This window comes from Lycium barbarum, chromosome 3 (genome assembly GCF_019175385.1).
Source record: "Lycium barbarum isolate Lr01 chromosome 3, ASM1917538v2, whole genome shotgun sequence".
Classification (NCBI taxonomy): Eukaryota; Viridiplantae; Streptophyta; class Magnoliopsida; order Solanales; family Solanaceae; genus Lycium; species Lycium barbarum.
The window spans coordinates 68,402,617-68,474,705 of NC_083339.1; positions in this window are offsets into that span (position 1 = coordinate 68,402,617).

Consider the following 72,089-nt stretch of genomic DNA (forward strand, 5'->3'; position numbering starts at 1 on the left):
TTTACATACTCGGTACATTTTTCGTACTGACCCCCGTTCTTCGGGGGCTGCGCTACATGCCCGCAGGTACATAAGCGCCAGGTGATACGTCGCCAGCGTAGGTTTCTGATTCAGCTGTTTTGAAGAGCTCCTTTGATCCGGAGCGTATATTTTTGGTATATATCTCCTGTCTTCTGTATACTCTGTATGTATGGATATTCTGGGTACGGCGGGGTCCTGTCCCGTCATATGACTCTGTATGTCTGTAGAGGCCTGTAGATAGATGTGTGGGTTACGGGTTTCGTCTGTATGTTAGCCTTATTGGCTTATCTGTAAGTTTCTGTATGTTCAGATATATATATGTTTGCGCGCGTGCCGTAGTTGTATCGTCCTACTTTTGTAATTTCTGTTTCAAAAAAAAAAAACGTATGATTCGGAATTCGGTCGGGTAGGTACGTATGGGTACCCAGTTAGGGTACCAGTCGTGGCCCACGGGGTTGGGTCGTGACAAAAGTGGTATCAGAGCGATTAGTCCTCGGTATGTCTACAGGCCGTGTCTAGTAGAGTCTTGTTTATCGATGTGTTGTGCACCACATCTATAAACAGGAAGCTGCAGGGCATTTAGGATGTTACCCTTCTTTGGATTCTTAGATCGTGCGATAGAACTGTATTAGTAGGATGATCCTCTCCTAACGATCTGCTATGTTTCAGTGATGCCTCCGAAGAAGGCAACGGCTGCCCAGAAGGGCAAAGCGAGGATTGAGGCTGGAGAAACCAGCCGGGCCCCGAGGGTTACCAGGGCAAGTGTGCAGCCTGCACTTGAGGATGTGCCCCCGTCGTCTGGATCTGTTACACCCCCCTTGCCGGAGGATGTCAGAGCAGCAGGAGCTGCTAATCGGGAGACGGCTCCACCGCGAGCTCCTGAGGATCCAGTGCCCGAGCCTCCAGCTCCACAGGCAGGGGCGGAGGGTAGGGCCATGCGGGATGCGGTTCAGTTATTGACCACATTGATGACGGAGCAGGTTCGCAGGCATGGATTTGGGGGTGGTCGTGCGGACAGGTATGAGAGCTCCAGGGCTCGTGAGTTTTTGACATGTAATCCTACAGAATTCTCCGGGACAAAACCTGAGGAGGACCCACAAGAGTTCATTAGAAAGATAGAGAGCACACTACGATTGATTAAGGCTTCGCCGACTGAGTCTGTGGAGTTGGCTTCGTATCGATTATATGAGGTGGCGGAAAATTGGTATGAGTCTTGGCAGCTCTCCAGGGGTGATGATGCTCCCCCAGCGGTATGGGCCGAGTTTACTAAGGCCTTTCTTGACCATTTTCTACCACCAGAGCTACGGAGAGCTAGGGTTGATCGGTTCTTCAACCTGAGACAGAATGGTAGGAGTGTTCGCGAGTACAGCCTAGAGTTTGACTCACTGGCTAGGTATGCGCCCGCCATAGTAGCCGAGATGGCCGACAGGGTGCACAGGTATGTGATGGGACTAGACTCGTATCTGATTGACGGTTGCTTGGCCATGGCTTCTCAGCCAGGGATGCATGTAGCCCGGGTACAGGCATATGCCCAGGGCATGGAGGACCGACGTAGGGAGCGTCGGCCTGATAAGGGTTACGACAGGGGCCGACCTAAGAGAGCCAGATCGGCTGGATATTCAGAGGGATTTCAGAGCGAGCCTTCCCAGCGGCAGGGTAACAGGTATTCATCCCAGCCAGCCTATAGTGCACCCCCACAGTTCTCGGGACAGAGCTCCAGAGTCCCAGGCCCACAGGTGAGCAGAGGTCCCGGTCAGTCGAGGCCACCCATACCCCCATGTTCTTACTGTGGGAGACCCCACCCGGGGGAATGTTATCGCCCTACGGGCGCTTGTTATTTTTGTGGGAGCCCAGACCATCGAGTCAGAGAGTGCCCACTTAAGGGCAGTTCAGGTTCAGGTTTAGTTCAGCCTGCTGGGTCCGTTGCAGGCTCATCTTCTCCTTCGACAGCTATACGCCCCACAGGGCGAGGAGCACCAGCACCAGCGCCAGCAGGTCGTGGCAGAGGTCGTGGCGCAGCTTCTGGTTACAGCGGTCCTTCGAACCGCGTGTTTGCTTTGACCGGCCGGCAGGACCCAGGAGCGTCTTCGAGCGCACACCCAGGTATGCCAGCGATTCTTTTTGAGAGATATATGTATGGATAAGTCTGTATTTTGCTGCATTACGTGATCTTATACGTCTGGGTATTAGAAATAGTAAGGTAAATGTTAACTTGGTAGATACCGAGATTCAAAAGGCGTCATGGTAATTGTACGATTTAGCCGGGGGTGGGACCCGCTACAAAAATTTTCTGAAAAATTGCTAAGATCCCGATTTGCCCTAAATTGCGTGACAAAGGTCGTGCGGGGCAATCGACGGAATTATATTAGCCCTAACGTGTCAAAATGCATGAAAATTTCGGGGTTAAGCGTGCTCAAGCCAGAGCAATTCTGGGATGGGTGACCCCCTAGGAAGTAATGCCAAGTTTTGCACAAGTGTAAGTATGATAGATATAAATGAAAATTTGGGGTAATCTAAAGGAAAAGAGGATGTGTGTGTATGATTTTTCGTTTGCTGCCCATATGGGTTAAGAACCGAGTCCCGACAACTAACGTTGTGATAGACGAAAGGTTTTACTAAACCAAGTACCTGAAACGAAGCAGGGGCGGGGACACAAATGCCGTCAAGGACAAAAAAAAAACCCTATTCCATTATAACTCAGTCTGGTATGACGATGTTTGAAAAGGAAGATGAGTATGGATGGTAGGAAAGATAAGAAGTGCGAATAAGCGGAATCTTTGAAAGAGTCGATAAGCGACGCGAGACGATTCGTATGATAACTTGGCTAACCAGGTTACCAATAAGGGAATTTTCCATAAATCACTGGAGCCTTACTAAGAGTGATCTGATTCGGCTTCAGATTCTATCTGTTATATTTCTGGACTTCCGATGTTGATAAGGTTCTGTTTATTACGCCTCCATGCTTCTGAACTCGATTATGTCCCCACCTGATAAATCTTTGTACATCCGATTCTGAATATGTTTCTGGTTGACCTACCCCTGTATGATTGATTCTGAATACGTTTCTGTCTAACACACCTCTGTATGTCTGACTCCGGATATGAATCCGTCTGATATGCTTCTGTACGTCTGATTTCGATCGTACGCCTGTCTGATACATCTCCGTATGTCTGATCTTGATTACGACTCTATCTGATACATTTCTGTCCGCCTGACTTTGACTACGAATCCGTCCGATATGCTTCTACGCGTCCGGCTCTAGTTCTGAATCTGCTGGTATGAAGCGTCTGGTATGAAGTGGGATTATGATGATGTGGTAGGGAACTCAACAGTGTAACGAGTAATGATATTGACTATGATGTCTGAAGAGCATCCGTTTGTTACGATAATTTTGTGAGGTATGAGAAAATATAGATTATGAAGTTATTTGAATCAGTGACGAGAAGAATTACCCCTTCATGTAGGTGAAGAAGCCATGTCGGGAAGTCCACGAAGGACAATTATAAAGAGGGCCCTCCCGAAGTAGTACGACGCCCCATAAGGTCAATTTAACATTCGAGGACGAATGTTTCTAAAGGGGGGGAGGATGTTACATCCGACATTTTCGCTTATTCGAAAAATTCAAGATAAATGGACTTGTGATGAATAAGGCCACAATTGGACATTTCTTGGTATGAATGTGTAGGTTATGAATACAATGGTGTGGAATTACGAAAGGAGGCCAAGGGAAAAATTGGAATTTTCGAAATTTGTCCCATGAATTTCAATAATTAGCCAACAATTTTGGGCTAAAAAATTAAGTGAAGTGAGGCCCAACTTTAAGGGGCCCAACCGGCCACAACTCACCCAAGCCCATGGATTAATTAAATTCCATGGGAAATTATTTTATATATGGATAAGTATAAAGAAGGTTCAAGATAAGTCAAGAAGACAAAACAAAAAGAAATCAAGAACAAAGAGAGAGACAGAATTCGGGTGAAAGAAAGAAAAAGAAAGAAAAGAAGGAAAAACTTATTGGAGCCAAATCTTGGTTCAAAAAATTCTTTTGTTGTGAGATTAGTACTAAGCTCAAAGCCCTCTACAAGTTGATATAAGTATTGTGGCAAGAAAGCAATTTTATCCTCCAAGTGAAGAACTTGAAGAAAGGTAAGGATTTCATGCTTTTGTTATGTTATAAAAGGTATATGTATGTTGTAGTATGTGTGAATGAATGAAAAATATGGAAATTTTGTGTGTTGGAACTAAGTAGGTGTTGGCCGTGGGTATGCATGTATATTGCATGGTTTGGTGACTTGAATTCATGTTAGAATCTAGTATGTTATGGTAAAAATTGTATTAGAAATGAAAGTGGGATGAATTAATGGAAGTTGGAGGATATTGCATGTTGGCCGTGTGGTGCTTATGTGAAAGTGGATGGGTTGAATTGATTTAATGCAATACTTGTGTTGTTATGACTTTGTGGAGTTGATGGAAGGATAATGGTTAAGCTAAAACGAAGAATTTGTTGGTTAAGTTGTTATCGGAAAGTATGTCGCTTTAGCGTGATTTCTTGAAATTATGATTTACGATAATGAACTTGGAATATGAAAATGTGTTTATGAACTTGTATGTTGAAAGTTAGGAAAAGATTGGAAAAGTAGTGACTTAATGGAAAGTTTGAATGTTTGTGTATCTTATGAATATTATGTGAAAATGGTATGGATGCCTCCGGTGTATGTCGTAATGATTTTGATGGATAATGGATATGAAAATAATAAGTTTGGTTTGGAAATGCAAGTTTGAAACGAAAAATGTTTCGTTATGTCGAAAGATGGATAATGATGCCTTAGTGTATGTTTAATGTCCATTGATGTTTTGATGTCATTCCTGGGTTGTTGTGTTGATGAATTGAGCCGAGCTAAGTCTCGGGGATGTCGTATATACAGAGGAAATGTTGCCGAAATTTCGGTAGGCAAGTATGTGTTAAGTTGAATTATTGAAAAGTTTGAAACTAACAAATGGTAAACTTGACCATTTCTAGATTTTGGACGAAATTGAAGTTGACGCCAAGCGAGCGTAAGGCGCTATCGAGGTATGTGAAGCATTCCCCTATGTTCCTAGGCTTGTTCTGGATGTGGTAGGCTCGGCCGCGAGCCTTAAGTACGACTGCGTTCCCCAGAATTCGAGACGGAAAACCGCTCCACTTCCTTCAATTCAATTGAAGCTATTTTCTTACAAATTGCCTTTAAAGTGAATTTTTGTACAAAACTTCCCCAAACGGAGTCGGAACACTTCCAAACGACTATGGATGACCTCATAAGGTCTATTAGCAATAATTTACCTATGTAGCCTCGAGTTGGTCCGAGGCGGGCCCACAAGGCCCGATATCTTCTGTAAAATTTTAAATATTTCCGTTTTGCCCGATTTTCTGTAAAAATCTTTGGACTACTATTTTGTGTATGATATAACCATTTTTGTGCGATTAATACGAAATGATTTTTGAACATCTGAGATTCTGATTTTGATAATAATCTGCCGTGCCTTCCCGACTAGGATGTAGGCTCGTACTATGCATACTATCTGGATACTATGATTTGACTCGCCATTTGGCACCCTTCAGGTTGATCGAGTCTGTATGTTGAGTCTGTATGTAAGTAGTTTCTCATTTATCGGTTCGTGTCTGTCTCAATGCATTCTTTCACTACGACCCGGGCCAGGTTCTGTTATCGTGCATATTTCTCTGCATTGTTCACCGCGTCCCTCGGCGTACGGGCCGGGATATGTATGTCTGTATGATATTATGATTTGTGTATGGGGATGGAGGCCAGGATGGCATATGATCTGATCTGATTCTGTCTGTCCACCGCGTCCCGTACTAAGAGGGCCGGGTTCTGTTACCGCGCCCCCAGACAGGGCCGGGATCTGTATGAATGTATGCGTGTGCTATCTATATTTATATAAGCACATGCCTCTGTATGATTCTATATGACTCTGTACTACTCTGCATGCATAATTCTGTCCGACATACTTCTGTCTGTCCGTCTGAATTACGACTATGTCTGTATGTCCGTATGGAATCTGATTCTGCTCGTCTGTCCGTATTGTGATTCCGTCTGTCTGTCCGAACCATAATTCGATTTATTTGTATGGAACACGATTCTGTATGTCTGTCTGGATCATGACTCTGTCCGTCAGTCTGATTTATGGTTATGTCCGTTATATTTCTGTGACTTCGGTTCGGACTATGCTTATATCTGTTATGTTTCTGCTTTACATACTCGGTACATTTTTCGTACTGACCCCCGTTTTTCGGGGGATGCGCTACATGCCCGCAGGTACAGAAGCGCCAGGTGATACGCCGCCAGCGTAGGTTTCTGATTCAGCTGTTTTGAAGAGCTCCTTTGATCCGGAGCGTATATTTTTGGTATATATCTCCTGTCTTCTGTATACTCTGTATGTATGGATATTCTGGGTACGGCGGGGCCCTGTCCCGTCATATGACTTTGTATGTCTGTAGAGGCCTGTAGATAGATGTGTGGGTTACGGGTTTCGTCTGTATGTTAGCCTTATCGGCTTATCTGGATGTTTCTGTATGTTCAGATATATATATGTTTGCGCGCGTGCCGTAGTTGTATCGGCCTACTTTTGTAATTTCTGTTTAAAAAAAAAACGTATGATTCGGAATTCGGTCGGGTAGGTACGTATGGGTACCCAGTTAGGGTACCAGTCGCGGCCCACGGGGTTGGGTCGTGACACAATCACATCGAAATCTAACATTTCCGGCTCAACTAAATCAACTTTAGTCTAACGATCACATACCAAAATTAAACAGTTCTTGTACATTTGTCTAACTATCACGGGATCACCAACCGGAGTGGATACCTCAAAAGGTTTAATTGGCTCGGGTTTCACCCCAATACGGCCAGCAATATAGGGAGTAATATAAGACAACGCAGGACACGGATCTATCGATGCATAAACGTTATGAAAGAATATGGATAGTATACCTGTAACCATATCTGGGGAGGACTCAAGCTCCTGTCATCCGGCTAAAGCATAAATACGGGGTTGGGCGCTACCTGAACTAGATGCTCCTCCTCTGCCCCTACCGGAGTCTGGGGAGTCTGCCCTATCGAGCACAGACGAGAAAGAACCAACCGCTAATCCTGTGGGCTGAACCCCAACTTTACCACCCATCGACGGATAGTATTGCATCATATGCCCAATATGACCATAGGCATAGCAAGCGTTTGAACCTCGGCGACACTGACCAGAATGTAATCTACTGCACTGGCTACATCGCGGCACCGGTGGTCTCCGCTGGCTAGGATCACCTCCAAACTGGGGACCGGAGACTCTCGAACTCTGACCCGGACCCGAACAAATAGGGCGATCAAATCTCCTGCCCTCAAATCGAGGAGGTGCACTCATCGCGGACTGGCCCGAATATCTGGAATACTGTTGCCGCTGACCCCCTCTATACTCGCTACTAACACCGCCAGATCTGGCCCTCTTGCTCGTCCTCTATCAATATCACGCTCACCCCTCTGTGGCTGTTACTACTCCTCTAAATTCAGGGCGTTGGCCTGAATAAGGGTAATGTCCATCCTCTCTTGCAATGAAATTGTCAAGCAATCATTGAACACATGTGGCCCTAAGCCACTCACAAATCTATGTACCCTATCTCCCATCTCAGCCACCGCAGTCAGAGCATACCTAGTCAATGAATTAAAGTGAAGGCTATACTCTCGGGCACTCATACTCCCTTGCTTAAGATTCAAAAATTTATCCGCTTTGTCCGACGGACCTCGGGTGGCAAATAAAAGCTTTCACGAACTCTTGCCAAACCGGGTGGGGGGGGGGGGGGTTGAATTTTCCTTTCTTGAAGATATTCAGTTATTATACGAAAGAACTGCCATATCCAGGAGTCTATAAGATGTAAATTCCACGGATTCAGTATCAGAGGAGAGGATAATTCAATAAAACCTTGCGAGTCTACATCCGGCTTTGACCCGAAAAATTCTGGAGGATTTAAACTCATGACATCACGGGCTTTAGCACTAGTCGCCCTGTTAGCTGGACCCGTACCTTGCTGCTATGCCTGAGCGGCAACTAACTGTGTCAATAATTGAATAGCTTCAGTCATTTGTTGACCCGAAGCACCCGGTGGAGGAACTAGAGGCGTAGGAGCTGGAGCTAAAGCCCCCTCTTGCTCATCTAAAATAGGCGGAGTATGAGAGGTATTGGATGGAGCCTCATTATATGATTCACTTGTTTCTATATTTGTCGGTGGCTCCCTTTCCATTCACCTTTCTGTTGTAGCCCTGCCCTCCTGGGCGGCTGTAGCTTTACTCTTTACCGGCATCGCTGAAATCACAATGCACAATTAGGGAGGAGAAAATCTTATAACATGGCTCTATGGTATGATCTAGTAAGAAGAAGAATGTTCATTTTTCCTAAATGCCCCGCAGCCTCTTGTTTATAAGTGTGGCGCGCTTCACACCTATAAACGAGACTCTACTGGACACGGCTCGTAGACACACCCTAGGACGGAACTGCTTTGATCCCACTTTTCTCACGACCCGACTAGGGGGCCATGACGGGTACCCGGAACGGACTACCGAGCACCGCTCATTATGCCAATCATCATACTGACTCTAAATACATATAATCTCGAGGCAACACATACATATATACATAAGCCCTCACGGCTACAAAAAAGATATTCAAATGTACAATGTACTCATTACAGAGCATCTACTACCCACCTATATGCATCTACGAGCCTCTACTAGAATACTGTGGCATAAGGATGGGACAGGACCCCATCGTGCCCGAATATATACACAAAATAATGTATCAAAGATGGCACCTCCGGAATGATGGAGTGCTCCTGTAGATTTGTTGAGTAGCTCCTAGACATCTGGGAACAACCTGTAGCTGAATGTCACTTAGATAGAATTATGCATGCTAACTTAAATCATAAACATCATCATATCGTGTATGCATATATAATCTGCCCGACCATATAGGTACGGTGTGATCATAATTAGTCCGCATCTGGGGTAAACATCTCATGCCACCCACTAGTGGTCTCTGCCCATGCCCTCTAGACATGGTGTATATGCCGCCGCCTTAGCGGTGTCTGCTCGGCCATCTAGGCACGGTGTAATCTCATCATAATGCATGCATAAGAACTCAAGGATAAGCTAGAACTCTATCGGGGTGACGTAAGGTCGAGAACCCCAATTCCATTATGGAGTAGTCATAATCATCCTACCTCACCTTGAAGGAACTAACATCATAAGGTGAGTGTAACAACAATGAATATCATCAAAGAATCATTGACTTCATAAGAATATCATATCATAGGCTTTGGAATCTTTAGACATAGACTCATCATCATCATTATCGTATTCATAACATGTCTCTTATCTTTATCTCATGAGAAACTATTTATAAACATAGACTCGTAGTTTCCAGAATATAAGAAAGTCATGGAAAGATAAAGGGAATCATGTCATAGGAATCATGCCTTAGAAAATAATGGACTAGCCTCACATAAATTTTCGCCTCTCTAACTTACCGACTATACGCTTCTTTCCAAGTTCGTGATTCTCTACATTCAAAGGAATTCATGCTAAGATTAGATAATCGGAAACATACTTAGGCTTAGGCTAAAGCTAACAAAAATTGGGCAGCATTTTATCTGTTTCTACAACTTTCTCCATATGATATAACAACCTCCAAACATCAATAACAATATTCATAATATCATAATCAATAACTCTGACAAGTTCGACATCATCCAATTCTCGAAATTCTCTCTCAAGGTCTTTCGTAACCATAGCTATAATATAACACCACATTCATCCTCATACAATGTTTCTCCCATGTTATTAATATCATTTATAACATAATTATACTCGTAACATGTCAAGAATCAAGATTCATGTGAAGCTACTACTCATGAACACTACTATTCTCACATTTGTAACCCATCTTCTACTTTCTTCCATAATCTAAGTCTTTCAACCTCTCCATATTCTAAATAACATGAAATGATCATAAGAATCACCTTTGATCGTGTAGGAATGGCTTTTGGATGGAGTTACCTCGCTTGGAGAAAACCCTAACTTCCACTCAGAGAGATTTCTTGACTCCAAGCAACCCTAGAGAGCTTCCTTACACTTGATTTCCTTGAATTGATGATATTGATATTTGATTCCCCTCGAATTCTTGTATATGAAATGTGTGGAATGTTTTAGAGACTTGGAGAGAAGTGGAGAAGTGGAAAGAATGAGAAAATAAAAGTGGGAACACATTTATATACTTGAAAATGCTCAGCCCGTCGGGACTTATGCGGACCCTTATACGGTCCGTATAACATTGTACGGCCCATATAAGTGTCCGTACATCACCATCAGGGAAAACATGATTTCTGTTGGGTTATACGAACTCTTATACAGACCGTATAAAGTTATACAGACTGTATAAATGGTCATATAACTCCACTTTCTAGAAATTGTTTCCGTCGTTTCGTTTGATCTCCAATCCTTATGGAACCTTCTCAACACTTGTTTAGCACTTTATTAACAACTTAAGGAGCGTCATAATTTTTCCTCAAGACATCATTAGATCAACATTAGCTCAGTACATGCAACCCCTTTCAAAAAATGACTTATACTTAACATTCTTCAACGAACTTTCTTTTCTTGCCTCAAACGTCTTTGGAATCTTAATGAGCATCGTTAAGTAACCTTTCTTACTCATAGGGACATCACATACATCTCACCCGGCGTTAGTATATCCCTCACACGACGACATGAAATTTTTCGAGGTGTAACAAGGGCCCTACCATACCCATACATATGTATACATATAATCATACTGACTCACAAGGCAACTCCGAAACAAGTGAAGTGCAACAATACTGTCTGCTGAGCTGGTATCTTACTGAGTGAGCCGTCAACCTATATCTCACGACCTGTGGGCATGAACGCAACGTCCCCCAGGCAAAAAGAGGCGTCGGTACGAATAATGTACCTAGTATGTTCGGCATAAGGAACAACATAATAAAGACATGAAGGTAACATGAGAAAAAAAGAGTCAACCTGTACATCTGCATGCCTCTGAGGGCGTATGACATGCATGCTTTCTTTGAAAAACATATACGTATATATAAGCCACACTATGGGGCTACATCATCATTAGATCATCATCATACCGTACCCAACTACAGTGGTGTACACAATAGGTGCCATTCCCAGCCGGCTATAGCGCGGCTATATATATATATATATATATATATATATAATGCATGAATGATAAGAAGCCAATTTGAATCCATCGGAGTGACGCAAGGTCATTGCACCTCTGATTAATATTATGGAACTAACATCGTCAACATAACTTACTTTCAAGGGTCAGTGAATCTAAGATAACATAAGAGCCATTATATGGGAACAAGAACATAGTTTTCTAACACTTTCTAAGAATAGAGGCAGTATGGATATCATTTGCTATGTTTGTTTGATTCTGATCATGCCAAGAGAAGAAAGAGAACAACATTAACATACCTCAAGCCGTCAATGTAAGCCAACCACAGACTTCCCACAACTAGCGCACCAATCCTATAACAAAGGAAGGTACATACGAACTTAGATGGCGCTAGTATATCACTTATACAAATGATAATTCGATTCTGAAATGAAACAAACATCATTTCCCCTTATTCCTTAATATCTACAATATAGATAGTAGCCAACAACAACAACAACAACAAGTACTATCATTCCATCAAGTATTCCAAGTTATACAACAAATAGCCCAATATACGCTTCGTGTTAAACATTTATGCGCTCTACCTTTACGTAATTCCTCAACCAACCCATAACAATATGAGCACAACAAAAAATACTATCCAGTTACAAGGAAATCATTCCAATAATACAACAATAACATGATCCATAAATTCCATAGACTAAACTAGTCTCAATGAACAGTTTAGTGTTCTAGTTCATACTTTACCCATCCTTATCACTTAACCAACATGGAATTAACCTCTAGCACAACCAAAAGGATGATATGCATACCTTGTACAACAACTACAACTCCAAAATCAATCTTCCCAAAGCTTACAATAACCCTTAATGACAATGCAACACCATACAAGGGCTATCCTTCACTTAAGCTAATCTCCAAGGCTAATCTTGCACCAAATCATCAAGTCTTGACCTTGAACACTTAGAAACTATTATAGAGGGTTTTGGAGAGTATTTGAACTAAGTTTAACGTGGTAATAGTGAAAAATGAACCATGGAACGAATTTAAAACATCAAAAGGTTGGTCACCGCCTTAATTCTGTGGCTACTTTGACGGACTGCAGAATATTTGTAGCTCCATAAAATAGACCACCAAAAATGACCTCACTGTAACCATTCTGCGGTGGAGGGGTTGATAGCAGCCATAGAAGCTCAACTCCATTGAAGGAAAATTGTAGTATTTATACTACTAGGCTAAAGAACTAAGTAAATGAAATGACTAAGTGTAGTATTTATACTGTTACACTCCATAATAATCCGTGCTACTTGTACTAAAACAAGAAAGAATGAGTTAAGAAGGTTCAAGGAAAGTTAGTCGAGTTAGTAAGAATATCGTTATATATATGGTTTCCTTAAGTATCCCAAGGTGACATGGTTACTAAAAGGATTTGAAATGGCGCTATGAGTATGTATATGAGGTAATGCGAGTGACCTTTTAAAGTATTTGAGATTATTAGTGATGATATAGAGGATGGACAAAAGATATGAATATACTTTTGCGATTGGAGTTTCGTCAAAGCTTTGTGAGTTCTCTAGTTATGTTTAAGGTTATTGTGATTCTCCGGACCCTTCGACACGTGTATATGGATTTTTATTGATGTATATAAGTGTGTATATGTATGTATAAGAGGTTACATGAGGTTGGAAGAGGATAAGAAGTTAAACGAAATGAATCGGAACAATTTCAGTAAAATCTCAGACCCGATTTTAGCCTATATTATAGGAGGCATATCTCCTAGTATATGAGGAGTTTTAAGATGTTCAAAAATCCTAAAATGAATTTCATCGAGTCTAGTTTTCAATGCAACAAGCCGCTCGTCAAAATGATATCGGGGTAAGGAGATTTGGACGATGCAAGTTGGGCTGAGTATTAAGACTTAAATGTTCACAAATTTTTCACTAGTGGCCGTGTGGGCCCCACAAACACATGACAAAATCATATTTTTGCCCATTCTTAGTTGAGGGAACGTGTAAGACCTTCTTGGGCAGCAAAAAGGTCTCCTTGTTGACCAAAGTAGCATGCACAACTCATTTCCCAATCCCACCAAGTGAACTTAGAGAGAGAAAGGCTCTCATCTTCACCAAGTGAAGAGGAAAGAGAGCCACGGCGTTCCATGGCTGTTCCACCACCAAAAATATGGCCAGCTCTTCCATTTCATTCTCACCATTAAACCCCTAAAGTGTTCTACACATTCACCATTATGTTTCAAGGGAAGAAGAAACCAGAAACATGCCATGCATGCTCTTGAAGCTCACAGCCAGAACTTGGCTCTCCAAGTTGATCAAGAATTCACTTTTTCCTAAGCAAGCCAACTCCATTGAAGGTATATTAACGTATAGCATCCATTGATATAGCAAGAACAAGTGTTAAAATTCAAGAAGTGAAAGTGAAGGCTAGCCGATTGAAGTGTAGTTACAAGGTACGAATGATCATTGTTCTTGTGTTGCATGATGATTTGAATGTATAATTCATGCATGTTGTTGTGGTTGAAGTAAGGGGTGAGCCGTGAGCTTGGTGAAGCCATGGTTGGTTTCATTTTGCATGTATTGTTGATGAATTGAATGTGTGTCAACATATGTAAATGAACAAAGATTGTAGAAGTTGGTTTATGATGTTGCATGTTGGTATTGGACTGTTTTCTTAAAATTTAAATGAGCCGTGTGTTGTAGGCTTTAATGGAATCATGTTTAATCTTCTTGTACATGTATTGGAAGTGGATTGAATGTGTTGTAGTATGGATAAATGGATGAAAATCATGAAGTTGTTGGAATGGTGCTGAAGCCGTGTAAGGGGACTGTTTTAGGGGGATTGTGGACTGTTTTGTGCCAAGTTTTGATTGTTGTTGTTATGGAAATTGTGGTGTATTGTATGCATATTGAATATGTGAATTGAGGTGTTAAAGAAACGAATCATGTTGAAGTATACGAGCAGTCCAAAACCGTGGACTGTTTTAAAGTTAGAAGTGAATTAGTGTATGTTGAATGTTGAATGTTGTTATGAACATATAGTGAAAGTGAAGTGCAATGATTCAAGTTGAAATTGAAATGATTTGTGGGCTATTGTAAGAATAAAAATGATGGTAAAACAGTTCCAAGAATCGTGAAAGTAATGTTATTAAACGTGTTGTTGTCGTTGTAAGTTAAAACTGGAAAATTGCTAAGTGAAAATGGTATTGTGGTATGTGCTGTTTGGCCGTGAGTTTGGGACTGATTTGAATGATGTGCAAGCTGTCCAAAGTCCCCTAAGTCATGTTAAACAAGTTTGGATTGATATATGAAAGAATGATTAGCAATGTTAGCTTGTAGCACTAGTTGGTTTGAATGCGAACGAAACGTCGTTTAAATGTTAGAAAGGGATTGTGAGCGTCAAAATACGTATTAAATTCCTTTGTAGACTAATTGTAGCTCTTGATATCTTGATATAGGATAAGTGTTTTTGGGCAACAAGTACAAGTTATAATACGATTAAACGCTAAAGGTATGTAAAGCCTATTCTTTCTTTATTTTGGCAAGTCCTAGACGTAAGTATGAAATGATATGAACCTTGGGTTAAATTCTATTCTCTAGCTCCATGCATGACTTATGATTCTATATTTCCTTAATGCTATTGTCACGAGCCTACTACATGATTGACTAATGAATGATGTATAGAAGTTCGTACTCTTAAAAGAATGGCATGAACAGAAGCATACTTGAAGAGGGCCGGGACACGTTATATATATATATATATATATGATATGATGATGTGATGATATGATGACATGATGATATGGAGATGGTGGCCAGGAGGGCATATTCCCTTTTACCGAGTCCCTTATTAAAGGGTCGGGACACGTCTATGTTTATGTTTATGATGCTATGATTTTAATTACCGAGTCCCTCATTAAAGGGCCGGGACACGTTATACATATGTTATATACAGAATGATTATGCAGCTTTGATTACAAAACTCTATAACGATATTGATATGAGAATGATACAGATGAAATATGTCCAAAGGCAAGTTTTATGAATTTCTGATTGTTGCATTGGGTCCTACATACTTTGTCTCCTTATGAGTCTATTACTACATTTCATGCTTTACATGCTCAGTACATATTCCGTACTGACCCGCTTTCTTCGGGGGGCTGCGTTCATGCCCGCAGGTATAGACGCTCATTTTGGAGATCCGTCAGCTTAGGGTACCTATTCAGCTATTTTGGACTGCTCCTTTGTTCCGGATCCTATCCTGTGGTATAACTCCCTTTTATGGTATATATAAGTGTTTATTCGGGGTACAGCGGGGCCCTGCCCCATCACATGATACTGTCATTACTCTTAGAGGTCTGTGGACATCTGTATGGGTCTGTGTATAGTTGTTGTTGTGTTGTATGAACATGACTTATGTTTGGGGCGTACCCATTCGTGATGGCAGCCTTGTCGGCTTGCATATGTATGTATGTTTGGAATTTTTCGTGTAGTGGCAGCCTTGTCGGCTTGCGTATATATAAATATATGTTGTTGTTGAAAATGGTAACTCCTCAGGAGACAGGTGCTTATGACATACAAAATCGTGACAGCTTTAAATAACATCCTTCCGTTTCCATACAAATAAGTTCATGATATGCTGAATACAAATGATTATAGTTAACAGATAATATGAGTGTCCAACTCGGGCACTAGTCACGGCCTACGGGGTTGGGTCGTGACAGAAGTGGTATCAGAGCGGTCCTTCCTCGGAGTGTCTACAGACCGTGTCTAGTAGAGTCTTGTTTATCGATGTATTGTGCACCACGTCTATAAACAAGAGGCTACAGGACATTTAGGGTGTTACCTTTCTTTGAATCTTAGATCGTGCGATAGAGCCCAATGCATAGGAAGTGAAATTCTTTATGCTAACCCTTGATTTCAGCTGAAGAACAGCATCGACGGAAGAAAGTGATTGATGATATTGGAAGTTCCAAAGTACGCAGGTAAGAAAAGGTACGAAAGGTATATGTCGAGTAAGGTATGGAAGTACGATTGAAATGTAAAGTTGAAAATTGAAAGAGAAACTAACAAGTGCAGTTTGAGTTAGGCATACGAGGTATGTTCATCATTTTCATATTGTTGTTGATATTGGGAGCCCTGTGTGGCTATGATACGATATGATATATGTACGTATAAATGTTGGCCCTGTGAGGCATTGTTGGTATTTTTTACGTACAGGTTTTGGGATAGTAAGAAGTACAAAGAAAACTCTGCCCAAAGTTTCCTAGAAATTGAAAAAGAGAATTAGACATAGGTTTGTAATATGTTTTGAAAGGTTGTGTCAATAGTAAGAATAGGATTTGACTAAGTTGCCAATACGGCTGACCTCGAGAAATAAGCCGACTGCCGAATCGATGGAAATAGTAATTAGGAAGTCGATTTCTGTCACACCCCGACCTTACTAGGGTGTGATGGGCACCCGACCCCATATCTGGAGCCGAGCGAAACCGCTGACTCTTGTTACATACTTAACTTCCCTAGACTTTTATATCAATAAAAATGGAAAACGTAGTAAAACTTTCAAGAGATTTTTTTCCCACCGTACCCAATCAAACAGAATCTGCAATTACATGGACTATATGATACATCATATTATCGACACTCTATACCCACGACTCTATCTGCAAAGTCTCTAACATAGAACAAAACATCATAGTATAGCATGTTGACCCGGCTACACTCCAGGGCCAAGTGGAGCTCGCCAACTTCGCTGGAACATCTTCTATAGTAGCTTTTGCTCATCTGGGTGTACCTGCGCGGCATGAAACGCAGCCCCCGAAGAAAAGGGGTCAGTACTAGCAATGTACTGAGTATGTAAGGCATGAACGACAATACAAGGAGAGGTACCAGTGGAGATAATCACAAGGGAATCATATGGCCTCTCGTAGGGAACATATCATGTCATATCATGTCATACCGTGTCATATCATATCATATCATAGCATATCATGTCGTATCATATCATATCACCTCATGTCATATCATGTCATACCGTATCATATCATATCATATCATAGCATATCATGTCGTATCATATCATATCATAGGGAGTCATATAGTGTATCATAGGCTGATTGAAATACATGTACATATGAATGCCACTTAGGGCGGAAACCATGCATGCTTATCGGGTCATATCATATCATAGCACCGAACAAGTGGGCTCGCCCACATTGCGCCGCAATATGTCGGCTCGCCCATATATCCCGCGTCCGGGCTGATAATGCCAGCTGACCAGGTGGCGATGAAACATGTTTCCCTTTCCCCTATCCCCATATACATGTATCCCTTCCCCCCTCCCATGTACATATATAGCATGCATGAGAGCCCAAGGAAAGTCATGTGTCTATCGGAGTGACGTAAGGTCGGTAACCTCCGATTGTATTATGGAATCATCATGGTCGTCAGGTCACGCCTTGAAGGAACAATTATAAGGCGAGACTATCAATGAAGAACATTATCTTGGGAAAACATAAAACAGGATCATAACATATTACCTCGTGTACTTTAAAGCCTTTAAAATAGTCATTATCCAAAAGTAGCTTAGCATTTCATACCGTCGTATTCATGGTAAGAACATATCCTTGGCATATTCGTCATAGACACTTTCTCATGTCTGGCTTCATTATTATCATCATAACTTCGTAGTCGTTGTTTTAGTTGTAAAAACTTTCAAAATTTGTAAAACTTGGATTTTGGAGAAAGATGTATATTTTGGAAAACATTTATAACTTTTGGAAAGAAAATCATGTTTTGAATTCATAACTTCTAGCTTTTGAAAATAAGGACGTTATGGGGAACATATGAAGACTCAGAAACATATTTCGGGTCAATCGGAATTAGTATACGAAAGTTATAAGCGTTTGAAATTCAGAACCTTTTATGAACATTCCAGAAGTCATTTTTTGAAAATCATTCTTATCATAATCATCATAGGACATTCTCAATCTTGACATCATCATTGTCATCGTGAAACATATCCATCGTCATTGCCATAAGAGCTTACGACACCATAACCTTTATTTTGGAGAAATACGAACATTTTGGAAAACATTGACGGGTTATCGGGGAAGTAAGCATACCTTAGAATCATAGACATCTAACTTTCAAAATAAGGACGATATGGGAACAATTACAAAATTATAACATCGGGATCATGCCATAGAAAGAAAGGGACGAGCCTTAACATACCTGCGTCGCGCCTTACTAGCTATGCTTATTCGTCCAACTTGTTAATCTACATTCAAAGGAGTTCACACATTCATTAGATCTTTTGTCATATACTTGCCTTAACCTTTCAAGGACATTCATTTATATTCTGCCGGAATTTCGGCAGCATCTCCCCTGTAAATACACCGCCCCCGAGATTCTAACTCGGCCAAATTTAGCAACAACAATCCGAGAATGGAACTCGGCCAAACCAACAACAATATTAGCAATTCATTCTAGCAACATTCCAACATTTAATTCAATTCAATTCAGTTCAGTTCAATTCAATTCACATAATCTTTCAACGACTCAATCCACATTTTACTTTGCCCGAAACACTCCAATTCGACAACAACCGTGTATGTCATCATCATTCATGCATGCTAACTTCAACAACAACCTTCATTCTTCATCACATAACCCATAACGACGACTACTAGAATGTCAAATAACATCGATTTACCCTAACTTACCAAAACGCCTCTTATTTGACCATAACCTCTTCTTACATATTTTCATGCATTTTCATCCATCTTTTCTATATATTACAATAACAAGCCACATACTACATATAATTAATTCAATCCTCTCACACAACACAACACATTTCTTTCTTTGAGATTCACAAACTACACCAACAAACCACACTTTAACAACATTATTATCATAATTTCAAGAAACTACATTTGATTCAAATTGGCATCCACAAAAACCGCCCGCAACAATTACGAGACCAACTTGGACCATTAAACTCTCATTTACATCACATAATCCACAACACAACAACCCAAACATACTAAATAAAATTAGTTCATTCTTGGACATGCAAAACAGTCCATTTTCGGCCAGCCCTTCAACACACACGTTCCATGATAACTTTCATCCATTTCCACATATCACAATATGCATAAATCATTCGTAATACACGAGAAGAGGATTGAACCTTACCTTCTTTTTTTTTTCCATTTGGCTCTCCAAAACCTCGGCTAGGAGTATGAATCATGCAAACGAACACCTTACTTGCTTCAACAACTAGCTCATGTCGATAAGGACCCTTCAATTAGTAGAGAAGCTAGGAAAAATAATTTTTCCATGATCATTCTCCATGGACCAAGTTCAGCCATGCCTTGGCCGAACCCCCTTCTTTTTTTTTTTTTCTTTCTTTTTCTCTTCTTTCTCTTGATTTCTCTAGAACTTAAAATGATGACTTGTGCCTCTTATTATTCATCACACACACACATATATATATATATATAGGCACATTCACATGGCTGGTCATGTGCAATTTTTGTCCTTTCCTTTTTTTTTTCTTTTTCCAATTTTCTCAAATTTTCTAGAAATTTCCATGGTCATAAAAGATGACTTTATAATCTTCTCTTGCAAGCTTTGTCCATACTTATTTATAATTAGTCCATAAAAATGTGGGGACATGCCACACACATGCCACACACCACACGGCCAAGGGCCTCTTTTGAACCTCCTAGACTTTTTGTGAAATTCCCATTTTGCCCTTAGTCCTCCGCAATATTTTCCATGAACCCCTTCGCGGATTTTTCCTTCCTACCTTTGGCCTTTCTCAACATTTCCATTATAGTAATGTCCAAAATTGATATTTATAACCAACTTATACATAATAATTTTTGAACGTAGACTTTCCCTTAACTTGCCACGACCACCTTGGAATGCCCGAACGTACGAAATACAGGCTATAACATCCTCCCCCCCTTTAGAACATTCGTCCTCGAATGTTCAACTGACCTTGTGGGGTCTTGTAGCACTTCGGGAGGGGGTTCCTTTATAGCTGACCTTTTCTCCATGCCCATTCCATATCTTTTATCCTACTTTCCTCATCATCAACCCCTGAGTCCTTGCACGAGTCCTCATTCCAGGTCATGGGTTTCTTTTTCTAGTACTTGAAAATATTTCGACCCCTTGTTTTCCTAAGATGATATGGTCTGCCCCCCTTTTAAGGGGTTCCTCATACGCTGACAGTCCTCTTATGAAATCTTCATTTATACATTATCCCTTACCTTCCCTTTAACTTTATCCCTACATATCGAGAACTTCTTATTCCCCATTCTTCCTTTGCTTTCTGTCTATGTCGCCATTTTGTCCACATTTTCCATACTCTTCCATCCACCACTTGTCCTTTTACTTGCTTAGCCCACCTACCCGTGATTCTTCCTTGATTACGCGGTTGTGCTGTAACTGTACATCCATGTTTCTTCAGCGTTCCGCCATTCTCGTCCTTAGCACAGAATCTGTACTCTCCTTATCCTTGCTCAAACATCATCGTAACTACATACTTATTCTTTTATGAATCTCTCCTCGTATCGTTATTACAGACCTAAGCATTCCTTTTTCTTACTTCGTATCCCCTTATTCTAGCCACTATTCCTTTAGCCTCACTTATCAACATCGGTTCTCGAACCTCCTTCCGATATTCCGATCTCTCAGCTTCCTATCTGCTCACTCTCTTCCTTCATCAACATTATTACTAGGACTCCCAATCCCAACCTATGGTAAGATAATAACATCTTACTTTGCCACACTTGTACTATTTACTCTTGCCGTCCCTCGAACTTCAGTACCCTTACGCGATCAATGCCTTTTTTTACCATAGCTCCGGTTGCTAGGGCACACACGCCATCGATGTCATCATACGTGGAATATCCCACACTTTCACATATACCTATATACATTTTTACTATCAACTATCCCACAAAATATCTCCGAACGCTATTCAAGCCTATCTTGATTCCCGAGCTGTGGCGCACTCTTTGTCTCTTTACCGAGCTAATCTGTCTCGTTCTACGCGTCTTCTTAAGGTTTCCAACCACCCCATATAATCTAGTTTCACTTAGGCTATTCTAGTTTTCCATTTGTCTTTTATGTCAGAATATGAAGAATTCCTTGTAAACTTCCCAGGGGGTCACCCATCATGGAATTGCTCCCACCTGAGCACGCTTAACCCAAAAGCTCCACTGAAATTCGGTGTCTTAATGCCGATATTTTCGCGTCAGCTTCCTCACATGACCTTTATTGCATGCTCTGGAGCAAGTCAAAGTCTTACAGTTCCCAAAACATTGTCGTAACACGTCCCTTCTTTTGTAATTACCGTTTTACCCTTTTGGTCCCCGATGCTCACCTTCCGCCTGTGTGTATGACTACCTCCTGTCTTGGGCTTCCAGATTCCCGATGGTAGCGACCCTCCCTTTGTTGCCACGCCCAAATCCATAACCTTTCTGGAACAACGCATCTCACCTATTGCCGGTTTGCAATATTTCCTTCCCACGCGCCTTCCTGTTAGGCGTATCCATTCTTCCAGAATCTCCGTTACCATTCCTACTCTTCACAGTCTGTACGTAACATTTATCGACAATGCTTTACAGAACATACAGCTGTATGACATATTCCAGCCATTCAGAACTTCCTGTCCCAAGTAACAAAACAAATATCCCAACTTACCTCTATGTCTTACCATATCGTCATTCGCCTTTTTCCGTCGCTATTGGACGTTTGCGAAAATTAACGATTAATACCAGGAATCTCATTTCCTTTGGCTTGGCTCTATCGCACGATCTAAGACAGAAAGAAGGTCAACATTTCGTAGGTGCCCCGCAGCCTCCTGTTTATAAATGTCGCCGGCTTCACACCAATAAACAGGACTCTACTGGACATGACTTTGCAGACAACCCCTTAGACTGACCTGCTCTGATACCACTTTGTCACACCCCGACCTTACTAGGGTGTGATGGGCACCCGACCCCATATCTGGAGCCGAGCGAACCCGCTGACTCTTGTTACATACTTAACTTCCCTAGACTCTTATATCAATAAAAATGGAAAACGTAGTAAAACTTTCAAGAGGTTTTTCTTTCCCACCGTACCCAATCAAACAGAATCTGCAATCACATGGACTTTATGATACATCATATTATCGACACTCTATACCCACGACTCTGTCTGGAAAGTCTCTAACATAGAACAAAACATCATAGTATAGCACGCTGACTCGGCTACACTCCAGGGCCAAGTGGAACTCGTCAACTTCGCTGGAACATCTTCTATAGTAGTTTTTGCTCATCTGGGTGTACCTGTGCGGCATGAAACGCAGCCCCCGAAGAAAAGGGGTCAGTACGAGCAATGTACTGAGTATGTAAGGTATGAACGACAATACAAGGAGAGGTACCAGTGGAGATAATCACAAGGGAATCATATGGCATTTCGTAGGGAACATATCATGCCATATCATGTCATACCGTGTCATATCATATCATATCATAGCATATCATGTCGTATCATATCACCTCATGTCATATCATGTCATACCGTATCATATCATATCATATCATAGCATATCATGTCGTATCATATCATATCATAGGGAGTCATATAGTGTATCATAGGCTGATTGAAATACATGTACATATGAATGCCACTTAGGGCGGAAACCATGCATGCTTATCGGGTCATATCATATCATAGCACCGAACAAGTCGGCTCGCCCACATTGCGTCGAAATATGTCGGCTCGCCCATATATCCCGCGTCCGGGCATCCCGCGTCCGGGATGATAATGCCAGCTGACCAGGTGGCGATGAAACATGTTTCCCTTTCCCCTATCCCCATATACATGTATCCCTTCCCCCATCCCATGTACATATATAGCATGCATGAGAGCCCAAGGAAAGTCATGTGTCTATCGGAGTGACGTAAGGCCGGTAACCTCCGATTGTATTATGGAATCATCACGGTCGTCATGTCACGCCTTGAAGGAACAATTATAAGGCGAGACTATCAATGAAGAACATTATCTTGGGAAAACATAAAACAGGATCATAACATATTACCTCGTGTACTTTAAAGCCTTTAAAATAGTCATTATCCAAAAGTAGCTTAGCATTTCATACCGTCGTATTCATGGTAAGAACATATCCTTGGCATATTCGTCATAGACACTTTATCATGTCTGGCTTCATTATTATCATCATAACTTCGTAGTCGTTGTTTTAGTTGTAAAAACTTTCAAAATTTGTAAAACTTGCATTTTGGAGAAAGATGTATATTTTGGAAAACATTTATAACTTTTGGAAAGGAAATCATGTTTTGAATTCATAACTTCTAGCTTTTGAAAATAAGGATGTTATGGGGAACATATGAAGACTCAGAAACATATTTCGGGTCAATCAGAATTAGTATACGAAAGTTATAAGCATTTGAAATTCAGAACCTTTTATGAACATTCCAGAAGTCATTTTTTGAAAATCATTCTTATCATAATCATCATAGGACATTCTCAATCTTGACATCATCATTGTCATCGTGAAACATATCCATCGTCATTGCCATAAGAGCTTAGGACACCATAACCTTTATTTTGGAGAAATACGAACATTTTTGAAAACATTGACGGGTTATCGGGGAAGTAAGCATACCTTAGAATCATAGACATCTAACTTTCAAAATAAGGACGATATGGGAACAATTACAAAATTATAACATCGGGATCATGCCATAGAAAGAAAGGCACGAGCCTTAACATACCTGCGTCGCGCCTTACTAGCTATGCTTATTCGTCCAACTTGTTAATCTACATTCAAAGGAGTTCACACATTCATTAGATCTTTTGTCATATACTTGCCTTAACCTTTCAAGCACATTCATTTATATTCTGCCGGAATTTCGGCAGCATCTCCCCTGTAAATACACCGCCCCCGAGATTCTAACTCGGCCAAATTTAGCAACAACAATCCGAGAATGGAACTCGGCCAAACCAAAAACAATATTAGCAATTTATTCTAGCAACATTCCAACATTTAATTCAATTCAATTCAGTTCAATTCAATTCAATTCACATAATCTTTCAACGACTCAATCCACATTTTACTTTGCCCGAAACACTCCAATTCGACAACAACCGTGTATGTCATCATCATTCATGTATGCTAACTTCAACAACAACCTTCATTCTTCATCACATAACCCATAACGACGACTACTAGAATGTCAAATAACATCGATTTACCCTAACTTACCAAAACGCCTCTTATTTGACCATAACCTCTTCTTACATATTTTCATGCATTTTCATCCATCTTTTCTATATATTACAATAACAAGCCACATACTACATATAATTAATTCAATCCTCTCACACAACACAACACATTTCTTTCTTTGAGATTCACAAACTACACCAACAAACCACACTTTAACAACATTATTATCATAATTTCAAGAAACTACATTTGATTCAAATTGGCTTCCAAAAAAACAGCCCGCAACAATTACGAGACCAACTTGGACCATTAAACTCTCATTTACATCACATAATCCACAACACAACAACCCAAACATACTAAATAAAATTAGTTCATTCTTGGACATGCAAAACAGTCCATTTTCGGCCAGCCCTTCAACACACACGTTCCATGATAACTTTCATCCATTTCCACATATCGAAATATGCATAAATCATTCGTAATACACGAGAAGAGGATTGAACCTTACCTTCTTTTTTTTTTCCATTTGGCTCTCCAAAACCTCGGCTAGGAGTATGAATCATGCAAACGAACGCCTTACTTGCTTCAACAACTAGCTCATGTCGATAAGGACCCTTCAATTAGTAGAGAAGCTAGGAAAAATAATTTTTCCATGATCATTCTCCATGGACCAAGTTCAGCCATGCCTTGGCCGAACCCCCTTCTTTTTTTTTTTTCTTTCTTTTTCTCTTCTTTCTCTTGATTTCTCTAGAACTTAAAATGATGACTTGTGCCTCTTATTATTCATCAAACACACACACACATATATATATATATATATATATATATATAGGCACATTCACATGGCTGGTCATGTGCTATTTTTGTCCTTTCCTTTTTTTTTTCTTTTTCCAATTTTCTCAAATTTTCTAGAAATTTCCATGGTCATAAAAGATGACTTTATAATCTTCTCTTGCAAGCTTTGTCCATACTTATTTATAATTAGTACATAAAAATGTGGGGACATGCCACACACATGCCACACACCACACGGCCAAGGGCCTCTTTTGAACCTCCAAGACTTTTTGTGAAATTCCCATTTTGCCCTTAGTCCTCCGCAATATTTTCCATGAACCCCTTCGTGGATTTTTCCTTCCTATCTTTGGCCTTTCTCAACATTTCCATTCTAGTAATGTCCATAATTGATATTTATAACCAACTTATACATTAAAATAATTTTTGAACGTAGACTTTCCCTTAACTTGCCACGACCACCTTGGAATGTCCGAACGTACGAAATACATGCTATAACAATTTCGATATGGTAAAAAGAAGAATTTGGAAAGGGTTTATGATACTAAGAGATGATTTAGAAAAGACCGGAAAGTCTTGATAAAGTGTTATGGTAAGGTACCGACTGAATTGATAAGCAGGGATAAATTATGATGATTTTATAGTAAAAGAAGTAGTAGTATGATTAAGATGAGAGTACAGAGGAAAATGAATTGTGACGGATGCAAATGTATTGGTAAGACAAGCTGTAAGGTAGTGAAGCATAAGATTTACTAGGAAGGGTAAAAGGTTAAGTATGCTTATACAACACTAATGTAACATTCGAGGACGAATGTTCCTAAGGGGGGAAGAATGTTACACTCCATAATAATCCATGCTACTTGTACTAAAACAAGAAAGAATGAGTTAAGAAGGTTCAAGGAAAGTTAGTAGAGTTAGTAAGAATATCGTTATGTATATGGTTTCCTTAAGTATCCCAAGGTGACACGGTTACCTAAAGGATTTGAAATGGCGCTATGAGTATGTATATGAGGTAATGCGAGTGACCTTTTAAAGTATTTGAGATTATTAGTGATGATATAGAGGATGGACAAAAGATATGAATATACTTTTGCGATTGGAGTTTCGTCAAAGCTTTGTGAGTTCTCTAGTTATGTTTAAGGTTATTGTGATTCTCCGGACCCTTCGAGAAGTGTATATGGATTTTTATTGATGTATATAAGTGTGTATATGTATGTATAAGAGGTTACATTAGGTTGGAAGAGGATAAGAAGTTAAACGAAATGAATCGGAACAATTTCAGTAAAATCTCGGACCCGATTTTAGCCTATATTATAGGAGGCATATCTCCTAGTATATGAGGAGTTTTAAGATGTTTCAAAAGCCTAAAATGAAGTTCATCGAGTCTAGTTTTTAATCCAACAAATCGCTCGTCAAAATGATATCGGGGTAAGGAGATTTGGACGATGCAAGTTGGGCTGAGTATTAAGACTTAAATGTTCACAAATTGTTCACTAGTGGCCGTGTGGGCCCCACAAACACATGACAAAATCATATTTTTGCCCATGCTTAGTTGGGGGAACGTGTAAGACCTTCTTGGGCAGCAAAATGGTCTCCTTGTTGACCAAAGTAGCATGTACAACTCATTTCCCAATCCCACCAAGTGAACTTAGAGAGAGAAAGGCTCTCATCTTCACCAAGTGAAGAGGAAAGAGAGCCACGGCCTTCCATGGCTGTTCAACCACCAAAAAAATGGCCAGATCTTCCATTTCATTCTCACCATTAAACACCTAAAGTGTTCTACACATTCACCATTATGTTTCAAGGGAAGAAGAAACCATAAACATGCCATGCATGCTCTTGAAGCTCATGGCCAGAACATGGCTCTCCAAATTGATCAAGAATTCAGTTTTTCCTAAGCAAGCCAACTCCATTGAAGGTATATTAACGTGTAGCATCCATTGATATAGCAAGAACAAGTGTTAAAATTCAAGAAGTGAAAGTGAAGGCTAGCCGATTGAAGTGTAGTTACAAGGTAAGAATGATTATTGTTCTTGTGTGATGATTTGAATGTATAATTCATGCATGTTGTTGTTGGATTGTTGTTGTGGTTGAAGTAGGGGGTGAGCCGTGAGCTTGGTGAAGCCATGGTTGGTTTCATTTTGCATGTATTGTTGATGAATTGAATGTGTGTCAACATATGTAAATGAACAAAGATTGTAGAAGTTGGTTTATGATGTTGCATGTTGGTATTGGACTGTTTTTCTTAAAATTTAAATGCGCCGTGTGTTGTAGGCTTTAATGGAATAATTTTTAATCTTCTTGTACATGTATTGGAAGTGGATTGAATGTGTTGTAGTATGGATAAATGGATGAAAATCATGAAGTTGTTGGAATGGTGCTGAAGCCGTGTAAGGGGACTGTTTTAGGGGGATTGTGGACTGTTTTGTGCCAAGTTTTGATTGTTGTTGTTATGGACATTGTGGTGTATTGTATGCATATTGAATATGTGAATTGAGGTGTTAAAGAAACGAATCATGTTGAATTATACAAGCAGTCCAAAACCGTGGACTGTTTTAAAGTTAGAAGTGAATTAGTGTATGTTGAATGTTGAATGTTGTTACGAACATATAGTGAAAGTGAAGTGCAATGATTCAAGTTGAAATTTAAATGATTTGTGGGCTGTTGTAAGAATAAAAATGATGCTAAAACAGTTCCAAGAATCGTGAAAGTAATGTTATAAAAAACGTGTTGTTGTCGATGTAAGTTAAAACTGGAAAATTGCTAAGTGAAAATGGTGTTGTGGTATGTGCTGTTTGGCCGTGAGTTTGGGACTGATTTGAATGATGTGCATGCTGTCCAAAGTCCCCTAAGTCATGTTAAACAAGTTTGGATTGATATATGAAAGAATGATTAGCAATGTTAGCTTGTAGCACTAGTTGGTTTGAATGCGAACGAAACGTCCTTTAAATGTTAGAAAGGGATTGTGAGCGTCAAAATACGTATTAAATTCCTTTGTAGACTAATTGTAGCTCTTGATATCTTCATATAGGATAAGTGTTTTTGGGCAGCAAGTACAAGTTATAATATGACTAAACGCTAAAGGTATGTAAAACCTATTCTTTCTTTCTTTAGGCATGTCCTAGACGTAAGTATGAAATGATATGAACCTTGGGGTAAATTCTATTCTCTAGCTCCATGCATGACTTATGATTCTATATTTCCTTAATGCTATTGTCACGATCCTACTACATGATTGACTAATGAATGATGTATAGAAGTTCTTACTCTTAAAAGAATGGCATGAACAGAAGCATACTTGACTTTCAAAAACTACATCATGGAAATTGATACATGTACATGAAAGCTGAAACGTTCCTTGCTATAACTTATAATGAGAGTTGAAAAGAATTGAATATGATTATTATCCCAATACTTTAGAGCTGGTTAGCTGCTTATCTATTGAGTCTCAAAAGATGAATTGCATATATGTGGTTGCTTATTATTCTGCTCATGCTTACCGCTGTATCCTTCACTGAGTCCCGGGCCAGGACACGTTCTCGTGCGCATATTTACTATATTAATCACCGAGTCCCTCACTAGAGGGCCGGGACACGTTATATATATATATATATATATATATATATATATGATGATATGATGATATGATGATGTGATGATATAATGACATGATGATATGGAGATGGTGGCCAGGAGGGCATATTCCCTATTACCGAGTCCCTTATTAAAGGGCCGGGACACGTCTATGTTTATGTTTATGATGCTGTGATTTTAATTACCGAGTCCCTCATTAAAGGGCCGGGACACGTTATATATATGTTATATATAGAATGATTATGCAGGTTTGATTACAAAACTCTATAACGATATTGATATGAGAATGATACAGATGAAATATGTCCAAAGGCAAGTTTTATGAATTTCTTATTGTTGCATTGGGTCCTACATACTTTGTCTCCTTGTGAGTCTATTACTACATTTCATGCTTTACATGCTCAGTACATATTCCGTACTGACCCCCTTTCTTCGGGGGGCTGCGTTCATGCCCGCAGGTACAGACGCTCGTTTTGGAGATCCGTCAGCTTAGGGTACCTATTCAGCTATTTTGGACTGCTCCTTTGTTCCGGAGCCTAGCCTGTGGTAAAACTCCCTTTTATGGTATATATAAGTGTTTATTCGCGGTACGGCGGGGCCCTGTCCCATCACATGATACTGTCATTACTCTTAGAGGTCTGTGGACATCTGTGTGGGTCTGTGTATAGTTGTTGTTGCGTTGTATGAACATGACTTATGTTTGGGGCGTACCCATTCGTGATGGCAGCCTTGTCGGCTCATATGTATGTATGTTTGGAATGTTTCGTGTAGTGGCAGCCCTGTCGGCTTGCGTATATATAAATATATGTTGTTGTTGAAAATGGTAACTCCTCAGGAGACAGGTGCTTATGACATACAGAATCGTGACAGCTTTAAATAACATCCTGCCATTTCCATACAAATAAGTTCATGATATGCTGAATACAAATGATTATAGTTAACAGATAATATGAGTGTCCAACTCGGGCAGTAGTCACGGCCTACGGGGTTGGGTCGTGACATATACTTCTAGGCTAAACAAGACTAAATAGCTTATTACAAAATACCCTTAATGAAGTAAGGGTCTTGTTAGGTTGTAACACCTCGCACCTTAAACTAGGCTACGTTCATGATTCGGGAAATAGAAACTAAGATAGAGTATGTGGGAATTTGAAAATTCACTGGTCACAGTGAAAGTACGTTTTACGACCCAAGTACAAGCTGTACTTTAAGGTACGAGACGTATATGGTAGGGCGTACCTCGTTAGGAAATTACAGAAGCCACTGGAAGTTGACATCCATGTACGGGCAGCAAAGTACGGGACGTACCTTGAGCCCGCACCTTGCCCGTCAAAAATCGATGCTCACTGGAATTTCCAAGCCAAGTACGGGCTGCAAGCACAGCCCATACTTCAAAGTATGGGACGCACCTAGTGCCAGTAGTTCACCCGCGTTGGTCAGAACCTATAAATACCTGGGATAGTTTTGCTTCCCCACTTTTCATTCCCCAAGCCCTAGAACGACCTGCTCTTCTCCTCCATCAGCAAGAACACTAAGGGTTTTCAAGAAAACCTAATTAAAGGGATTCAAAATTTAAGCTTTGGATTATTGCAAGTTTGAAGCGTTACTAGGTATGTAGGGTTTCTATCTACGTGAGGGAGCATTTTTATTCTTCCCCACGCCACGTTCTTTCATGATTATATAAGAGTTCACCAAAACTAGGGTTTATAGAAAAATTCATGATAAACCCTAAGTCCATGTACCATGATATGCTATGATTAGACTACTAGTTCGTTATTGTATTCCTAATCTTCCATTTTGGTTATTGGAAATCTGTCCGTAATCCATGAAAACCCATATACCGCATTCCACGAGTTCCTACATGCAAGTTATTAAATAGTATACTTACTTTCATGAATATCCTACATGTCCACACGTTTTCATGCAAATGAATTATATAACTTTATCTATGTTATAATACAAGTCTTGTTTTATGAAATTCATGGGCTTCTCAGCCAACTATATCATGTTCATGTTTTTGGGAGTTGCATAGATTACTGAGAAGGTTTTATACCTGAAACTACATATGCCAATGTAGGATAAGGATCGCTCCGCCCGGTAGGACGATTCCTTCATATATTCCCCATTGAGGGATTTAGATCCATTCATGTCATGTTCATGTCTTGTAACCTAGTAAGGTACAAGATGGCTTAGCTGATTGGACAGAGATCAGACGCTACATACTAACGTGGTGGTTTCATATCGGTTACATTAATGCTCTCCCACATATACTTTTCTCTTCTTATAAATGTATTTAAGTTCATGCTCATGATCAGGTTTTAGTTTCAGCCCTTATCATGTTATTTCATGTGCCATGTCTATTTCATTCAGTTTCTTTACATACCAGTACATTCAATGTGCTGACGTCCCTTTGCTATTGTTCGGGGGCCAACATTTAATGATGCAGGTACAGATTTATAGGACGATGCATCTGCCCAATTGGATTGGCTTGTATCAGCTCGTTGGTGAGCCCCCTCTTATTCGGGGTGTTATCCTTATTGATTTCCATGTCATGTTTCGCAAGTTAAGGTATGCTGGGGGCCTCTTCCCAGCAAGTATGTTTTACAGTTCAAATTCACAATAAAGGTTTCATAGACTAGTCAGATACTTGCTGGGAAGAGGCCCCCAGCATACCTTAACTTGAAACCTCTATTGTTAATTTGAACTGTAGCCACCTTTGGCTCAGTTTATGATATTTATGTATTCACGTTTTATACAAGTTTTTTTATTAAATATTATGACTTCTCATGTTTTATTAAGGCTCATCATGTTTCATATTATATTTCGCTCATGTTATGCCTCATGATGATTCAACAAGCCATGTGGTTTGCTCTCTCACATTAAGTAAGGCACTGAGTGCCGTGTTTCGCCCAGGCTATGGTTCGGGGCTTGAAAAAGCTTGGTATCAGAGTACTAGGTTCAAGAGTCTTATGGAGTCTATGAAACTGTGTCCAGTAGGGTAACTTTAATATATGTGAGGGCCCCACACATATTTTCACTACCCTAATTATCAATTATGCGGGCACCTACCTTATTATCACTAGTAGGTGAACCCTTATCCGTTAACCCATTAATCATTAGCCAATTTAAACTTTCTTAATCATTTATTAACAGTCAATAGATAAGGATATGGTTCGGGGCTTGACAAAGCTTGGTATCAGAGCACTAAGTTCAAGAGTCTTAGGGAGTCTATGAAACCGTGTCCAGTAGGGTCACTTTTATATGTGTGAGAGCCCCACACATATTGTCACGACCCTAATTACCGATCGTGCGGGCACCTACCTTATAATCAGTAGTAGGCGAACCCTTACCCGTTAACCCATTAATCATTAGCCAATTTTAACTTTCTTAATCATTTATTAATAGTCAATAGATAAGTGAATGAAAAAATAAATAAAACAAGTCATAATTAATAGATAATATAAGTGCGGAAGTCTAACTATTACACCCCCAAAAAGGGTGCAGTAAGGTAGCATCAATGCAAACCCTATGTACCGGTAAGCATCATAGGCCGACTAAGATTAGTTCACACTTATAAGTATAAAATAAACAAGATAAATAGATAGGAACTTAATACTCAAATCCAAGTCAGAGAATATCCCATAACAGAGTCATAGCCTAAGATAAAGCTTCTAAACCACAAGTCTGTCAAGTCTCAATAATCTTACCTGATAATCACAAGTCCAAGTTCCATCCCTAGGTATAGTCACTAATCCACAATTCAACTCAGTCAATGGTCATATTTATATCACAATAGGCATTCAACCTCCATACCAAAATCAGAACCAAACGAGCATATAATAACGCAGAATAAAATGTAATGATGTGCAATGCAAAATATGATGATGTGCAATGCAATGCACTGACCAATCACTCGAACTATACATATATGCTAACTGGTGTCATTACCCAGTAGTCATGACCTGCAGGGGACCCATGGTGTCCATGTACTCTCGTTCCAGAATTAACCTCGGACCACGAGCTCATAACTAGGCCACATCCTTACTCCCGATCAAATGTGCCTATTCATATATAGGTCACATCCTCACCCCCGGTAAAATGTGCCTTTTCATATATATAGTAACACTGTCACATCACTCTTCAATGATCAATTTATCAAGTACCATGTATCAAATAGTATCACAAGTTCAACAATAAGATTATATTAACTTCTTCACTAATTTCACTTCATAATGCATGTTTCAATGTATTCCAGTTCACTAGTATGTATGGACTATGAACAATTTACAATATCAATGTCAACCACAAGGAATTATGCCACAAGTCTTTCATGAATCGTTTCCGAACCATTTCCATAATGTATGAGTGTATGAATGCATAAATGAGTGTAAACATGGTAAATCAATGCAACCCAATAAAGCAACAGTGACGGTACAAGTCGCAGAGCCACAAGTCATATCAAGACTTAGATTAACGCAAAAATGAAATGAATAATACAAACCGTCTTAACCAACATAAAAGTCTATGTCCCTCTTTACTTCCGCATATAGCAAGTAAGCCTCACAACTAAGTCTTGTATCATCAAGATGCTCCATTTTTCTATATATTATCATCAACAGTAAATTATACATCAAATGTTCATCTACGTACTGTCATAAGTTTATATCACAATTCAAGTCTAAACTTATTATCCTTCCTTTCTTCGATGATATGTGTCACAATAAGAGAGAACTGAGTACAACACGATAATTTAGCTAATAATTCTAATCACAATAACAGGGCAACGAGCCACCATCAACAATAATCAACATAATAGAAATCCATCCCGAATCACCACAGTATGAATACAACTACACCTCATATTTCAGTACATAAAGTAATGGCGACGAGCCCACAAAATCAGAAGTCATACCAACCTAGCAAATATCAAACCAAAACACTATGTTGGAAGACCTAAACATGCTTGCTTTCTCCCGTTAATTCTACACAATACATATGTTTCGCTAATTAAAGCCTAACTAAAGTAAGCCGTAACCTGCCTCGAATGTAGAACAGGAGCCACGAACTACTCCACACGAGCCTTCTATTTCTGAAGCACCTCAAAATGGTCAAGTATAATAATATGATGCTAAGTAAGCAGCAAACCATATATTTAAACAAGAACAACAATTTGTGGATGAAGACCCACTTACTTCTGCCCTTTTCAATGGATGAACCATCATTTAATGGCGAATTTATCATAACTTCTATCTCTACAATCATTAAAAAAACCTTCAATTCATGGGTTTCTAATATATTTTACCCCTTTCAAATAGATTTTATTACAAATTTCCCATATTTATTAGAACCCTAAGTCTCAACATGCAATTTCAACCATAAGAAATCAAATTCCCTTCCTAGAAAGTGATAATCTATACTCTTACATGATTAATCAACAACAAAATCAACAATCCATCAATTATTTAAGTGTTTAATAATTCTAGGGTTCTAGAATTTTTACCCACCATTGATGGACCTTAAACTTGTTACACCTCGGAAGTTTTTCCGTACTGGTATGATGAGTGTATGGTGTTTCACTAAGTCGGGAATGGCTAATTATGAATCTCGGAAAAAAATTATAAAGTTGCAGAGAAATCCACTGCCAGTGGTCGTACGTGGCACTATACGGACCTTATAGTGGTTTACGGACCGTATAGTGCACTCGTCCTTCAACCTGCCAAAAATCTCAACTTTCTGGAATTTGTTGAATAGGGCTAAATACGACCCAGTTTACGGCCCGTAAACTGGTTTAGGGACCGTAAACCAGGTCGTAAACTGCCCTGTCCACCAGTCAGACTTTCTGTCTTGGAGAATGCTTAAATACGATCACTGGGACGGACCGTAAATCAGAATACGGTCCGTAAACTGCACTTTCCGGCCACTGTTCTCCCGATGAGAATTCATTAAATATCAAATTTTGGGATTTATTAAAAGAGGCTTGGACTACAATTCAGTTCATTATTCATCAACACAACTCAAGAAACCTCTAGAACATTCCAAATTATTCCTCCACAAGAATTCAAGAGAATCAAAGGGAATATCAAGATCATCACCACTAAATTCATGAAAATAAGTGTAAGAACACATCAAAGGATCTTCTAAATCAAGAAATACTAAAGAAGGGTGGAACTAGAGTTTTGGCTAAGTGAAGAATTTCAACTCAAGGGTTGTTCAACCACTATCCAAGGTAAGTTTCATGATCATTCTATGTTGTTTGAAGTATTGAAAAGCTTAAACACTTGAAATGTAGATGAACATAGAAATGGACCATTACTGAGTGAATAGTGCCATAAATGAATGATAGTGGGATTGAATTATGAATGTTGAAGTGTTGTGAATACAAATACATTATGAATGATGTTGACATCATGAAACAAGCGTTAAACGCATGAAAACGCAATGACGAGTCATAAGGCTAAAAATGGGGAAATTGGAGGAAAATGGTGGATTTGCTAAATGTACGTAAATGACGATGGTCGATTGTGATATTATGAGTAATGTTAGGAATGTTAAGAGTTGAGATAAAACATGAGAAAAATAGTATAAACAAGTGAAGCGTTGAATTAGCGACGCATTCTTGTAGTTAGTATGCTAATGTTGATATGAATTCTTATGAAGGTAACGACGCGATATTGAAGGAGAACGAGTGAGCGATATCTTAGCTGAACGACCAAGGTATGTGACGCTAGTATTTCTTTCTAATGGCATGAATCTTTGATGTAATTTCCTATTCCCTTCATGAGCTCTCACTTTCTAAGAAGCTAAAAGACTACGTTTATGAATATCCATATGAGATAAGTTATACGATATGATGATGCTAGTATAATGATGATGTTAATTATCGCTTACACTCACCTTATGTACTAGTTCCTTCAAGGTGAGGCAGAGTATCAATAGTTGTTCCATAATGGAATCGGGGGATCACGACCTTACGTCACCCCGATAGAGTAAAGTTGATCTTGAGCCTTATGCATGTATTACAATGAGATAAGTATTTTATGAGGAGTATATTATTATTATGAGCATTTTATGATAAGCATGACATGAGCATTTCACACCGTGCCTAGTTGGCCGGGCAGTCACCGCCAAGGCGGGCAGCTATACGGATACACCATGACCTTCGGGAATGGACAGACACCACTAGTGGGCGGCATTAGATGGTACCCCGGACACGGGAGGCCTGGACGCGGGCTAATGATATTGATGATTACACCGTTCCGACATGGACGGGCAGCTTGCATATGATGCATACAGGTTATGATGATGAGTATGAGTACGATAGCATGCAATACTGCATTTATGATTACCAGTCAGATCCATATGTTTTATGTTGATGTTTTCCTTCTTTATGTATGCCTCTCATATTCGGTACAATATTCGTACTGACGTCCTTTCTTCGGACGCTGTGTTCATGCCCACAGTTAGACAGGAAGGAGAGCTTGGCCCAGGTCATCAGTAGCTGTCAGCTAGAAGATAGCACTCCTTTGTTCGGAGGTGCTTGTGATTACTCTCTTTTGATGTACACTCCTATATGTATATTCTGGGCATGACGGAGTCTTGTTCCGTCTATGTATTCCTTATGTTAGTAGTGGCTCGTAGATACTCAGTGTGGGTTAGATGGTCCCATAAGACGGTTTTCTATGTGTGTATATTATTTTGGCGGCCAATAGGCCAATGTATATGCAGTATGTATGTTTTAATTATATATGATTTTCCCACAATCAGTATGAAAAAAAAAATCATAAGAGAGTATTAAGTGAGCAGAATAAGCAGTAGAAAGAGCGGTGCTCGGTAAATTCTCCGGGTACCCGTCGCGGCCCCTAGTCGGGTCGTGACAAATGTGGTATCAGAGCAGTTCGTCTTAGGAAGTGTCTACGAGCCGTGTCTAGTAGAGTCTTGTTTATGGTGTGTTGCGCGCCACGCTAATAAACAAGAGGCTACAGGGTATTTAGGAAAATAACCATCTTTCTTCTCATGAGATCGTGCGATAGAGCCATGTCTAGGATTATATTATTCCTAAAAGTGTGTTATGGTTTCAGAAAAATGCCGCCGAAAGGAAAAGCTACAGCTGCCCAGAAAGGCAAAGCTTCGACGAAGAAACGGGCAGAAAGGGAGCCTCCGGCGGAGGTAGAGGAAAGTGAATCGCAAAGTGAGGCCGCACCCAATGTAGAAGAACAGGGAGGAGCCTCAGCTCCTATTCCTCCACCGGGTGTTTCGGGACAACAAGTGTCCGAGGCCATACAATTACTGACACAGTTGGTTGCCGCTCAAGCACAGCGACAGAATACGAGCCCAAGTGATCGTTCAGCTAGCACAAGAGCCCGTGATTTCCTTACTCTAAACCCTCCAGAATTTTTTGGGTCAAGGCCGGATGAGGACCCACAAGGCTTTATCGATGAGATGCTGAGAACATTAACACTTATGTATGCTTCTGAGACTGAATCTGTAGAGTTGGCCTCATATAGACTTCGCGACGTGGCGGTACTACGGTATAAGAATTTGGTGATGACAAGAGGGGAGAATGCACCACCTCCCTTGTGGCAGGAGTTTGTAGATGCTTTTCTTCGTCACTACTTGCCACCCGAAATCCGCCGAGCTAGAGCGGACAAGTTCCTGAATTTAAAGCAAAGGGGTATGAGTGCCCGGGAGTATAGCATGCAATTTAAGTCATTGGCTCGATATGCTCCGACTATGGTGGCCGACATGGGAGACAGGATCTATAGATTTGTGAGTGGTCTGGGGCCACATTTGTACAGAGATTGTTTGACGGCCTCCTTGCAAGACGGGATGCATATTTCTCGGATACAGGCTCAGGCCCAGAGTCTTGAGGAGCGACAGCAGCAGCAGAGAAGTGAACGTGATGGTGACAGAAGTAGAACACAAGGTAAGATGGCTAGATCTATGGGAGAGAGAAGTGAGTATAGAGAGGGACCGAGACAGACACATCCCAGGCACTCAGGTCAGTCCGCGACTAGTGCGCCTCCCAGATTCTCAGACGGAAGGTTCGATCGCTCTTTCCAGTCAGGGCAGGGTCAGAGTTCGAGGGCCCCAAGTTCTCAGTATCAGGGAGATTTTAGTCAGAGGAGACCTCCAGTACCGCGGTGTAGCCAGTGTGGCAAATTACATTCCGGACGGTGTCGTCAGGGTTCGGATGCTTGTTATGCTTGCGGGCAAGTTGGTCACATGATGAAAGATTGCCCCTCAGCGAGAGATAGAGCTGGGACTCAGCCTACAGGTTCAGCAGCGGGTTTTTCTTCAGCACGCCCGACAGCACAGACTCCTCAGACTACAACATGTAGAGGCAGAGGTAGAGGGGGAGCATCTACTTCAGGTGCTGTTCAGCCCCGTGTGTATGCTTTAGCGGGGCGACAGGATCTTGAGTCTTCCCCAGACGTTGTCACAGGTACCTTAACTCTATTTTTCCGTGATGTATATGCTCTGATTGATCCGGGCTCTACCTTCTCATATATTACTCCGTATATCGCTAATTGTGTTGGGGTGAGACCTGAGCAAATTAAACCTTTCGAGGTATTCACTCCGGTTGGTGATCCCGTGATAGCGAGACAAGTATATAAGGACTGTGTAGTGGTTATATGTGATCGTCAGACGAGAGCTAATTTGATTGAACTTGAGATGATAGATTTTGACGTAATTATGGGTATGGACTGGTTGGCATCGTGCTATGCTAATGTTTGTTGCCGGACAAAAGTAGTTCGATTCCAATTTCCGGGAGAGCCCGCACTTAAGTGGAAGGGCAATACAGCTTCCACAAAGGGTAGGTTTATTTCCTACCTTAAGGCGAGAAAGATGATAGCCAAAGGTTACATTTGTCATCTAGTTCGGGTTCATGACACGGAGGAGGAAGTGCCAACTTTCCAGTCGGTCCCGGTAGTGAATGAATTCCCAGATGTGTTTCCCAACGAGTTACCAGGTCCTCCTCCAGAAAGGGAAATTGATTTTGCTATCGATGTATTGCCGGACGCCAAGCCTATCTCTATTCCTCCCTATCAAATGGCTCCAGCAAAGTTGAAGGAGCTAAAGGCACAGTTGAAAGACTTGCTCGAAAAGGGTTTCATTAGGCCCAGTTCATCACCATGGGGAGCAGCGATCTTGTTCGTGCGGAAGAAAGATGGATCGCTACGAATGTGTATCGATTATAGACAGTTGAACAAGGCGACTGTGAAGAACAGATATCCCCTCCCAAGAATCGACGACTTGTTCGATCAATTGCAAGGTGCTAAATGGTTCTCCAAGATAGATCTGAGATCGGGTTATCATCAGGTGAGAATTAGGGAAGCAGATATTCCCAAGACTGCCTTCAGGACAAGATATGGTCACTACGAGTTTCGAGTAATGTCGTTCGGGTTGACGAATGCCCCGGCAGTGTTCATTAATTTGATGAATAATGTGTTCAGGCCGTTCTTAGACCTTTTTGTGATAGTGTTTATCGACGATATCCTGGTATATTCTCGCACAGAATCAGAACATGCAGATCATCTAAGAATTGTTCTTGGTGTTCTTCGAGATCGGGAATTGTATGCAAAGTTTTCAAATTGCGAGTTTTGGCTAAATTCTGTTGCATTCCTGGGTCATATTATTTCAGATGATGGTATCCGAGTCGACACTCAGAAAATAGAAGCTCTGAAGACTTGGCCAAGGCCTACGACGCCCACAGAAATTCTTAGTTTCCTTGGGTTAGCAGGATATTATATAAGATTTGTAGAGGGCTTCTCATCTATTTCAGCCCCATTGACAAGGTTAACCCAGAAATCGGCTAAATTCCAGTGGAGTGATGCCTGTGAGGGTAGCTTTCAAGAGTTGAAAAATAGGTTGACCTCAGCACCAGTGCTAACACTTCCAGAAGGATCAGATGGCTACGTAGTATATTGTGATGCCTCCGGTGTGGGATTAGGCTGTGTATTGATGCAGCATGGGAAAGTCATTGCATATGCCTCAAGACAGTTGCGAAAGCATGAACAGAATTATCCCACTCATGATCTTGAATTAGCTGCGGTCATTCATGCATTGAAAATATGGAGACACTACTTATATGGTGTGCACGTGGACATCTATACGGATCACAAAAGCATTCAATATATTTTCAAACAGAAGGAGTTCAACCTGCGGCAAAGGCGATGGTTAGAATTACTGAAGGATTACGATGTGAACATTCTGTATCACCCAGGAAAGGCGAATGTAGTGGCAGATGCACTTAGCCGCCGATCGATGGGTAGTTTAGGTGGAGCTCCTTCGGAAAAGCGAGAAATGGTTCGTGAGGTCCATCGGTTATCAAGTCTTGGCGTACGGCCAATTGATTCAGGAGATGCAGGTATTAGCGTTAATAACCCCACAGTTTCATTATTGAATCTAGAAGTGAAGGAACGACAATATGAAGATCCTCAGTTAAGCCATTATCGAGATCTAGCTCATGAAAAGGGAAGGTCTCCATTCGAAGTTTCCATAGAAGGGGTCCTTAGATATCAGGACAGGTTATGCGTACCGGATGTGGCAAACTTACGCCAACGGATTTTAGAGGAAGCACATTATTCTCGGTATTCTATTCATCCAGGTGCAACCAAGATGTACCATGACCCTAAGTTGCTATATTGGTGGGATGGCATGAAGCGAGACATAGCAGGGTTTGTAGCCCAATGTCCAAATTGTCAGCAAGTGAAAGCCGAACATCAAAAGCCAGGAGGTTTATTGCAAGCAATGGAAATTCCTACGTGGAAATGGGAAGAAATTAATATGGATTTTGTGGTAGGATTACCCCGTATGCGAGCGAAGTGTGATTCTATATGGGTGATCGTGGATAGACTCACGAAATCAGCTCATTTTCTCCCCGTTAGAACCACATACTCCGCGGAAGATTATGCTAAATTGTATCTCAAGGAGATTGTACGACTTCACGGTATTCCTTTGGCCATTATCACAGACAGAGGGGCACAGTTCACAGCCAAGTTCTGGAAGTCCTTTCAAGAAGGTCTAGGTACCCAAGTCAAGCTCAGCACGGCGTTCCATCCGCAGACCGACGGACAAGACGAGCGCACTATTCAGACCTTGGAAGATATGCTAAGGACATGTGTAATGGATTTCAGTGGTAGTTGGGATGAGCATTTACCTCTTATTGAATTTGCCTATAATAACAGCTATCATTCCAGCATTCAAATGGCCCCGTATGAAGCATTATATGGAAGAAAGTGCAGATCTCCAATTGGATGGTTTAAAACCGGAGAAGTACAATTGATAGGCCCCGACTTAATCCAACAAGCGGTTGAAAAGGTTAAAGTGATTCGAGACCGACTATTAACAGCTCAAGGTCGCTAAAAGTCCTATGCGGACAACCGCCGACGAGACTTCGAATTTCAAGCCAACGATTGGGTATTCCTGAAAGTTTCACCAATGAAAGGAGTAATGAAATTCGGTAAAAAGGGGAAGTTGAGTCCAAGATATATTGGACCTTATAAAATTATCCGCAAGGTGGATCGAGTAGCCAACGAATTGGACTTGCCTTCAGAGCTCGAATCTGTGCATCCAGTGTTCCATGTTTCGATGCTCCGCAAGTGTATGGGAGACCCAACGAGAATAGTTCTGATTGCTGATGTGCAAGTAACAGAGAAGCTAACATACGAGGAAAGGCCCATTGCCATTTTGGATAGACAAGTACGAAGACTTCGGAACAAAGAGGTTGCTTCAGTCAAAGTTCTATGGCGGAATAACAATCGGGAAGAAATGACTTGGGAAGCGGAAGAGAAGATGAAAATCAAATATCCGCATTTATTCCACTCCCTGGAAGAAACTCAAGAAGAAACGTCGACGATATAAGGTATGTATACTTTAGTTTTAATGTTTTTGGTCGTGCGTGGCCGTGTATGTGTTGATATTGTGATATAGCCCTGTGAGGTGATGATATTATGGGTCGTTGTGGTAAATTAGTAGTGCCCAATTTACGAAGGAAACTTTGGCAAAATTTTTCCAGAATTCTCCCAACTTTTTTTTCCAAATTTTCGACAAACTTATTTTCTTCGCTTTGCTTGGTCCCGGAATCTTCTAAAACTCTCCATACATGATATTTATCATTAATTACATTAGATAATGGTCATGTCCTTTGGTTTCAAGTTTGTCCTTCCCGGTTACGACTTACGAGATCGTAATTCATCCTTTACTTCATTGTTACGAACTTCCCATGGCTTGTACCTTCCAAAAATTCATGGAACGTCTCCGATACTCCATTAATATGGTGAAGTACGTGGCATGCTCATGCTCTGAGTATGCGAGGTGTAACATTTATCCTCTTTTCTCATACCCTTTTCGTCGTATCCTTTAATTTTTCCGCATTTGAATTGACGTGGCTTCATCCCCAAATCGATTCGTATCATTTGGTATCAGAGCATAGGCTAAAAGATTGTTCCTACGTTGTGGTGTGATTTTGTTGTTTTTGACGTTGGATTTTAGTTTGTTGAGGTGGAATACATCTAGATCCGAAGTTTGGTGAAGTTTGAAGGTGTTTTGAGAAATTCACCATTGAAGGTTCATTAAAGCTTGAAGAACACAATTGGGTCTTGTCGATTTGGATTGAAATTGACTTCAATAGGCATTGGGCTTTGTTCTCCTAGCAAAGAGGAGCTGTCACGACCCGTCTCGAGGGCCGCGATGAGCACCTGGTGCTAGCCCACCCGGGCACCCCTTATCTTATTCTTACTCTTACATCTAGGTGAGCCACATAGCTAAGCATACATTTCTATTGAACAATCATACTAGTCCCATCGGACGACAATGCCTTTATATCATAATTGGCATCTATGGCACATCAACGTAAATGAGCCGACGAGGCTATCAGAATGATATACAAAATATAGGCCGACAAGGCCAGACATATCTAACCATATACACGTGACTACGAGCCTCTAAGAAGAGTATAACATATCACATGAGCGGGACAGGACCCCGCTATGCCCATAATTATATACACATAAGAATAAGTACCCAAAAGCTATGGCTCTGAATAAAATGGAGCTCTGTTATGTAATCTCTGAGTAAGCAGCTATGGATCAAGCTTGTCTCCCTGTGCACCTGCGGGCATGATGCAGCGTCCACAAACAAAAGGACGTCAGTACGAAGAATGTACTGAGTATGTAAAGCTTGATCAATATCAATATACAAGCATAAATAGCAACATAAGAAATAGCGTAGGATGGGAGATGGCAATATCATCGTCACATGCACTTGTCTTTCATAGGAACTTTCCATTGCTAATACGTATTTGTGTACATACATCATTATCCGTATTCCATAATAGTACTCGTACCATATTTGTGCTCGGATTCGTACACATGCCCTTATTCACATTCATATACATATTCGTATCATATTCATATTCACGTCATATACATAATCATATTGTATACATAGCATACCCGACCACGTAGGATTGGTGTTTCATACATACTTGGCCAACCAAGGCTCAAGGTTTCTCATACCTGGCCCTACCAAGGCTTCAGAGTTACATCTACCTGGCCCTACCAAGGCGTCAGAGTTATTCGTACCATCTGCAGAGGTGTGCGCGCGTTTCGTAATCGTATACATACTTATTTACATATCATACCCGGCCTCATAAGCTCGGGGTACCATAACAGTCATACATAGGTACGTACATATACTAGCTCATAAGCATCATTTCTATTAACGTCATTATCATGATCGTCATCATTATCGTCATCGATATCATTATCACTATTATCGTCATTCGTCACATTTGCCTTAATGTACCTACTCGTCATACGAGGAATTTAGTACAATCATTGCATATCGAGGATCATAAGCTTAGTAGCTTTGAAGATAGAAGCGTTTGGAGAACATCATAAGCTCGTAAAAGATTTGGATGATTGGCCAAAGAACCATTCCTTATGAAAGAAGGGTTAGCCTCACATACCTTTTCCGTTCGACTATTTACCACTTGCACGTCCTCTTTCAACGGTTGCGTTTATACCTTCATTAAAGACATACTATTGTTAGAATCGACGACTAGCACACATGGCTAAAGCTAGAGAAAATCGGACAGCATCTCCTTTATTTATAAGACATTCCTCCATAGCATTTATCAACTCCCAAACGTCAATAGTGCATTCACAATACCATAACAATACTCATTATTCATCCACATTATCCACTTTTCTTGACTTACTTTCAATTACTCATATCCATGGCTATAACACACAACTATGTCCATTCACGTACATTTCTCATCTGATGTTCTCAACATCATTTATAACACATTTACATCACAATACATCAAGACTCATAACTCAATTCAAACTATTTCTCAAAATGTCACTATTCATCATTCATGACCCATTTTCCTATACTCATCTAATGTCCAAGCATTTTAACTCTCAAATACCTTAAACAACATATAAATACCATAAATCTTACCTTAGATGTTGTAGGAACGAGCCTTGGTCGAAATACCCCACTTGAGCAAAAACCCTAGTTTTCCTTCAATAAGATTTTCTTGACTTGAATGATCTTAATGGGTTTCCTTACACTTGATTCACTTGATTTGTGTTGTTGATGACTAATAATCCTTGAAATCTTGTGGAATAAATGTAGAGAGATGTTTTAGAGAGAAGGGATGAAATGTGGGAATGAAACAATAAACTTGGTCCTTTATTTAATAACCAAAAATCTGATCTTAAATGAACAGCACAGTGGTCGTAAACTTGGTTTACGGTCCATATTTCAGTTTACAGACCGTTCTTCGTGGTCATGTTAAATCATATCAGAACCAGAAACTCAGGCTGAGACGTGGTGATTTACAGACACAGTTTACGGGCCGTAAACCACTTTGCGGTCCGTATTTTGGGTCGTATTTAACCATTTGCTCATTTGGCAGAAAGTTGAAGTTTTGGATGCCAAAATATGACATGGCAGTTTACGGACCGTATACCACTTTACGGTCCGTATTTCATTTTACGACCAACTGGCCAGAATGCAAACCTGCAACTTTTTACATCTCCAAAACCTATAATTATTCATTATGGAGCATAACCTATCTCTTATTGCAATTGCCTTCAATCTTAGTTAGGATCGTCAAATGTTATTTCTTACTCATGAAAACATCGGATACTCGTACTCCTCGCGGGTCCATTCACTTGGACAACAATGGAGGATTTTTTTTCCGAGATGTAACAGGAGCTTAGATCTGAAAGTTGGACCCAAAATGAGTTAGAATTAGGGTACTTCGAATTTTGAATGTTCTTTATGTTCTTGAGGACATTCATACATTCATCTTGAGGAAGAAGACCAAAAAGGAAGGTTTGATCTAAAATTTTTCAAGTCCAAGTGCAAAAGGTGTTAAAACAGCCCAAAAGGGTAATTACTAGGCTGATAGGGCCCAAGGAAATCAACAAGGTTAGAAAAATCGACCCAAGATCCAAGAAATTCGAGTGCAAAATTGTCACGACCCGACCAGGGGGCCGTGACGGGTACCCGAAGTTGAATACCGAGCACCACTCATTATGCTAATCATCATACCCAACCTGAACATGCCCAATCTCGAAGGCAACACATACATATATATAAGCCCTCACGGCTACAAAAAAAAATGATATACAAAAATATACACTGGTGCATCCATGAGACAACTACTACCCACGCATCCGTATCTACGAGCCTCTACTAGAGTACTGAGACATAAGGATGGGACAGGACCCCGTCGTGCCTAAATATATATACACAAAAGAATACATCAATAACTAGCACCTCCGGAATAGTAGAGTGCTCATGTGTAACTTCTAAGTAGCTCCGAAGGATCTGGGCCGCCTCTCTGTCTACTTGTGGGCATGAACACAGCGTCCAAAAGAAAGGACGTCAGTATGAACAATGTACTGAGTATGTAAGGCATGACCAATAATAACATGTCGAAGAGATAAGAGAATAGCAAGTAAGGAACAACCTGCAACTGAATGTCACTTAAGAAACAATAATGCATGATATCTTACATCATAAACAATATCATATCAAGTATGCATATATAAGCGGCCCAACCATATAGGTACGGTGTGATTGTCATTAGCCAGCGTCCAGGCCTCCCGTGTCCAGGGTAACCATCTCATGCCGCCCACTAGTGGTGTCTGCCCATGCCATCTAGACATGGTGTATATGCCGCCCGCCTTAGCAGTATCTGCCCGGCCATATAGGCACGGTGTAATCTCATTATTATATACTTATCATAAAGCATGCATAAGAACTCAAGGACAAGCTATAACTCTATCGGGGTGACATAAGGTCGAGAACCCTCGATTCCATTATGGGGTAGTCGTGATCATCATGCCTCACCTTGAAGGAACAAGCATTATAAGGTGAATCTAGCAACAATGAATAACATTAAGGAATCATTAGCTTCATATAAACAGCATATCATAAGCTTTGGAATCTCTAGACTTAGGCTCAACATCATCAGTGTCATAGTCGCAACGCATTTCTTATCGTTCTTTCATGAGAAGCTCTTAATAATCACAGACTCATAGTTTCTGGAATATAGGAGAGTCATGGAATGATAAAGTAAGTCATGTTGTAGGAATCATTCCTTAGAGAAGAAGGGACTATCCTTACCTACCTCTTTGTCTCCTTAACTCTATCGACTAGATGGTTCCCTTCGAAGCCGACTATTTTACATTCAAGAGAATTCGTACTAAGATTAGATAATCGGAAACATACTTAAGCATAAGCTAAAGCTAATGAAAATTGGGAAGCATTTCCTTTGTTTCTATAACTTCCTCCATATGATATAACAACTCCCAAACATCAATAACAACATTCATAATATCATAATCAATAACTTCGATAAGTTCGACATTATCCAATTCCCACAATTCCCTACCAAAATGATTCATGACCATAGCCATGGCATAACACCGTACTCGTTCTCATATAATACTTCTTTAACATTAATTATATCATTTACAACAAGATTTTACTCATAACATCTCAAGAATCATGATTCATGTCAAACTACTATTCAAGAATACCACCATTCTCACATTTGTAACACACTTTCTACTTTCTTTCCACAATTCAAGTCTTTCAACCATTCAATACTCTTATTAGCTTGAAATGAACATAAAACTCACCTTTGATTTTGAAGGAATGGTTTTTGGATGGAAATGCTTCACGTCGAGAAAACCCTAGTTTCACTTCCAAAGAAATTCCTAGCTTCCATCAACCCTAGTTAGTGTTCTTGCACCTGATTCTACTAATTTTTGGTATTTGATCATTGATTTCCCTTGAATTCATGTAAATGAAGTGTGTGGAATATTCTAGAGGTTTAGAGAGAAGTGGAGGAAATGATAAATGAGAAATAAGACTTGGAGTCATCTTTTTATAAAAATTTAAACTGCCCATCGAGAGTTATACGGACCCTTATATGGTCCGTATAAGTGACCGTATAACTCCATCAGTGATGGTCCTTCACTGTAACTGTTTTACGGACCATTATACATACCATATAATATTATACGGACCGTATAAATGGTCGTATAATCCACCTTCTCTACGAACTTGTTCTCGTCATTTCGTTTGATCTCCAATCCTTATGGAACCTTCTTAGCACTTGTTTAACACTTCATTAACAATCTAAGGAGCGTTATAGATTTTCCTCGAGACATTATTAAACCAACATTAGCTCGGTACTTTTCAAACCCTTTTTAAAACACGACTTATACTTGACATTCTTCAACGAACTTGCTTCTCCTGCCTCAAATGTCTTTGGAATCTTAATTAGAAACGTTAAGTAACCCTTCTTACTTGTAGGGACATCATATAGTTCTTACCCTGCGTTAGTCTATCTACCACACGATGACATGAAATTTTTCGAGGTGCAACACTCTTCCCCCCTTTAAAAACGTCCGTCTTCGAATGTTAAGTTCTCGGGAAATCTACAAAAATTTTGCCCGTTTCCCCTGTAATATAGCACTACCACCCTATCACAGCAGGCCACAATAACAGTGCCTCACAGGGCTACAACTCAATTGCAAGAAAATATTGCCACACAAAACCAAAAGCATTAAAACAAAGCGTTACATACCTTATGATAATGGCGTTTCATCTTGAATCTCTTCCGGGGGTGGAAACAAGTGTGGGTACTTGGACTTCATGTTGTCTTCCACTTACCAAGTCATTTCTTCTCGATTATTGTTTCTCCACAAGACCTTAACCGAGGCTACCTCTCTATTTCTAAGTTTTCGTACTTGCTTATTTAGTATAGCAATGGGTACCTCCTCATAAGCCAACTTTTTTGTAACTTGTACATCATCTACCAGCGCGATTCTAGTAGGATCTCCGACACACTTACAGAGCATTGATACGTGGAAAACTGGATGGACTGATTCAAGTTATGGAGGTAAGTCCAGTTAATAAGCTATTTGGCCTATCTTGCGGACAATATTATAAGGTCCAATGTATCGAGGACTTAATTTTCCCTTCTTCCCAAATATCATCACGCCTTTCATCGGTGATACCTTCAGGAATACCCAATCATCAACTTGGAAATCTAAGTCTCGCCGACGGTTATCTGCATAAGATTTCTAGCGACTTTGGGTTGTCAATAATCGATCTCGGATAACCTTGATCTTTTCCACAGCTTGTTGAATCAACTCCGGACATATTAGTTGTATCTCTCCTACTTCAAACCACCCAATTGGGGATCTACACTTTCTTCCATATAGAACTTCATACGGGGCCATCTGAATACTGGAATGATAGCTGTTGTTGTATGCAAACTCTAAAAGAGGTAAGTGGTCATCCCAACTACCACCGAAATCTAGCACACATGCTCGTAACATATCTTCCAAAGTCTGAATAGAGCGTTCGGGTTGTACATCAGTTTTTGGATGAAACGCTGTGCTAAGCCTTACTTGAGTACCCAAGCCTTCTTGGAAAGTGTTACACCTCGGAAAATTCCCCGTACATGTACAAGGAATAGAACGACAAGGGTATGAGTGTGGGGTATTTTACTAAGCAAGGGGTGATGATTCGTGAATTTTTGGAAATGGAAAAGTTGTAGAATTTCATGCAGCCCAGTGGTCGTATAGTGATTTACGGCCCGTAAAGTGATTTACGGACCGTAAACCACCATCGTCCTCCAGCCTTTCAAATTCCAACTTTCTATTAAAGTGTGGGAATGCTTAAATACGACTTGGAATACGGCCCGTAAACTGGTTTACGGACCGTAAACCTCGATCGTAAACTGCAATATTCTTCGACCAACTTCTCTGTTTTGGACATGCTTAAATACGACCAGGGAGGACGGCTCGTAAACCAGTTTACGGCTCGTATACTGTGGTTTACCACCACTGTTCACCCCGACTGGAATTCATTAAAGATCAAACTTTGAGTTATTAAAAGGGACCAAAGCCTCATTTTATTTCATTTTTCATCCATACGACCTTCAAGAACACTCTAGAAGCTCTCCAAATATTCATCCACAAAATTCAAGAGATCAAAGGGAAACCAAGATCATCAACATCTAATTCATGAAAGCAAGTGCATGAGACTCTATTGGAAGTCATCTTCTTCAAGAAATCTCAAAAGGGTTGAAATAGGGTTTTGGTATAAAAAGAGTATTGTTGCTCAAGGCTTGTTCCACCATCATCCAAGGTATGTTTCATGACTATACCATATGGTTCAAGGTATTGGAAGGCTTAGATACTTGAAATGTATAAGAACATAGAAAATGGGCCTTGCATGGGTGAATAGTGGCACAATTGAATAGTAGTTGAATGGTGTCATGAATGTTGATAAGCTACGGTTGTGAATATGTTATAAATAATGTCTAGGCCATGAAATAAGTATTATATACGAGAAAATGTGATAACGAGCTATAACTATGGATGTTGAGAAATTGGAGGAAAATGGAAGATTTTTCTTAAAGTGTATAAGTGATGATTGTTGAGAGTAATATTGTGAGTGTCGTTACGAATGTATGAGAGTTGAAATGAAACAAGGGAAAAGTATTAGAAATGAAGGAAGTGCTATCCCATTTTCCTTAGAAATAGTAGTCCGTTCTTATAAATACTTAGCTAACGACGCCATGAATTCTCTTGAAGGTATATACGAGTGCATTAAGGGAGAGCGAGCAAGCAATAAGAATTGTAAACGTCGAAGGTATGTGAGACTATTCCCTTTCTTTCAAAGGCATGATCCCTAGCTTACGATTTCATAAATGCTCCCATCTTTCCGTTGCTATCAAAGGTTAAAAAGTCTAAGATACCGAAGCATGATTTCCTTCTTGATATTCCATAAATGTTTTCCAAGTACTCCTATTTTCCAAAACCAAAGATTGTGATTATGTGAGTTCTTATGATAACGACGAAGGATATTTTTTTTCAATGACAACGATGACGTAAAAAGTGAGAACGATCTTATGTTTAAAAGTTTCAAGTTTACGATTTCAAGGACTATATGAGAACGTCGAGCTATTTACTGATTTCTCAAATTATTCATGGATGGTGACTTTATTTATAAATCTTCCAAAGTATATGAATGGATGCCTTATGAAGTTCATGATTTTATTCTATGCTTTCTTTTAATGCTATTCTTCATTGATAGTCTCGCCTTATAATAATTGTTCCTTCAAGGTGAGACAAAGCGACGATGATAACTCCATAACATAATCGGAGGCTTTCGACCTTACGTCACTCCGACGTACTTACAGCTTTTCCTTGGGCTCTCAAGCATGCTATGTATATTATGTATATATATATATGATATGAAAATGTTTTCAGGGGAAATGGGGAAAGGTGAGGCGCTATAGACGCATAGCCACTTGGTCAGCTGGCATATCATGTTCTCATCCCGGACGCGGGATGCCCGGACGCGGGATATATGGGTTATGGATCGGACCGTACGTTCCTCGGCACTAACTTATTATATTTATGGATCGGGCCGTACGTTCCTTGGCACAAACATATGATGACATATGGATCAGGCTGCGCGTTCCGCAACAATTTACTATATGATGCTTTATGAGTATGCATGCATGGATCCGCCTTATGAGGCAAGCAGTTATCGATTATCTCCTTGTACTTACTTTACTTTCTTATTCTTACTTTATTTCTTGATGTATGCCTGACATACTCAGTACAATGCTCGTACTGACATCCTTTTCTTTGGATGCTGTGTTCATGCCCACAGGTAGATGGGAAAGCGATCGAGACTGATAGGAGTCACTAGCCGAGCTGAAGAGCACTCCATCTTCCGGAGGTGCTAATTGGTTATTCCTTTTGTGTATATTTTTATGCAACTCAATAGAGGCTCATAGATGCTCGATGTGGGTTGTGTGGTTCCACAACGTGGGTAGTACGCATGTGTATAAGTATATTGAAATATATTTTTGTATTAACGCGTTATATTTTTGTAATGAAAAGCAAACCCTCTTTTTAAAGTTAACCGGAAATAGATGAATGATTGTTAAATGGGTTAGGTAAATGATAGCACGAGCGGTGCTCGGTGGTTAGCCCCAGGTACCCATCGCGGCCCCTAGCCGGGTCGTGACAGAAGTGGTATCAGAGCAGTCCGTCCTAGGAAGTGTCTACGAGCTGTGTCTAGTAGAGTCTTGTTTATCGGTGTGTTGTGCACCACATCTATAAACAGGAGGCTACCGGGGATTTAGGAAACATGACCATCTTTCTTCTTAATAGATCATGCGATAGAGCTGTGTTATAAGACTATCTCTCCCCTAACGCTGCGTTGTCATTTCAGCAAAACCGATGAAGGGAAAAGCTACGACGGCCCATAAGGGCAAGATGGTGGTTGAAGAAGGGCTTGATCGAGAGCCGTCTACGGATATAGAGGAGGGCGAACCCCAGAATAACGCCCCACTTCAATTTTCCCGTACCTCACCCACTTTTAAGGATCAGAGGGAAGCCTCGATGTTAGCTCCAGTACCCCCCGTTCCTTCGCAAGATACCGCGGGCCAAGCGATGAGACAGGCCATTCTTTTACTGACTCAATTGGTAGCCGCTCAGACTCAGCGGCAGAATGCGAGTCACGATGACAGGGGTTGGATAAAGGGAGTTAATTCCTTTGGGTCTGACCGTGAGATTAGAGATGCACGTCCACAGTTTCCCTGACCCAGATTTGATGGACCTACTTATTCAAGGTCATCCCAGAGTCTCAGAGTTTCTCATTCTCGGGTTCAGAGTGATTCCGGTCAGAAGAGGTCACCAGTACCACGATGTATTCAGTGTCGCATGTTACATTGGGGACCGTGTCTCCGGGGCTCGGATGTTTGTTATGCCTGTGCTAGGCCAGGCCATTTAAGGTGAAATTGTCCATCGCTACATGGTAAAAGTGAGGTTCGGACTACGGGAGTGGTATCGGGCTCTTCATCATCGACACGCCCTCCAAGGTCAGGGCCACAGGGGCTAGTAAGCAGTGGTAGAGACCGAAGAACGCCTAGTCCAAGCGGATCCCAGCATCATACCCAGGCATTAGCTGAACGACGGGATCCTGAGTCTTCCCCTGATATTACTCCAGGTATATTGCTAGCACCCTTTCATGATTAATGCGAATACGTGTGCAAGTAAACCATATGGTAAATGTAATGTGACTGACTAAAAAGGATAACAGGTTGAGTATTCCTGCTTCATGAGGCTACCCTATGTTATGAGCAGGTTTGCAAACGAGATCAAGGAGTGTCAGTCTATAGGGTGGATTATGATCTGGGTACAATGAGCCGTAAGAAGAATTGTTATGTAAAGTATAGCGAGAAGACGCCTAAGGGCATGAATGATATCTTTAGTTGGGCGTATAAGGCCGAGACTACGGTAAAGATAAATAATGAAAGTAGGATAATTAGTAGGAGGAAGGTCAACGCGATAGGAGCGAGATGGGGGATGATCAGGACGAATAGAATTAGTTTTAGGCAGCAAGGGACGGATTGACACATGTGGTGTATCCTAAAGAACAAAGCGGTACTAAGTTAAGAATATGGTTCCTCATGCGAAGAGTCAAGGATCGATTATTAAGTGGGAGGAGATAAGATAGCAAAGAGGAAATGTACGAATTACGAGTGCCTAAAGAATAGTGGCGTGGTAGTTAAAGGAGAACATATCTCCTACAAATATCCCATACCAAGTTAAAACGAGTGAAGTTAATGAGGTAAAGGGTTGAAGAGGAAAAGATGATCATGAGTTATGGGTCTACTGTACGACGATGAAGCGATGAAGTAGAGTTATAACTAATAATAATAGTGGTAAAATGCGGATATGAAATCGGTTCCAAGCGCAAACAAGAGTAAGAGAATAAGGAGGCATGGGGCGCATTAGCGGCGTAAGAGAGACCAAATCCCTAGGGAAACGAAGATGGCGTTACAAGCAAACTTTGAGCGCCGAAGAAAAGGGCAGGTGACATTAGATGGGTGGCATGGATAGCTAGACCCACTATTAATGTAAGCATCCCTATGGGGCAGGAAGTTGTTAATCGGAGCAGATTCAAATATAGACACATAACTACTGGATGAGCTAAGTAACATATGTTTTTGCTCGGAGTGTTATATCGGGTGCATTTCTTGGTTATATGACTGTAAGGCGAGTACGCTAAGACTCCACGACTCCACGTATGAATTGTTATAGCCATAGACTGTATGGGACGGAATAAGTCAGGCGTAGTGTAGCCAGGAGTACGTGGATTCGAGATTTAAAGGTACGAGTAAAACCCTTAAAAAGGGGGGGAGCAAATAGAGAGGACACTAGTGTGAAGGTTGAAATGATGAACCCTACGGGAGTGTATAGACTAAAAGCGGTAGAATAAGGACACGCAAAAGCAAGAAGAAGGGGGAAGAAGAAGAGCCGTGAGTCGGCAAAGATAGTAAAACACTGGTGACGGGCAGAGGTGGACCCATAATTCTCTAAGATTATACCACCTCATCGTCCCTCTAAATTATAAATCTCAGATGAATTTGTAGCGAAGTATAAGGCCGATCTGTAAGACGTTGTGTCCCATAAGGTCCCAAGTGGCGCAAAACGAGGAATAAAATTGCGAAACTCTAATTGCGTGACATGGTTGGAGGAGAGTTGGAATCAGTTTAGGGAGTACTGATTAGTTACTATTACTCTTCTAGCAGAATGGAAACTCTCGTTTCTCTGTCCTTATATTGATTTAATGACTTCCGAGATTGAATACTCTTTTAGCCCAAATGAAAATATAACCCCAGAGAATGTTTTGAATATAGTGGGTGACGGTAGCCCCAAGAAGAAGGCATGCAGGCCTGAGACACAGAATAATTCATGATATTAACATGGGTCTTATTGTAAAGTTACCCCGTTCTCGAGGTAAGGGCGTTAGCGAAAAGGTCATTGAGAAGGATATTGACACTTAGATGAATCTGACCATGGATACGGCATACAGATGAATATGACTATAGATGCGAAGACAAACATGGATACAAGTATACAGATGGATGGGTACGAATGCGAATCGCGCAAAAAGAGTATGTAATTCGTAGATATTTACGCGTTGCTAATGATACCAAGTGAACACTTAGGAGAGGAGTAAGAGGTAAAGTAAGGGTGAGAGAGTCATGATGCCCGGGGTAAGTTGAAGGAGGGTATATGGTAAACGGAACTGAAATGTCGAGTTGGAATTGCTGTGAGAGACAAACGGGATAATTACCTAGGGCATAGTATAAGTACAGGTTACATACTCACCATAGAAGCCCGAGGATATGACAACCTACGAGAGCGATAGAATCACGGAATAAAGGGGGAGTTAGGTTCCGATGCATTAGATCCTATAAGATCGTATGCAACAAGCAAGGTAGCTTATAAACATGTTAGGACTCCCACTAGGAGCATGTCAATAAAATGATGCCCAAATGACAAGAAAGTTGATGTATGAGAAAGTACCCTTTGCCACATTAGATAGGTAAGTGCGAGGACTTCGAAATAAGGAGGTGGCTTAAATCAGAGTTTAGTGGCAAAAGCAATACTCGGGAAGAAATACTAGGGAAACCAGAGTGAATGCGGAAGCCAAGTATCCGCACCTAGTCGAATCTCCAGGAGAAGTTCATGATGGTATGTATGTTTTAAATTTATGTTTTTGGTCGTGTGTGGCCATAAATGTGTTAATATTGTGATAGGGCCTGTGAGGCGATGATATTACGGGTTATTGTGACAAGTTGGTAGTTCCATACGACAAAGGAAACTCCAGCAAAATTTTCTTAGAATCCCCGTTGATTTAACATTCGAGGACGAATGTTCCAAAAGGGGGAAGAATGTTACACCTCAGAAAAGTCCCCGTACATGTACAAGGAATATAACGACAAGGGTATGAGTGTGGGGTGTTTTACTAAGCAAGGGGTGATGATTCGTAAATTTTTGGAAATGGAAAAGTTGTAGAATTTCATGCAGCCCAGTGGTCGTATAGTGATTTACAACCCGTAAAGTGATTTGCGGACCGTAAACCACCATCGTCCTCCAGCCTTTCAAATTCCAACTTTCTGTTAAAGTGTGGGAATTCTTAAATACGACTTGGAATACGGCCCGTAAACTGGTTTACGGACCGTAAACCTCGATCGAAAACTGCAATATTCTTCGGCCAACTTCTCTATTTTGGACATGCTTAAATACGACCAGGGAGGACGGCTCGTAAACTGTGGTTTACGACCACTGGTCACCCCGACTGGAATTCATTAAAGATCAAACTTTGAGTTATTAAAAGGGACCAAAGCCTCATTTTATTTCATTTTTCATCCATACAACCTTCAAGAACACTCTAGAAGCTCTCCAAATATTCATCCAAAAAATTCAAGAGATCAAAGGGAAACCAAGATCATCAACATCTAATTCATGAAAGCAAGTGCATGAGACTCTATTGGAAGTCATCTTCTTCAAGAAATCTCAAAAGGGTTGAAATAGGGTTTTGGTATAAAAAGAGTATTGTTGCTCAAGGCTTGTTCCACCATCATCCAAGGTTTGTTTCATGACTATACCATATGGTTCAAGGTATTGGAAGGCTTAGATACTTGAAATGTATAAGAACATAGAAAATGGGCCTTGCATGGGTGAATAGTGGCACAATTGAATAGTAGTTGAATGGAGTCATGAATGTTGATAAGCTACGGTTTTGAATATGTTATAAATAACGTCTAGGCCATGAAATAAGTATTATATACGAGAAAATGTGATAACGAGCTATAACCATGGATGTGGAGAAATTGGAGGAAAATGGTAGATTTTTCTTAAAGTGTATAAGTGATGATTGTTGAAAGTAATATTGTGAGTGTCGTTACGAATGTATGAGAGTTGAAATGAAACATGGGAAAAGTATTAGAAATGAAGGAAGTGCTATCCAATTTTCCTTTGAAATAGTAGTCCATTCATATAATTACTTAGATAACGACGACATGAATTCTCTTGAAGGTATATACGAGTGCATTAAGGGAGAGCGAGCAAGCAATAAGAATTGTAAACGTCGAAGGTATGTGAGACTATTCCCTTTCTTTCAAAGGCATGATCCCTAGCTTACGATTTCATAAATGCTCCCATCTTTCCCTTGCTATCAAAGGTTAAAAAGTCTAAGATTCTGAAGCATGATTTCCTTCTTGATATTCCATAAATGTTTTCCAAGTACTCCTATTTTCCAAAACCAAAGGTTGTGATTATGTGAGTTCTTATGATAACGACGAAGGATATTTCTTTTCAATGAAAATGATGATGTCAAAAGTGAGAACGATTTTATGTTTAAAAGTTTCAAGTTTACGATTTCAAGGACTATATGAGAACGTCGAGCTATTTACTGATTTCTCAATTTATTCATGGATGGTGACTTTATTTCTAAATCTTCCAAAGTATATGAATGGATGCCTTATGAAGTTCATGATTTTATTCTATGCTTTCTTTTAATGATATTCTTCATTGATAGTCTCGCCTTATAATAATTGTTCCTTCAAGGTGAGACAAAGTGACGATGATTACTCCATAACATAATCGGAGGCTTTCGACCTTACGTCACTCCGACGTACTTACAGCTTTTCCTTGGGCTCTCAAGCATGCTATGTATATTATGTATGTATATATATGATATGAAAATATTTTCAGGGGAAATGGGGAAAGGTGGGGCGCTATAGACGCATAGCCACCAGGTCAGCTGGCATATCATGTTCTCATCCCGGACGCGGGATGCCCGGACGCGGGATATATGGGTTATGGATCGGGTCGTACGTTCCTCGGCACTAACTTATTATATTTATGGATCGGGTCGTACGTTCCTCGGCACTAACATATGATGACATATGGATCGGGCTGCGCGTTCCGCAGCAATTTACTATATGATGCTTTATAAGTATGCATGCATGGATCCGCCTTATGAGGCAAGCAGTTATCGATTATCTCCTTGTACTTACTTTACTTTCTTATTCTTACTTTATTTCTTGATGTATGCCTTACATACTCAGTACAATACTCGTACTGACATCCTTTTCTTTGGATGTTGTGTTCATGCCCACAGGTAGACGGGAAAGCGGTCCAGACTGATAGGAGTCACTAGCCGAGCTGAAGAGCACTCCATCTTCCGGAGGTGCTAATTGGTTGTTCCTTTTGTGTATATTTTTATGCCACTCAATAGAGGCTCATAGATGCTCGATGTGGGTTGTGTGGTTCCATAACGTGGGTAGTACGCATGTGTATAAGTATATTGAAATATGTTTTTGTGTTAACGCGTTATATTTTTGTAATGAAAAGCAAACCCTCTTTTTAAAGTTAACCGGAAATAGATGAATGATTGTTAAATGGGTTAGGTAAATGACAGCACGAGTGGTGCTCGGTGGTTAGCCCCGGGTACCCGTCGCGGCCCCTAGCCGGGTCATGACAGAAGTGGTATCAGAGCAGTTCGTCCTAGGAAGTGTCTACGAGCCGTGTCTTGTAGAGTCTTGTGTATCGGTGTGTTGTGCACCACATCTATAAACAGGAGGCTACCGGGCATTTAGGAAACATGACCATCTTTCTTCTTAATAGATCGTGCGATAGAGCTGTGTTATAAGACTATCTCTCCCCTAACGGTGCGTTGTCATTTCAGCAAAACCGATGAAGGGAAAAGCTACGATGGCCTAGAAGGGCAAGATGGTGGTTAAAGAAGGGCAAGATGGTGGTTAAAGAAGGGCTTGATCGAGAGCCGTCTACGGATATGGAGGAGGGCGAACCCCAGAATAACGCCCCACTTCGATTTTCCCATACCTCGCCCACTTTTAAGGATCAGAGGGAAGCCTCGATGTTAGCTCCAGTACCCCCCGTTCCTTCGCAAGATACCGCGGGCCAAGAGATGAGACAGGCCATTCTTTTACTGACTCAATTGGTAGCCGCTCAGACTCAGCGGCAGAATGCGAGTCACGATGACAGGGGTTGGAGAAAGGGAGTTAATTCCTTTGGGTCTGACCGTGAGATTAGAGATGCACCTCCACAGTTTCCCAGGCCCAGATTTGATGGACCTGCTTATTCAAGGTCATCCCAGAGTTTCAAAGTTTCTCGTTCTCGGGTTCAGAGTGATTCCGGTCAGAAGAGGTCACCAGTACCACAATGTATTCAGTGTCGTAGGTTACATTGGGGATCGTGTCTCCGGGGCTCGGATGTTTGTTATTCCTGCGCTAGGCCAGGCCATTTAACGCGAAATTGTCCATCGCTACGTGGTAAAAGTGAGGTTCGGACTACGGGAATGGTAACGGGCTCTTCATCATCGACACGCGGGATATATGGGTTATGGATCAGGCCGTACGTTCCTCGGCACTAACTTATTATATTTATGGATCGGGCCGTACGTTCCTCGGCACTAACATATGATGACATATGGATCGGGCTGCGCGTTCCGCAGCAATTTACTATATGATGCTTTATGAGTATGCATGCATGGATCCGCCTTATGAGGCAAGCAGTTATCGATTATCTCCTTGTACTTACTTTACTTTCTTATTCTTACTTTATTTCTGGATGTATGCCTTACAACTCAGTACAATGCTCGTACTGACATCCTTTTCTTTGGATGCTGTGTTCATGCCCACAGGTAGATGGGAAAGCGGTCCAGACTGATAGGAGTCACTAGCCGAGCTGAAGAGCACTCCATCTTCCGGAGGTGCTAATTGGTTGTTCCTTTTGTGTATATTTTTATGCCACTCAATAGAGGCTCATAGATGCTCGATGTGGGTTGTGTGGTTCCACAACGTGGGTAGTACGCATGTGTATAAGTATATTCAAATATGTTTTTGTATTAACGCGTTATATTTTTGTAATGAAAAGCAAACCCTCTTTTTAGAGTTAACCGGAAATAGATGAATGATTGTTAAATGGGTTAGGTAAATGATAGCACGAGCGGTGCTCGGTGGTTAGCCCCGGGTACCCATCGCGGCCCCTAGCCGGGTCCTGACAGAAAGACTTCCAGAATTTAGCTGTAAATTGTGCTCTTTGATCTTTGATAATAGACACCGGGACACCATGAAGTTGCACTATCTCCTTAAGATACAACCTTACATAATCTTCTGCTGAATATGTGGTTCTGACCAGAATAAAATGAGCTGATTTTGTCAGTCTTTGAACAATTACCCATATTGAGTCATACTTTCGTCGAGAACGAGGCAAACCTATAATAAAATCCCTGTTGATCACTTCCCATTTCTAGGTTGGAATTTCCATGGCTTGTAACAATCCTCCTGGCTTTTGATGCTCAATTTTCACCTATTGTTAATTAGGACATTGAGCTACAAATTTTACTATGTCCTTCTTCATTTCATCCCTCCAATATATTAGCTTAAGATCGTGATACATCTTTGTTGCCCCTGGGTGAACGGAATACCGAGAGTAATGAGCTTCTTCTAAAATATGGCAACGTAGTCCTGCAACATTTGGAACACATAGCTTGCCTCAGTACCTGAGAACTCCATCCGCTGAAACTTCAAATGATGACTTTTATTTCTCAGGAAATGTATCTCTATAATGACTCAACTGGGAATCTTCATATTGGCGCCTTTTCACTTTTGTTTCTAAGGATGAAACATCTGGGGTATTTATATCAACTCCCACATTGCTAGAGTCGATTAAATGAACTCCGAGGCTAGCTAGCTAGTGGAGCTCACAGATTAATTCCTTCTTCTCTGGTGGGACCTCACATAGACTTCCCATTGATTTTTGGCTAAGCGCATCAGCTACTATATTTGCCTTTCCAGGATGATATAAAATACTCACATCATAATCTTTTAGTAATTCTAACCACCGCCTCTGCCGTAGATTCAACTCCTTCTACTTGAAAATATACTGGAGACTTTTATGATCTTTATAAATATCAACATAACCATACAAACAATGTCTCCATATCTTCAAAGCATGAATACCCGCTGCTAATTCAAGATCATGGGTCAGATATTTTTTTCATGTTTCCGCAACCTTCGGGAAGTCAAGACTGGGGCTGAAGTTAATCTATCCTTCAATTCCTGGAAACTGCGTTCACAAGCATCAGCCCACTGGAATTTTGCTGATTTCTGATTTAGGTTCGTTAATAGTGCTGAAATAGAAGAGAATCTTTCCACAAATCTTCTATAGTAGCCTGCTAAACCTAAGAAGCTACGGACCTCTGTAGGCGTTGTTTGCTTTGGCCAAGTCTTCACAACCTTAATTTTCTGAGTATCAACTTGAATGCCGTCAGCTGAAATGATATGGCCTAGAAAAGTTACAGAATTCAGCCAGAACTCACATTTCGAAAATATAGCATACAATTCACGAGTCCAAAGAATCCCAAGGATAATACGCAAATGGTCTGCATGCTCTACTTCTGTCTGAGACTATACTAGAATATCATCAATGAACACGATCACAAACAGATCTAAGAGAGGCTTGAATACGTTATTCATCACATTCATAAACATTATCGGGGCGTTAGTTAACCCAAATAACATCACCTGAAATTCATAGTGGCTATATCTGGTTCTGAAAGCCGTTTTGGGAATATCTTCTTCTTTGACTCTCACTTGGTGATACCCTGATCTTAGATCAATTTTGGAAAACCATTTGGCACCCTGTAATTTGTCAAATAAATCGTCGATTCTTGGAAGCGGATATTTATTTTTTACCGGCACCTTGTTCAGCTGCTTGTAGTCAATGCACATCCATAGGGAACCATCTTTCTTTCTCACAAATAGGACAGGTGCTCCCCACGGTGATGAACTAGGCCTAATAAATCCTTTCTCAAGCAAATCTTTCAATTGTGCCTTCAGCTCTTTCAATTCTGTAGGAGCAATTCTGTAAGGAGGAATAGATATAGGCTCGGTGTCCGGCAATACATCAATAGCAAAATCAATCTCTCTTTTCGAAGGAAGGCTTGGACGTTCATCTGGAAATTCATTTACTACCGAGACGGATTGAAAAGTCGGTGGCCTTACTTCGGTGTCATGAAGTCGAACTAGATAATAAATATATCCTTTGTAGATCATCTTCATTGCCTTGACGTCGGAAATAACCTACCTCTCGGGGACGCTGATTACCTTTCCATTTAAGCACGGGTCCTATCGGGAATTGGAATCGAACTATTTTCATTCTGCAATCAACATTAGCATAACAAGAGGCCAACCAATCCATGCCTATAATCACATCAAAATCTAACATTTCCAGCTCAACCAAATCAACTTCAGTCTGACAATCACATACCACAATCACAAAATTTTTATGCACTTTCCTAGCTATTACTGGATCACCAGCCGGAGTAGATACCTCAAAAGGTTTAATTGGCTCGGGTTTCACCCCAATGCGGGCAGCAATATAAAGTGTAATGTAAGACAACGTAGAACTCGGATCAATCAATGCATAAACATCATGAGAGAATATGAATAGTATACCTGTAACCAAATCTGGAGAGGACTCAAGATCCTGTCGTCCGGCTATAGCATAAATACGGGGCTGGGTGCCACCTGAACTAGATGCTCCTCCTCTGCCCCTACTACAGCCTGCTGAAGCCTGGGAAGTCTGCCGTATGGGCCACACAGACGAGGAAGAACTAGCTGCTGATCCTGTGGGCTGAGCCCCTATTCTACCACCCATCGATGGACAATCATGCATCATATACCAAACCTGACCACAGGCATAGCAAGCATCTGAACCTTGGCAATACTGACCAGAATGTAATTTACCACACTGGCTATAATGCGGCATCGGTGGTCTCCGCTGGCTAGGATCACCCCCATACGGAAGATCTGAGACTCTAAAACTCTAACCCAGACCTGAATAAATATGGAAATCAAATCTCCTACCTGCAAATTGAGGAGGTACACTCCTCGCGGACTGGCTCGAATATCTGGAATACTGTTGCCGCTGACCCCCTCTATACTCACCGCTAGCACCCATAGATCTGGCCTTCTAGCTTTGTCCTCTATCAATATCACGCTCACCCCTCTACGCTTGTTGCTGGTCTTCTAAATTCTGGGCTTGAGCCTAAATACGAGAAATATCCATCCCCTCCTGAAGTGAAGCCACCAAATAATCTTTGAACAAATGTGGCCCTAAGTCACTGATGAATCTATGTACTCTATCTCCCATGTCAGCCACCATAAACGGAGAATATCTAGCCAATGTATTTGTTACATCCGACATTTTCGCTTATTCGAAAAATTCAAGATAAATTGACATGTAATGAATGAGGCCACAATTGGACATTACTTAGTATGAATGTGTAGGTTATGAATTCAATGGTATGGAATTACGAAAGGAGGCCAAGGGCACAATTGGAATTTTGGAAACTTGTTCCATAAATCACAAAATTAGCCAAGTGGGCTCAAAATAAAAATAAGAAAACTAAGGCCCAAGTGGGAGCCCAACCGGCCATGTAAGGCCTTGGCCCATGGGATTTATTAAATTACCATGTGATAATTATCACATGGATTTTATTATATATGAAAATGCATCATTATCCAAAGAAGCTTCAAGAAAAAGAATTGAAAGGAAAAGAAAGAAGAGAATTCGGGTGGAAGGGAGAAAAAGAAAGAAAAGAAAGAAATTTTTTTTTGGAGCCAATCCTTTGGTTTAAAAGTTCATCTCTTGTGAAATTATTACCAAGTGCAAAGCCCTCTACAAGTTGATATAAGTATTGTGGCAAGAAAACAATTTTATCCTCCAAGTGAAGAACTTGAAGAAAGGTGAGGATTTCATGCTCTTGTTATGTTATAAATGGTATATGTATGATGTAGTATGTGTGAATGAATGAAAAACATGGAAATTTTGTGTGTTGGAACTAAGTGTGTGTTGGCCGAATATATATATATGTATATTGCATGATTTGGATGATTTGAATTCATGTTGTAATTTAGTTGTAGTATGATGGAAATTGTATTAGAAATGAAAGTGGAAGGAATTAGTGAAAATTGGAAAATATTGTAGGTGGCCGTGTGGTTAGGTGATGTTGGAAGGAAAACCAAATCTTGTTAGCATGTTAATTGTGTTGTTATGGAATTGTGAAGTAGATGGGAGGATAATGGTTAAGCTAACATGAAGTATTTGTTGGTAAAGTTGTTGTCGGAAAGTATGTTGTTTTAGCATGGTTTCTTGAAATTATGATTAAGGATAATGAACTTGGAATATGGAAATGTGTTTATGAACTTGTATGTTGAAGGTTGGGAAGATTGGATAAGTAGTAGCTTAATGGAAAGCTTGAATGTTTGCATATCTTATGTATATCGTGTGAAAATGGTATGGATGCCTCCGATGTATGTCGTAATGATTTTGATGGACAATGAATATGAAAATAATAAGTTTGGTTTGGAAATGTAAGTTTGAAACGAAAGATGTTTCGTTGTGTCGAAAGATGGCTAGTGATGCCATAGTGTATGTCTTAATGTTTATTGTTGTTTTAATGTCATTTCTGGGTTGTTGTGTTGATGAATTGAGCCGAGCTAAGTCTCGGGGATGTCGTGTATACAGAGGAAATGCTGCCGAAATTTCGGTAGGCAAGCATGTGTTAAGTTGGAATATTGAAAGTTTGAAACTAACAAATGGTAAACTTGACCATTTCCAGATTTTGGACGAAATTTGGATTGACGCCAAGCGAGCGTAAGGTGCTACCAAGGTATGTGAAGCATTTCCCTTTGTTCCTAGGCATGTTCTGGATGTGATAGGCTCGGCCGCGAGCCTTAAGTACGACTCCGTCCCCCGGAATTCGAGACAGAAAACCGCTCCAATTCCTTCAATCCAATTGAAGCTATTTTCTTACAAATTGCCTTTCAAGTGAATTTTTGTACAAAACTTCCCTAAACGGAGTCGGAACACTTCCAGATGATTATGGATGACCTTATAAGGTCTACTATCGGTAATTTACCTATGTCGCCTCGAGTTTATCCGCGGCGGGCCCACGAGGCCCGATACCTTCTGTATGATCTTAATTACTTTAGTTTTGCCCGATTTTCTCAGAAAACACATGGACTACTATTCTGATCACGATACGACTGTTTTTATACAAATCTTACAAAATAATTTTTGACATCTGGAAATCTGGTTCTGGTTATAATCTGTCGTGCCTCCCCAAGTGACGTGTAGGCACGTACCTTGAAAACTATCCGAATACTTGGTTCGATCGGCCAGTTGGCCTACTTCTGTTCTGTTGAGTCTGTATGACGATCTGTATGTATGTGGTTCCTCATTAATCAGTTCGTGCACTTGCTATGATTCCTTTCACCGGATCCCGGGCCGGTACGTATATCGTGTGGTGGGCCGCCGAGCCCCCTATGTGAATTCTGAAGTATGATGTGTCTGGTTTCGGGGTACTGTGTTATATGTCCGTCCCCGGTTACCGAGGATATATTACGAAGTATGATGAGTCCGGGCTCGGGGTGCTGTGTTATCTGTCCGCCCCTGGGTACCGTGGTTATGTTATGATGAGTGACGGAGATCGGAGAAGAATTTCTGATATCTGACGTGTTGTGGTGCCAATGGCAGGAGTGGCGACCACGTTCTTGTACCCTATATGTGATTCTTTCTGTCTGTATAACTTATGCTTCTGTATGTCCGTCTGGATTATCTGACCGACGGGTTATGCTTCTGTATGTCCGTCTGGATTATCTGACCGACGGGTTATGCTTCTGTATGTCCGTCTGGATTATCTAACCGACGTGTTATGCTTCTGTATGTCCGTCTGGATTATCTGTCCGACTGGTGATGATTCTGTATGTCCGTCCGGATTATCTGTCCGACTGGTTATGATTCTGTATGTCCGTCCGGATTATCTGTCCAACCGGTTACGATTCCGTCTGTCCGTCTGGATTATCTGGCCGACGGGTTCCGATTCTGTACGTCCGTATGAATTCTGATTCTGTCTGTCTGGACTATGATTCTGTCCATTTGTCGGGACTATGACTCTGTCCGTCTGGCTTATGAGCCTGTCTATTATATTTCTGTGCTTCCGGTCCAGATCATGATTATGTTTGATATATTTCTGCTTTACATACTCGGTACATTTTTCGTACTGACCCCCGGTTCATCGGGGGCTGCGTTACATGCCCGCAGGTACAGGCGCACTCGGTGACACGCCGCCAGCGTAGGGTTCTGATTCAGATATTTTGAAGAGCTCCTTTGATCCGGAGCGTACACTTTTGGTATATATCTTCTGTTTTCCGTATGTTCTGTATGTATGGAAATTCTGGGTACGGCGGGGCCCTGTCCCGTCATATCATTCTGTATGTCTGTAGAGGCCTGTAGATAGATGTGTGGGTTACGGGTTTCGTCTGTATGTTAGCCTTATCGGCTTATCTGTAAATGTCTGCATGTTCAGGTATATACATATATATGTTTACGCGCGTGCCGTATCTGTATCGGCCTACTTCTATAACATCTGTTTTAAAAACAAAAATCTGTATGATACGAAATTCGGTCAGGTAGGTATGTACGGGTACCCAGTTAGGGTACCAGTCGCGGCCCACGGGGTTGGGTCGTGAAAGTATTAAAGTGATGGCTATACTCCCGGGCACTCATATTCCCTTGCTTCAGATTCAAGAATTTATCAGATCTGGCCCGACGGACCTCGGGTGACAAATAATGACAAATAAAAGCTTTCACGAACTCTTGCCAAACCGGGAGAGGTGCATCCTTTCCTCTTGAAGAAATCCAATTATTATACCAAAGGACCGCTACATCCTGGAGTCTATAAGATGCCAACTCCACAAATTCAGTATCAGAGGCATGGATGATCCTCAACGTGCTCGATATTTACTCTATAAAACCCTGCGGGGCTTCATCCGGTTTCGACCCGAAAAATTCTGGGGGATTTAAACTCATAAAATCATGAGCCCTTGCACTAGTGGCTCTATCACTGGGATCCGCACTTTGATGTTGAGCCTGACCGGCAACAAATTGAGTCAATAACTGAATAGCCTCGATCATCTGTTGACTCGAAGCACCCGGTGAAGGAACTGGAGGCATAGGAACCGGAGTAGAAACACCTTCTTGTTCTTCTATAATAGGCAGAGTGTGAGAAGTATTGGATGAAGCCTCATTATGGGATTCATCTTCTTCTATATTCATTGGTGGCTCCCTTTCCATTCGTCATGCTGTAGTAGCCTTGCCCTTCCGGGCGACTATGGCTTCTCTCTTTATCGGAATTGCTGAAATCATAACGCACAATTAGGGAGAAGAAAATCTTATAACATGGCTCTATGCCATGATCTAATAAGAAGAAGAATGGTCATTTTTCCTAAATGCCCCGCAGCCTCTTGTTTATTTGTATGGCGCGCTTCACACCCATAAATGAGACTCTGCTGGACACGGCTCGTAGACACACCCTAGGACGGAACTACTCTGATACCACTTTTGTCATGACCCGACCAGGGGGCCGTGACGGATACCCGGAGCTGATTACCGCGCACCACTCATTACGCTAATCATCATACCTAACCTGAACATGCACAATCTCGAAGGCAACACAGAAATATATATAATCCCCCACAACTACAAAAAAAATGATATACAAAAATATACACTGGTGCATCCATGAGACAACTACTACCCACGCATCTGTATATACGAGCCTCTACTAGAGTACTGAGACATAAGGACGGGATTGGACCCCGTCGTGCCCAAATATATATATATATATACACACACACAAAAGAATACATCAATAAATGACACCTCCGGAATAGTGGAGTGCTCCTGTGTAATGGCCAAGTAGCTCCTAATGATCTGGGCGTCCAAAAGAAAGAACGTCAGTATAAACAATGTCCTGAGTATGTAAGGCATGTACAATAATAACATGTCGAAGAGATAAAAGAATAGTAAGTAAGGAACAACCTGCAACTGAATGTCACTTAAGACAAAATAATGCATGCTAACTCACATCATAAACCACATCATATCAAGTATGCATATATAAGCTGCCCGACCATATAGGTACGGTGTGATCATCATTAGCCCGCATCCAGGCGTCCCGCGTCTGAGGTAATCATCTCATGCCACCCACTAGTGGTGTCTGCCCATGCCACCTAGACATGGTGTATATGCCGCTCGCCTTAGCGGTGTCTGCCCGGCCATAAAGGCATGGTGTAATCTCATTATTATATACTTATCATAAAGCATTCATAAGAACTCAAGGACAATCTATAACTCTATCGGGTGACATAAGGTCGAGAACCCCAGATTCCATTATGGGGTAGTCGTGATCATCATTCCTCACTTTGAAGGAAGTAGCATTATAAGGTGAGTCTAGCAACAATGAATAACATCAAAGAATCATTAGTTTCATAATAACAACATATCATAAGCTTTGGAATCTCTAGACTTAGACTCAGCATCATCATTGTCATATTCGCAACACATCTCTTATCTTTATTTCATGAGAAGCTCTTAATAATCATAGACTCATAGTTTCTAGAATATAGGAGAGTCATGGAATGATAAAGGAAGTCATGTTGTAGGAATCATGTCTTAGAGAAGAAGGGAATAGCCCTACATACCTCTTTGTTTCTTAACACTATCGACTAGATGGTTCCCTTCGAAGCTGATGATTCTACAATCAAGAGAATCCGTACTAAGATTAGATAATCGGAAACATACTTAAGCTTAAGCAAATGTTACACCCCAGAAAATTTCGTGTTACCAAGATTGTAGGCGGCTTAGTATGATCTCAATGGGGAGCAAAGTTATAAAAGGATGGGGGATGAAGATTATATGATCTGAGTATAAGAATATATATATATATATATATATATATATATATATATATATATATGACATTTGGAGACCGTATGGAGTAAATCAGTTAACACGTTACTTGATGAATAGCCCTTGTAACCGTAAGTTAAGGTGGGCCCACATGTCGGGGTTTTATAAAGGACATATGAAAAGTGATATGAGTAGTACATGAGAATTTGAGAAAATCTTAAGAAGGACCCTTAAGCCAAATATGGGCATAAGTCCTCTAAAAGGATGATTTAAGGATACGTTTTCGGATGATCTGACTTGGAGGGGCCAAAACGCTATTATACGTTTGGAATTTGGAAACATGCCGAAAATGAAAGTTGTATATAATTAAAATATATTTCCAATCATAAGTCGTGGGCCCTCATACAATATCAGTATCAAGAATTACAGCCATTTTATGATAAAGACTCCAAGTTGCCAGATGGTTTCCGCGGGTCCCACTTGAGAAGGTCGGTGGAACCGACTTATGAGGGGTATAAATACCCCCATTAACTCCATTTTATCAGCATGTTACATTCTCAATCGTCCGAGAAACTTCTCAAAACACCCCCGAAACATTTATAGCCCATTAAATCAAGAATTTAACAAGATTACACCAAACTAGTCCATGAAAGGTGATTGTTTTTGTTTCTACTTGATGTTGTGGTAAGTTTACTCTTGAATAAAGTTGGTGTGGCTGAATTTATTCAAGTATAAGGTATGTTATTCATCCTATCTCTTATGTTTAGTTGATTTGAAGGTTTAACAAGTCTTAAAAGTGAAAGTAGTTATGGAGGAAAGGTCATAAAGTGTTGTGTTATAGTTGTTGTGCTTATGGACTGTTTTGAGCATGTTGTGGCCGTGTGGCTTGACTGATTTACATGTATAGAGATGGTATCTAATGTTGTTGGTGTGTTGATTGGATTATGCTCCTTGTTTGGGAACAAAGGAAGTGTATATTTTTGTTGTTTGTTGAAAAACATCGTGTGGGATGTTTTGTGGAATAGATTGGTATTGATAATATTGTTGTTAATGTTGGTATTGTTTTTGTTATTGTTGGTTGCTGGATTGTGATTTCGGGCTAGGCATATAAACAGAGGAGATACTACCCGAATGTTTGGCAGATTCTAAAGGAGTTTGGTTTAAAAACTTGGGATAGGCATATGATGATAAGTCTAACGGTTGTATAATTTCTCTTGAGTGTAGATTTGCAAGTTCGAGAGAATAAACGTTAATTCGTAGGAGATCAATCAGGTATGTTAAGGCTCATCCCTTTCTTTCAAAGGCATGATCCCTTTGTTACGATTTCATAAATGCTTCCATAACTTCTTTGTTTTCAAAAAATAGAAGTTTATGACTCCAAGGTATGATTTCTTTCCAGCTAATCCATAAATGTTCTCCAAAATGCCCATATTTTCCAAGCCAGAGAATTATGATTCTGAGCTCTTATGATAACGGCGATGAACATGTTTTTTTATGATGATAATGATGATGTCAGAGATGAGAATATTTTCTATGATGATTATGATGATGATTATTTTATGGTTACAAGTCTCAAGTTATGAGATCAATGCTTTTATGAGATTATTGAGCTTGTTTCATGATTTTCTCGCTTTATTCATTGTTGTCGGTCTCACCTTATAATAATTGTTCCTTCAAGGTGAGATAGAGCGATGAGGATTATTCCATAATATAAATAGGAGATTACCGACCTTACGTAACTTCGCTAAAGTGGAAGCTTATGTTTGAACCCTCATGAATGCTATGAGTATAATACATGTGTAAAGTTATTTTGTGACATCACCAAGTTCTATTATTTTATTTTTCTTATGCACTGCACTCATTCTCATTCTTCATGTACATATATAAGGCACAGTTGACAAGGGGTGACGTTGTGGCCTTTGTTGTGATGTGTATATATATAAGGCACAGTTGACAGGGGGTGATGCAGTGGCCTTTGTTGTGATGTGTATATATATAAGGCTTAGTTGACAAGGGGTGACGATATGGCCTTTGTTGTGATGTATGTATATATAAGGCACAGTTGACAAGGGGTGACGCTGTGGCCTTTGTTGATCAGTGTATCTATATAAGGCAAAGTTGACAGAGGGTGACGCTGTGGCTTTTGTTGTGGTATATATATATATATATATATAAGGCACAGTTGATAGGGGGTGACGCTGTAGCCTTTGTCGTGATGTATATATATAAGGCACAGTTGATAGGGGGTGACGCTGTGGCCTATGTTGTGATGTTTTTGGGGGTGACGATGTGGCCTATGTTGTTGCATTTACATAGATATATGTGTTTTGTTGATATAGCCATAATGATATATTTATCTTTGCACATTCATTGAAATGTCTCAGATGTCTTCCATGATTTTATGTACATATTGATATAAAAAAGTTAAAGTTGCATGTATGGTATCCGCATTAAGAGGAAATCAAATGTACAGGTCATCTTTATCCCCTGTTATTTTCTATATTTTTTATTATGTTGTTATTCATGCCTTACATACTCAGTACACTATTCTTACTGACGTCCCTTCTTGTGGTATCTCGTGTATGTTAGAGACTTTTATAGACAGTGTCATGTGGATAGTGCGTCGAGATGTCGACAGTTGTTTAAAGCAACCATATAGGTCGATGTGTTTTCATACTTTATTTTTAAAGATTTCATTGTGACTAAAGGTTTTCTTTGAATTATTGATAAAGGAGAAATCCCTGATTTGACGAAAGAGTTATATTGAAAAGTTTTTTTTACCTGACGGAAGCGTCACTTCATAGATTAAAGGTTCACAAAAAGTTGTACCTCCTGGATGGAATAGTAGTATGGCACTCAGCCGAGTCGGGTCTGGGATGTCAATCGCGGCCCTTCGGTTTGGGTCGTGACAGAAGTAGTATCAGAGCAGTTCGTCCTAGGGGTTGTCTGCAAAGTCGTGTCCAATAGAGTCTTGTTTATGGTGTGTTGCGCGCCACATTTATAAACAGGAGGCTACAGGGCATTTAGGATGGTTACCCTTCTTTCATATCTAAGATCATGCGATTAGAGCCAAGTCATAGGAAGTGAAATTCCTTGTACTAACTCGAGATTTCAGCAGAGGAATGGTATTGACAAAGGAAGTGAATGATGATATTGGGATTACAGGGACAATAGAAGTTGAAGGAATCAGTACAGAGGTAAGTATTGGTAAAAAGGATTATGAGTCAAATATGGTAAGAATGTTGCAAGTATGATTGAAATGTATAAGCTAATGAATGGAAGAGGAAGTGACTAGGAAAGTACAAAAGGACGATCAATAAAGGTTGAGGTATATTCCGAGTTGTGACGCAAGAGGTAGGTTTCTTCATCTTTGCATTTTTGTTCAATATTGAGAGCCCTGTATGGCTAAGGTGTGCTAAGTATGTATATATTTTCCCCTGTGAGGCATTGTATGTATTTTCTGGGCTGCGTGTAGGTCTGGGATAGTAATAAATATAATGGGCACTCTGCCAAAATTCTCCAAAAAATTTAAGGACAAGGACCAAAGATTTAGGAGATCACGAGGATTGTACTTCTATGATTGTTACAGATTGATTAATGGGAAAGTATGGAACTAGACGATATGGAATGATAAGATGAAGATGACACTACAAGTGGACATTGAGCATTAATTATTAGAATAAAAAGCACTATTCCGGCTGGACAGATAGTTGGGTACATCATTATTTCGAGTATCCTTAGGGATTATTATAGGCAAAATTTGGGATTTAAAGTAGTATTTTTGGGTAATGACAAGTAGGGAACTTGAAGGATTCGTAAGTGAAAGAAAACAAAAGCGATGACGAAAGGATTATTATGGGATGAAATTTTGATCGAGAATGGCAATGGAATACAACACCATAAGGTAAAGCCTTTAAGGGGGGAAGCGAGTAAGCTTGGGTATGAGCA